Source organism: Cervus canadensis, chromosome 28 (assembly GCF_019320065.1).
Source record: "Cervus canadensis isolate Bull #8, Minnesota chromosome 28, ASM1932006v1, whole genome shotgun sequence".
NCBI lineage: Eukaryota > Metazoa > Chordata > Mammalia > Artiodactyla > Cervidae > Cervus > Cervus canadensis.
The window spans coordinates 28,337,521-28,409,609 of record NC_057413.1 but is presented as its reverse complement, the minus strand read 5'-3'; the positions used below and the strand labels follow the sequence as shown (position 1 = coordinate 28,409,609).

The window sequence follows — 72,089 nt, the reverse complement described above, 5'->3', positions numbered from 1 at the left end:
TCCCTATGAAAGTCAAGTCAGTATACAAGAGGTGGCCTGAGATAGTGACTAAGAGCATAGACTCTAAAGCCAAATTACCTGGGTTCAAATCAGGGACCTTTCATTTGCTTCTGTGTGATCTTGGGCAAGTTGCTGAACCTTTCTGTGTCTCCACTTCCCCATCTGTAAAATAAGGGTAATAATAGATACCTATTCACAGAATTACTGTCTGAATCAAAGAGTTGACAGATCCAAACTGCCAAGAGCAGGGGCGTAGCTATTGCTACTTGAGTATTAGTTGTTGTCATTAATACTTAGAGTTGGGACAAACCATACTTTTTATCTTCTCAGTTTATTGAATCCTTTCTATTATATATGTCAGGCTCTGTCTGAGAGACTGAAGATAGTGGAATTAAGTGTTTTTCTTGAGAGTTTCTTGCGGTCTCCTGTGACGATCCCAGCCACTAGAATATGGTTAGTGTCCTGATGTAAACATATCAAGTTAGCCCGACACAAACCAGACCCAGGTCCAGGGGGTTGCGGGGAGGGAGGGAAATCAAGGAAGGAGTTGTGAAGGTGGAAGGGAAAGGAAAGGTGGAAACTGGAAACAGGAGACTTTACGGTTCTGGGTAAGTTAAAAACATTTAGGGCAGGATGTGACTGAAGTGACTTGGCAATAGCAGCAGTAGTGACTTTTGAAAACTAACTGATGTTGCTTGGACTTCCGGTTATTTTTTCCTCCATTTGCAGAGGCACCTAACAAGTTGCCCATATTGCCTCAGGGAAGGACCAAGGGGATGCAGGCAGCAAAGGCGTTGCCCCTCTATACAAGTTTTCAGTTGCAAAATCCTAAGCCTTAAGGAGGACTTGCGGGTTTCTGTTTTGTTTTTTTCAGGTGTGGCATGCAGGATCTTTAGTTGCAGCATGCAAGGTCTAGTTCCCTGACCAGGTGTGGAACCTGGGCTCCCTGTGTTGGGAGCATGGAGTCCTAACCTAAGGAAGTCCTAGGACTTGAGGTTTAAAAGTCAGTCAGGACCTTTATCTTTCTCCTCATACACTCACACACACTCACACACACACACACACACACACACACACACAAATACAGCAGCCCAAAAAAACAGTCCTCAGGTTGACAAAAGAACGAGAGGATAAAAGAAGCATTGAAGAAAGGTTAGTGATCATTGCATCCCTCTAAGACGAGACCACATCCTGGGGGTGCAGGAGGGAGAAAGAAGACCCAGCCCTGAGCAGAAGCTGGGGTGCTGTCTATGTGGAGTGTGTCTAGGCAGACAGTTCTCAGACAAGAAGAGTCTCTCAGCATGGCTGGGAGTCTCTCAGCATGGCTGGGAGAGACCAGGAGGGTGTGCACGTGCGCAGAAAACGAAAGCAGCAGCTATTCTGGCAACTCATAGAGATGAAGCAAAAAATGGATATTTCAGGCACACCCAGAAGCAACCCAGGTAGCTGGCAAGCAGGGCAGGTTGGACTCTTAAGAAAATGGACAATCATAAATTATTGGGTGCCCTAGAAGTGTTTTCAGATTCACAGTGCCAGAACAAAAAGTGATAGTAGCAAAATATCTCCTGTATTAACACAGAAAAAGTCACTGTCACATTCACCCTCCAGTGTATAAATCCTGTAAGCACATTGCTAAAACCAAGATTTTAAATGAAAGAGCAATGCAAAATAAAACTGACAACTTGTTGTCTCATGCACGGCAGAGCATTCTTGGTACATAGTGTCATATCCTCAAAAAGCACTGAAATGGGTATAAATGCTTATTGTCCCTAGTTATCCTAATTATCTATTTAAAGCCTATTTACTAGCAGTTGAGATGCTTTCTTTTTTTCTGGAGTAGTGGAGAGGGTATGGAAAAGCTGCATTTTCTTTCTGACTTCCTAAATGCTTTCTCTAATTGGTTAACGTCCATTTTATAGTGGATAAATTTTGTTTTCTTAATGAATGACAGAATTTCACTGAAAATTGTAGTCTTTTATCCTAGAAGTTATAAAGCTATTATAATGGCTTTGAAACAGAAGATTTATGATGGTTTTATTGAAAGGGTTTTGGTGAAGATTGCCTGTAACATTCTTAGAACATGTAAGAAAAAGCAGTATTATGCTCAGAGCACACTGTATATAAGTTTTTCCTCTATTTCCTGGCTACCCTGAATGAAAGCATGTATTTAATTGTTATATGGACATGTAACTCCTAGAACAAATAATAGTAACTTTGGGAATTCCAGATTTCTTTATAAGTTGGTCAAGCTAAAATTCTAATTTTCAGCAACAGATCATATTGAATAACAGACTTTCTTGAACCCAGAAATTCTTCTTATAAAATCATTTCACTGTCATGATGAGAATGGAGACTAATCAAATTCATTCATCTATTTATTTAGTCAACAAATTATTGTTGAGAACTTAGTACATGCTAGTCACTATGTTAAATATTTAATAGAGGATTCTGAATAAGCTCAGCACTAGAGCTTTAAACCTTTTTTTTTCACTTGTTTTCATTGGCCTCATTTCTTAAAGATTCATATTAATTTCAAGTCCTAGACCTGAGATACTCACGCTCATTTCCAGTGGCTATGTAGAATTTCTTATTATGTACTTATTTTTTAGTAAGTCCTTGATCACAGACTGAAAATACCTTATTTTGTTTTATGCATTTATTCATTTATACCCCTAAATTCTTTAAAAATAAGATTTAATACAGTTTTCAAGAACTTATACAGATAATAACATACTACAATTTAGAAACAGCTCGGAAATACAAATTGATCATCAAAAGTAGAGCCAGAAATGAAGCTAAAATAAAAAATAGAGTTATGAGTATTTACTATAGGTGTGCTTTGTCACATTCAACTCTTTGTGACCCCATGGACTGTAGCCTGCCAGGCTCCTCTGTCCGTGGGATTTCTTGGGCAAGAATACTTGAGTGGGTTGCCATTGCCTTCTCCAGGGGATCTTCCTGACCCAGGGATCGAACCCACATCTCCTGCATCTCCTACATTGGCAGGAGATCTTTACCACTGAGCTACCTGGGAAGTCCCATTTACTACAGGTAGGTAACAAATTTAATTCTAATAGCAAAATGGAAATTGATCATTCATTCACTTCACTGTGTTTGCACCTAAGACTAAGCCAAAACAATTGCTAGGCAGAAATACAACTATTTCTGACACTTAGATTAAGAGAGGGAAAGTCTTTCAAAAAAATCCTTGGGAAAGGAACAATGAACAACACTCTTTCAGCAAATTAGAGTTTCTCAACCTCAGCACTTCAGCAGTAATTCGAAATGAGTTAACGAATCAACAAGTAATAAAAAGTACTATTATGGAGACAAGATGACAAAGATTTAATTTAGGCAAGGAGAGAGAAGGTAAACCTTACTAATGAAAAGGAGGATAACCTGAAGGATGGTGGTGTTTAACTAATCCAAGGGGACAGTGGGGGAGCAGCATGTGCCGAGCCCTCGAGGAGGAAGAGAGCTTGGCATCTGCAGGAACTGTCAGAGGCCAATGTGGCTTCCATGGGGTGAGTTAGGACCAGATGAGCCACAGGTAGGGGTGGAGATGAGATGGCAGGAATGTTCCAGACCTGTGGTCCAACTCTAGATCTTGTGTTTCATAGTATGTGCAGTAGAGAGCCAATGAGAGTTTTTAATCCAGAAAATGACGAAACCAATTGGGGTTTTCAGTCCTCAAAGACTCTTCTATCTGTCTGTTAGAACTCTTATGTTTTTCTTTCTTTTTAGGGCTCCCTTCTAGTTGGAAACAGGTAAATAATTTTGGGAGCTTGGAAATAAATGTTTTAAAGTCTCATTAGAAAAGCAGGTGCATGTCTGTAGAATGGGTGGACAAAGAGCATCGGTGAGATTCCAGAGGGAGGCTGCCCAGTCCCCTAACCCTTAGACCTCAGGGTAAGCATGATAATCTGCATCTTCAAAATCCAGGATTGCTGAAGTCCTCAGTGAAGATACCCAACCAAAGATCATGGCAGAGCCACTTTCTTTGATGTCTGAAGTTTCAAATTCCCCAGGAGCACTTGCTGAAAGTGGATCTGGCAACCAATTGATATTCAGGTATTTGCCACATCATGTTTTATCTTTAGTATATGGCTTCCTTAGAAACTGTACTTGACTTTTCACTAGCAAGTACTCAGCAACAAAAGTTCATCTCAAATTTTTATTTATTTTTTTTATTTTTTGGCTGCCCTGTGTGGCTTGCAGGATCTTCATTCCCTAAACAGGGATTGAACCGGGGCCCTCCACAGTGAAAGCATGGAGTTCTAACCACTGGACCCCCAAGAAATTCATATGAACTTGACGTTTTAGATGTATTCCAAGCATTTGTGGAAACCACAGTCAAGTGTATTTTTGTTTGTTTTGCTTTTAACTGAGATATAATTGACAACATTTTATTAGTTTTGTGTGTACATCCTGATGACTGGATTTTGTACATATTGTGAAACGAGCACCATGGTAGTCCTAGTTAACATCCGACCATCCATAGTCAAGTGTTTTGAATGTTTTGAACATGTCTGTGAATTGAACTTAATTTTCTATGTAAACAAGGTTGACAATTTCCTCAAAGAGAGGTGAAAAGAACAGTATTGGAGACTAAACCTGTGTTAAATAAAAACTGATTTGGACTTAGTTAAGGAGAAACTTCATTCAAAGAGATCATCACAGGTTGGGAAGGGAGGCCTCTTACAGTAGGGAGACACCCCAGTTGGAAGATCTGCAGGATTTCAATGGGCCAGCAGAAAAGGACTTTAATAAGAGATGGTGAGTAAAGAAGGCTAGAAGGAATCTGGGGTGGGGGAGGACGTGGAGTGATCAGACAGTTCATCCAGGAATGCCCCTTCTTTGGGTCAGCTGACTCTTGGAAGGGTGGTTAAGACGGGCTTGTACACTGGCTCAGATTGAGCGTAACCCAAAGTTCAAGAGTTTGGGGGAAGGAACCAACTTCACTTTGGTCAAGTTCAGGTATTTTGTTCAGATTAGTCAGTGGGTACAAACTGTTCAACCCATCATTTATGAGAAAAGCAATGAGAATGTGGGGGGTGTGTGTCTGGCATGGCCAAAGGTCAGTGAGGGGACACCTGTGTCTTATCAAAGTCACATGGGGAAGAGTGTTTCTTGGCAGTAAGGCATTTCCTGAAAGCAGAAGAGAGGGAGGATTTCTCAAACACTGCTGTTTCCTAAGAATACAGGTTTCCCATGAAGTTTAACACTGTTGGATGAACGTTAGTCGCTCAGTTGTGTCTGACTCTTTGTGACCCCATGGACTGAAGACCATCAGGCTCCCCTGTCCATGGGATTCTCCAGGCAAGAATACTGTAGTGGGTTGACAGTTACTTCTCCAGGGCATCTTCCCAATCTAGAGATCGAACCCGGGTCTCCTGCATTGCAGGCAGATTTTTTACCAACAGGGAAACCCAATGAGATGAATGAGATGGCTCTCTAAATACAGAGCCTGACCTAAGAAACTCCAGCTCACATCTTCTTAGTTTTTAAAACTATAAATATTCCTGTTGTAACCAGGCAGGACCCTATGGGGCGGGATAGGCCTTCCCCCATATCCTCTGCTTTAGCTCATCACTGAAGTACCTCAGTTCAGTTCATTCACTGAGTTGTGTCTGACTCTTTGTGACCCCATGGACTGCAGCACACCAGGCTTCCCTGTCCATCACCATCTTCCAGAGCTTGCTCAAGCTCATGTCCATTGAGTTGGTGATGCCATCCAACCATCTCATCCTCTGTCATCCCCTTCTCCTCCCGCCTTCAATCTTTCCCATCATCAGGGTCTTTTCCAATGAGTCAGCTCTTCGTATCAGGTGGCCAAAATATTGGAGTTTCAGCTTCAGGATCAGTCCTTCCAATGAATATTCAGGACTGATTTCCTTTAGGATGGACTGGTTGGATTTCCTTGCAGTCCAAGGGACTCTCAAGAGTCTTCTCCAACACCACAGTTCAAAAGCATCTATTCTTCAGCACTCAACTTTCTTTATAGTTCAGTTCTCACATCCATACATGACTACTGGAAAAACCATAGCTTTGACTAGACTGACTTTTGTTGGCAAAGTAATGTCTCTGCTTTTTAATATGCTGTCTCGGTTTGTCATAGCTTTTCTTCCAAGGAGCAAGCATCTTTTAATTTCATGGCTGCAGTTACTATCTGCAGTGATTTGCACCCCCCCCCCCAAAATAAAGTATCTCACTGTTTCCATTATTTCCCCATCTATTTGCCATGAAGTGATGGGGCCAGATGCCATGATCTTAGTTTTCTGAATGTTGAGTTTTAAGCCAATTTTTTCACTCTCCTTTTTCGCTTTCATTAAGAGGCTCTTTAGTTCTTCTTCACTTTCTGCCATAAGGGTGGTGTCATCTGCATATTTGAGGTTATTGATATTTCTCCTGGTAATCTTTATTCCAGCTTGTGCCTCATCCAGCCTGGCATTTTGCATGATGTACTCTGCATATAAGTTAAATAAGCGGGGTGACAATATACAGCCCTGATGTACTCCTTGACTAATCCTTGAAGTACCTAGATTATAGTATTTGATGCAAATTTCCTGAGTTGTTTTGCAGATGTGAACACCCACCAACTGGAAGATGTTAACTACTTGATCACCATGAGTACATAGCCCCAGGTCTGCTGGAGCCAGGGACTGACAATGATAACCTCTGTGATGCACCATTAGCCAATCAGAGAGTTTTGCACAATCTAGTAAAGTACCCTATGAAACCTGCTCCCTCACCTGACTTTTAAAAATGCTTTGCCAAAACCCTTGGGGAGTTCCAGGCTTTTTAGGGCAGGAGTCACGTGTCTCCTTGCATGGCTCTGCAACAAACCTTTCTCTGCTTTCAGTTTCTTTGTCCTCACTGTGTGTTGGGCACACGAATTTACATTAACTCTGTGATATCAAGAAATAGAAATATTGATGACATTCATCTAAAAATGCCCACCCTACCTTCTTTAGAGGAAAAATAGGAAAAAGCTACTCCTATTTAAATAGGTAAGTGTCATCTAGATTTAGCATACAATAGTTCATCCAAAAAAAGAGGAGAGGGACTTGGGGTAAAATCAGTTTGTGAAGTTGAATGTTCCATTGGATTGATCAATGGTTTTACAAAGTGAATCTTTCAAGTGTGAGGCTTTTGCCAAAAAAAATTCTGTGCTTAACCAAGTAAGACACTGGTCCTGTCTCCTTTAGTATTTTAAAATACTTTTATCCCTGCAGCTCCCCAAAATGGATGTTTTGTATGTTTGACAAGAATAGCATTTCTCATTTTTAAAATTTACAATAATTACTGCATAAGAAACTAAATATATGTTGTATGAAAATACTATAACATTAAACTTTAAAGTAACTAGAGTTCTAGAGTTAAAGGTAACAATTAAAATATTATTTATATGATTGAAAATCACTTAGAAGCACTGACAGAGTAAGGTAGCCATCAAAAAGGATGCCCACTCTTAAATATCTATTAAAAATTTGGCCAAAAAATTCTCCATGACAACTTTTTAAGAGCTACCACATTGACAATTTTTAAATTTTTATTTTATTTATCGTTTTGAAATTTTTATAGGAGTATAGTTGATTTACAATGTGTTGATTTTTTTAAATTGAAGTACAGTTGGTTTACAATGTTGCATTAAGTACTGTCATACAGAAAAGTTTTATATATATATATATCTTTTCATATTATTTTCCATTCTGCTTTGTCACAGGATACTGAATATAGTTCCTTATGCTATGCAGTAGGACCTTGTGGTTTACCCACTAAATATATATACATACACACACACACACACACACAGAGCAGTTTGTGTGTGTTTGTATCCTCAGTCACATCCAACTCTTTTGTGAACCCATAGACTATGGCCCGCCAGGCTCCTGTGTCATGGAATTTTCCAAGCAAGAATACTTGAGTGGGTTGCCATTTCCCACTCCAGAAGATCTTCCCCATCCCGGGATGGAACCCACGTCTCCTGAATCTCCTGCATTGGCAGGCAGATTCTTTACCACTAGTGCCACCTGGGAAGCCAAGACACACCACTTTGCATCTTCTAATCCCAAACTCCCAGTCCATCCCTCTCCCACTCCTCTTCCCCTGGCAACCACCAATGTATTCTCTATGACAATTTTACTAATTAATTTATTTTTCAGTATATTTTATTTTACCTTGTTCTTATCTTTATACATAAGCATGTAAATGCCATGTAAACAGGAAAAGCAGCTTTGAAGTTTGCTAAAAGGTGTAACAAATTTCCAACAGTCACAAAAGGGAGGATCTAAAACCCCAAACCTCCCAGCCTCTCAGAACATGTCTGTAGGCAGGACTAAAGTCTGTAGATCTAATGTATGGAGGTCAGCAAGTCACAAAACTCACCTGTGCAGACCCACTAAGGATAGATCCAGATATACTGTTACTAAAAAAAGCAACAGATGCACTTCGGTCTTATTTTGGCCATGGAATAATACCATGGCCCATGCTTTAAGTTGACTAGAACAGAGACACAGCTGTTGGAGGACTGTTCTCCATGGATCGCCTGTGCTTCTATCTTTTGCACTGAGTATTCTGGTCTGAACTAGCTCTTCAAGGTTGTTTGTATTGTATAAATAATAATATAGTGTAGTGTCTCTCTCTGGAGCAAGAGATAGTCATTCTGTTTACTGTCTTTTATAAAAGATCTGTGTTCAGGAAGCTCAGGTTTCCTCTCTTATAACACAACTCACTGCATGTATAGGTATTACCCGACCCGCTCCACATTATCTTGTGGGAATGGGCACAAATGCTTATGTTCTGGCTCCTAATAAAGTCCTTTGTCTCTGACCCAGGATTCTTATATTTTCTGCCAGCTTGTATGAAATCAAGCCAGGGTCTTGCGAGTATAGTAAAATCTCAGACCCTACATAGTTCTTGACAACAGTTCCCTGAGTAAATTTTTTCTAATTTAGTCCTTTAAATGAGCTTCCATGTGTGGGAAAATTTAATGTTTTGTCCCTGATAGCTCAGTTGGTAAAGAATCCGCCTGCAATGCAGGAGACTCCGGTTTGATTCCTGGGTCAGGAAGATCCGCTGGAGAAGGGATAAGCAACCCACTCCAGTATTCTTGGGCTTCCCTTGTGGCTCAGCTGGTAAAGAATCCACCTGCAATGCGGGAGATCTGGGTTCGACCCCTGGGTTGGGAAGATACCCTGGAGAAGGGAAAGGCTACCCACTCCAGTATTCTGGCCTAAAGAATTCCATGGACTGTATAGTCCATGGGGTCACAAAGAGTCAAACACAACTGAGTGACTTTCACTTTCACTGATGGAAGTGTTCACTTCACTTAAATATTAATGAATAAATGAATGAAATTAAAAGTATTCTTTGGAAAACACACATTTAATACAGGACCCTTACAAAAGGACCATATGCAAAGAATTCACAAACTTGAAAACGGCATCCAATATCAAAGCATATCTAGAAAATATTTCTTAAAACATTAAGCAATTCTATTGAAATGAATTGTTTCCAAGTACTCTTGTGACAAAGCCCAAACACCTTAACAAAGCAGAGGGACCTTCAATTCTTTTGCTCTGTCAGCCTTTCCAATTTTGCCAGCCACCAAATTTAATCAGAGATCCTGGGAAGTATCCAAACGTTTTCAACAATCTGAAAGGGCAAGTCATCCCATCTAGATCCTGCACATGCTGGAATGCTCTTCACTCGGCACCTTCCCTTTTACCTCTCACACCTGTGAATCCTTTGGTTCTTTGTTTACATACCACATCCTTTGGGAAGCATTCTGTGATGTCCCTTAGCACCACCAAAACTACTACCTACTAGCATATGATACTAGATATGATCAGAGCAGAAGCTTCTCCGAACTCACTCCATATTTGTAGTATAGTAATCTCTGATTGAGTTTCCCTGGTGGCTCAGATGGTAAGGATCTGTCCGCAGTGCAGGAAACACCAGTTTGATCTCTGGGTCGCAAAAAATCCCCTGGAGAAGAGAATAGCTACTTACTCAGTATTCTTGCCAGAAGAATTCCATGAACAGAAGAGCCTGGTGGGCTACAGTCCACATAGTCACAAAGAGTCTGAGAGTCCATGGGGTCTCAAAGAGTAATGACTGAGTGACTAACTCACACACAGAATCTCTAATTACATTTTTCATAGCACTTGCCACTCTCTGGGAGTATCTTATTTATTTGTCAAGTGATTTATTTCATGTGTCCATGGGAGTGGGATACCTTACACAGAATAGGTCATCAGTACAAGTCAGTCAATTACATAAAGAAAGGCTAAATAAAAGGGGCAATCCTATAATTCTTGATTGGGTTTATCTATTCACTGTGAGCTCTACTGAACTATTAAGTCCATGAGTGGGCAGGGATTTTATCTATATTATTCCTACAGCACCTGGGGCAGCAGGAAAAGTTATCAAAGATGTTGCACCAAACCAACCAGACAAACAGGTAAGAGGAGCTATTTAGAGAATTTGGAATTGGAATAAACCATACATGTAATATAATTCAGCCTCTTAGTCCTAAAAATAAGAATAGAGTATTTGAGGTGACCCAGACTTTAAATCTTTGAAAGAACAGCTACAAAAACTTTGTGACTTTGCTCAGCAAACTTTCCCATCTCTCCTCTGATGGCCCATCCTTCTTTCCTTCATGCTGTTTCCCCAAATTCTAGTTTCACCTTCATCATGACTAGCAAACAGCTAAATTTCTCCAGCATCAGCAGACCTCAAGGAATTGTGACCTCAGGGAATATTTCCATTTTCTTACTTCCTGTACTTTGTCTTCTTAATGGAAAACTGGCACTGACAGTGATCACTGCAAGTGGAAGGAGGGATATTTGCAAATGGTGGAGATGCGTACCTGTGGGTAACAGGGAATAAAAATATGATCAAACAGGCAGTGAGATCAAAGGACTGAGGAAACTTCCTATATATCCTCACACACTGGAGTGGCCTGAATAAACAAGGTTTGGGATAAAATCATCTATAGACGTGGGGTTCTGGAAGAGGATCTCTGTCTGTAAAATATTTTTGAAGTTATTTTACATGTTTCTTGAATAAAATGGGCTTCCCTGGTGGCTCCGATGGTAAAGAATCTGCCTGCAATACGGGAGACTTGAATTCCGTCCTTGGGCTGGGAAGATCCCCTGGAGAAAGGAAAGGCTACCCACTCCAGTATTCTTGCCTGGAGAATTCCATAGACAGAGGAGCCTGGTGGGCTACAGTCCATGGAGTCGCAGAGTTGGACATGACTGAGTGATTTTTACTACTACTTACTACTAATAATTAAGGGCACAGGTTTCTCTGACTACTAATTATTTTAATAACTATAAAGCACAGATTTACCTTACTAAATAAACTAGTAACCAGGTGTTACGGGGGTTTCCCAGGTGCCGCTAGTGGTAAAGAATCTGCCTGCAAATGCAGGGGATGCTTTTTGCTTGGAAAATTCCTTGCAGAGGAGACTGGCAGGTTACAGTCCATGGGGCCACAGAGTTGGACATGACTGAGCGACTGAAGACACACACACACACATAGGCGTTCTAGTTATATGCCCTGCAACCCGTTTCACAAGGGAACAAAATGGATGAAATATTATTCAAATATAGGAGATAATTCACAAAGATACAGGAAAAGTACAGGGTTTTGTGGTAACGAAGGTTTTTGAGTCATGCAGCATTTACCAATTCCCTGAAGAAGGAAGAAGTTACAATAAAAATAATTTTTCATTCTTATGACAAGAATTAATGTAACCCCTACTTTTCCTCTAGGTTTTTTCACCTAAAACTTTCACATTACTCTCTCTCCAAATGAATACTGCCTTTCCCAAATATTAGCAGTAGCTCCGAAGGCGTTGATAAGCAAGAGACCGTATTCTACTGCCCTCTGCTGGAAGATGGAGTTATCACCCATCAACTAAAAAGGAAATGGCTGCTCTCTCGGTCAACTAATCCAGGTTAGTTATCATCTGTCAGCCAATATATCATCTAAAACAGATGACGGATATAGACATAGACAGATGAGAGATGAATAGATGGGTGGATACATAGATAAATAGATGGATAGATGATAGAGATGATAGATAATTGATAAGTGTATAGGTAATTATTCAGAGATAAGATTGATTATATTCTGCAACTGTGTTAGATCTATTTTCAGTTTCAAATCAAACTTCTACAAACTTGAAAGATAAAACTAGGATAACACTTTTTAGACGGCAGGCATTTGACAAGGAGGGAATGTGAGAGGAGATGTCCTAACCCATGTACAGATAATCGATAAACTGAAGATGCTCCGCATAGGGAAAAGATTTAGGCTAGAAACTGGAAAATTGTTGTCAAGTAAGAAAAGAATAACTGGATAGATAAAGAAGGTTTTATCACAACATTATAATTTATTTCATTTCTGTATTCTATATGTATTCCATGAGAGCCCTTAACACATTTGATAAATAGTTGCATTGCTTTGTGTCTTAGCTTACCCATCTATGTTTTTACTCCAATATTCAAAGTTCCCTGAGGGTGACAAACTGTGTGTGCTTGAATTTTCTTAAAAACAGATGTCATATTTAATGTCATAGTTTTATTAGAACCATAGGTTTAACTCAAAGTTTCCAGAAACATGGAAATAAAATGGCTTTAAAATTTAAGCTGTTATAGTTTAGGAACATACTTGTATCCTCCCTTGCCAGGTACTGCTGACACTCACTTCTGAATGATGCCTCCGTGACTCACTGGGGTCATGTTTGGACAGAAACACTGACTCAAGAATGTTATTCTCATCATCATGCTAGGAACATGCATAGGTTTCAGACTCAGATAAACTTGGAATTTTATCTCAGTTCTAACAAAGCACTGAATATCTGTTAAAGCAAATACTTGCATAGTATATACCATGTTTAAGAGACCCGGGAGAGAGGTGCCAATTTTACCCATGAAGAAACTAAGGCACAGAAAGTATTAAGTAACTTTCACTGACTTCAGTCATGGAGTTAGTAAGTTATGAAATCTCTTCCCTGCATTGCATTTTTCTCATTTATAAAATGAAAGTAAAGAAACTCAACTTGCTGAATTTAGGGGAGAATGGGGGACAGTGCATACAGAGTGCAAAGCACAAGTCCTGGCACCTAGCAGGTGCTGAAAAAACTGTTGCTGGTATTTTGTCCTTTAATGACTTGGTCCTTATGGACTACTTGACATTATTCCAGTTTCTAAAAGCAATGGGTCACTCATTGAGTTCACTGCAGAATCTTCCTGCAGAACTCAGCATTAGAAGAAAACCAATGTAAAGTAATTAGCCTCCAATTAAAATAAAGAGATTAAAAACAAAAAAAAAAAAATCCAAAACCACTGTTGGAACTATAGTTTGAGCTCAGAAAAATAGAACTGCTGCAAATTTGTGTTATAATGGAGATCTTGCTTCTTGTTTTTTAAACTTTTTTTAACTGAAGTGTATAAAGCAGCTTGTTATTAAAAAAAAAGAAAAACCACCTTTCTTAGACCCTCCATTTTGAGGGTGGAGACCCATAAACAGGTGACCAGCTGAGAGAAACTGCAGCCCCTATAGAGCCTTGAGGGGAGAGAGAAATACCCTTCTCTTTACATGTATCATTGCTTCTCCAGCTCCTTTCCCCTCTTTTATCCATAACCAGGTTGGTTAGAGTCTTAGGATAGTTTCCCCTTCTCTGACCTAACTGAATTGATGTTCACAACCAGAACAGCTATGAAGGTGAGTTTTTTGTTTGTTTGTTTGTTTGTTTTTTAACCTCCAGTGCTCACCTCTAAACTATTTACCTCTAAACTAGTAGGGCAATCCCATGACTTCCACAGATCCAGACCAACTTTCTTGCTATCTATTAGAAGAATCCATGTGTCCAAAATGGAAAGGACAAGTGAAAATCCATTCATTCTCAGCAGTCATTATTTAGAAGCAACATAATATCCAGGGACCACAGTAGAGAGGTGTTAGGCTGTCATTCTTGACTCTCAGAGCCTCTTCGGCAGTGAGGTGACCTCCCTGCTGGTCCGCTGGTTTCAGGATAGATACTTTTCGTTTCCTTTCAGCAGGCATGTCTTCAGCCCAGATCATTCTGTTAACCATTTTATAATGTCCTCCCCTGTAAGAATGTTTGCATGTCTTGATTGCCTTAACCAGGTGAAGCATTTCCTCCTCGGGATCAAAATGTTGTCCTTCAAGTCTTTCCTTGAAAGACTTGTCTGCAACTCCAACCTGCATAAGTAAGTAACAGATGGGAGAGTATCATGAATACACCTTACTTGTGAACCACAAAATTATATGGTTCATTCATAAACCCCCTGGTGAAACAGGCTTTTATGACTCTAAGCTGGAAAATTTGAGGGAATTTCCACTTAACTTCAGGTTAGTTTCCATGGTACTAATCAGTACATTCCAGCTGCATGTGGTTATCTCTATTTTTAAAACAATACTCTAAATCACTACCCTTGTAAATATAATACAAATTTATATGGCAATAAAGTCACATTTAAGAATTCTTCTCTTCTCAAAATAAATTACCTCTCCTTTTTTTATTTTAAACAAATGATCTTTTTTAATGTCTTAAAAATATTCTTTGTTTTACAAATACAAAAATATAGCAATTTTACTAACCTGGATTTTGAAGACTCATTTTATCAGCTAATGAAGAACATAAGAAAAATAGGTGTTTCATATATTTATGTTTATTTGATGGAAATATACCTTGTATTTTTATTTGCTTCCTGCCTTAAAATACACTTAACTTCTGACACTTTCTTAAAGATATGGGAAAATAGCTTATATGTCTATGGTCTTTTTTTAAATTCAAGTACAAATGTTGTATTAGTTTCAGGTGTACAACATAGTGATTTGATATTTATATATGTTATGAGAGATGTTTACCACCGTAAGTTACCATCTGTCACCATTTAAAGCTCTTACACTATTATTGACTGTATTCCCTATCATGTACATTGTATCCCCATGACTTATGTACCTGAAAGTTTGTGCCTCTTAATCCCCTTCACCTTGTGTTCTCTGCCCCACATCCCCTGCTCTCTGGCAGCTACCCATTTTTCTTCTCTGTATCTATAGGTCTGTTTCTGTTTTGTTTATTTGTTTTGTTTTTTAGATTCCACATTAAAGTGAAATCACACAGTATTTGTCTTTCTCCATCTGACTTGTTTCGTAACACCCTCAGGTCCATCCATGTTGTCACAAATGGCAAGATTTCATTCTTTTTTATGGCTGAATAAGATTCTATTGTACATATATATATGCATATATATATTACATCTTCTTTGTCCATTCATCTATTGATAAGCACCTATTGATTGCTTTCATATCTTGCCAATTATAAATAATGCCGTAATAAACACAAGGGTGCATATATATTTTAAAAGTAGTGTTTTTAGTTTCTTCAGGTAATACCCAGAAGTGGCATTGCCAAATCATATGGTAGTTCTATTTTTAATTTTTGAAGGAAACTCCATACTGTTTTCCATAGTGGCTGCCCCCAATTTTTATTCCTACCATTAGTGCAGGAGATCACTTCTCGGCCTTTTGGCTAAGATCAAGCGTAATATCCATTAGTGCAGGAGAGTTCCCTTTCCTCCACATTCTGACCAACACTTCTTTGTCTGTGGTCTTTAAATAAAGAGCAAATGATTATCTAGGCTCAAAAGCTCCCATCAGTTAATCAATAAATGTTTACTGATGACCTACTGTGTTCTAGACACTCTTCTAGGCACTGGGGATATATCAGCAAATAAAACAAACTTATGTTCCTGCCTTCATGGAGCGTATATTCTAACTTGTGCTACCTAATGGATGAGGAAGATCTAGGAAACGAGATTTGGGTTCTAATGTTTATTGTCCAATTTACTTTCCATTAACCATTTCACTTTTCTTAGCCTTACAGCTTTTCTTCCTATTAAATAATTATTTTTTTAAAATACCTTTTATCCACCTCATTTGAGTGTTTTGAAATTGAAAACAGCAAGGAGGGAATTCCTTTTTGGTCCAGTGGCTAAGACTCTGCACTTCTACCTCAGGGCACATGGGTTGAGTCTTTGGTTGGGGAGCTAAGATCTCACAAACTGTGTGGTGCAGCCAAATTAAAAACAAAAACAAACAAACAAAAAAAAACGACTTAAAAATTAAAAAAAAAACACAAAAACAGCAAGGATACAGAAAGTCATGTACACTAAAGAAGAGAAGAGGCAATTATGGGACTCACTAAGGGATAAGCTGTATTGTCTACCCTCAAGCAGATGTTAATCTTGTGCAAGGAGATAGCCACGCCATGAGACATATAATAATCCATTACTAACCTGTGTGCTGCTGTGTGCAGCTGGAGATATCAAAGAGCGCTAACTATTGGGGGATGATTCAAGGAGAAGGTGAAACTTGGATTGATTCTTAAATAATGTTGAAATTCGGCAGAGAGTAACAAAAGTCAGATATGGGAATTGGAATGATGTAATTGATGTATGATTATGGAAGCTGGTTGATAAGGACTGAGAGAAACAACCCGATAAAGGGCATGGAGAAACATTTTGGAAGTCTTACAGTCCAGACAGAGGGTTTGATACAATACAGTGGAAATCTCAAGCATGAAGGGGAGATGGCGATAGTGCTGTCTTAGGAGGGTCTGATCTACATACTGAGTCTACTGTAAGTTTCCCTCAAGAATAGGCATGTCCTGACATTGTCAGCCTTTCCCAGGAATCAGAAGCCTTCTCTTTCCAGACCTAGTGAACTTCTGAAGTCTGGGAGGAGAGGAGAAATATATGCATCTCCTGTGCACAAGAAGAAAAGTGAAATCACTATACTTCTGGGTCCTCCGCCTGCAGCTCTTTGGGAAGAACCAAAGGTGAAGCATAAGTCTTGACTCATCCTCCCTCGATAAATAAACCTAAAGAATAGCTTGGTCTTCAGCCATGTACTCATTCCAATAAGGCCTGCCAAACTTGAAAGACTAGGAAAATACATGATTAACTTAGGTTTGATATCTTTAAAAAGTAAGTGCCTAGAGAAACTATCTTATTGAGAATCTCACAGTAACATGGTCAATTAGGAAAAGATTTAACAGAAAATCTGAAATACCAAAGCCTTAAGTAAGATAAAAATTACTTCTCTCTTAGATAAAAGGAATCCAGAGGTAAGAGGCCCAGGGTTCGTGTGGTGACACCAGTCATCAATGGCCCAAGCTCCTTCTATCCTTCAAATCCACCATCCAAGCCCTGGTTTCCATTTTTAAGATTCAATTCATGGTCTAATATGACTGCCACCATACCCACATAGCAGGCAAGAGAAATAAGGAAGACAGAAAAGACTAAATGTACTCTTCCAGCCTAATCTTTCTTTGAGCATCCATCCTGAAATTTCACTGCATGTTTAGTTCACTGGTCTTATACATATATGACCTTCAGAGGCTGGAAAAGACAGCCTCTCAGCAAAGTTTACTCCTAGCAAAACTGAACTCACTTGAGGTTGTAAAGTAAGAAAGTGAATATAAAGTCTTTACAAATGAGAACAGACCAAGGTGAAAAATAGTAAGATTGATGGTTACAGTAGTTAAAAAAATAAGATGCCCAAGTATTTTTCCCAGGGTTAGATAAGAAATCAAAACAAGGACCAGCTGCCAAAACTGGGCTTTTCTTCTGCCTTATTGATTGCTGTGTATGTTAATATACACTTCACCAGATTCTCCAAATACTAACCATCTAGTTCATTTGTTTTTCATATAGCCATTTGAGAACAAACAGCAGACATAATGTTGCTTTATCCTGGAAAACTTCAGCGTGTTTCCTAAGTGTGATGGTATTCTCTTTTTTCATTAAGTTTTCTTTTTTTTCTTTTCAAAAAAAAATTTAATTTTCTTAATTTTTAAGATCATTTAAATTTTTAATGGAGTATAGTAAATTTACAACATTGTATTTGTTTTTGCCATATAGCAAAATGAATCAGTTATACACAGACACAATCCACTTTTTTCTTAAAATTCTTTTCCGTTATAGGCCATTACAGAGTATTGAGTAGTGTTACCTGTACTATACAGTAAGATTTTATTAGCTATCCATTTTATGTATTAGTAGGTAAAGGTATTTGCTTACAAAGCCACAACACAACTTTCAAAATCAGGAACTTAATATTGCTAAGATACTATTTATAATCTACAATCTTATTTAGATTTCACCAATAATACCAATAACGTCTTTTAAAGTGAAAGAAAATATCATATCATGCACTACATTCAGTTGTCTTATCCCTTTAATCTCCTTTAACATGGAACAGTTTCTCCCTCTTTCATTACATGAGCAGTTATTTTGTCATTTATCTCTCAAGTTGCATGAATGCAGTGTTCCTTCCTGATAAAAGAAAAAATAACTTTACAGTGGAGGCATGGCAGACACCATTTAAGCCAGTCATTCAACGTTGATAGCACCGATCATGGCACAGGCTGATGTCAGTGACCTTCTAAGGATGCAGTGAGAACATGTAATTTCTGTTCTATGCTTGCTTAGTCATTCAGTCGTGTCTGACTCTTTGCGACCCCATGGACTGTAGCCCTCCAGGCTCCTCTGTCCATGGGATTTTCCAGACAAAAATCCTGGAGCAGGTCGCCATTTCCTACTCCTGGATCTTCCCGACCCAGGGACCAAACCTGGGTCTCCTGCATTGCAGGCAGATTCTTTACTGTCTGGGCCAAAACATTCAAGCAAAATGTCTCCACTTGCATTCTACCCTTCCCTATCTGTCACAATTGCAGGATGAATCAGGTGACATTAAATCACAAGGACTGAGTTTTACCATCTTATTTACTTCACAATCTAGAGAGTTTGCAAGAAAAGGGTGAGTGCTACAAAGACTTTTTTTTTCCACTTGTAATCACATATAGGTTTCAAGGCTCCCACCATCTCCTCCATCCCTTGTACCTAACCAGTTATGTTCTCACTATTTCTTTGTATGTAAATATGTAGACCCATAACCTGGAAAATTGAAGGGAATATTTAGTTTCTGTCCTATGTTTCAGAATTTGAAAAAAAGAATGTTGCTTATTGTGTTATGTTTTTGTCCAGTTCCTCGAAGTTGGTATAGACATTTTCATTTGTATCTTGTACTTAATCACTCAGTCATGTCTGACTTTTTGCAACCTTTTGGACTGTAGCCTGCCAAGCTCCTCTGTCCATGGGATCTTCCAAGCAAGAATACTAAGAGTGGATTGCCATTTCTTCCTCCCTGGATCTTCCTGATCCAGGGAACCAACCTGCAGCTCCTATGTCTCCTGCATTGCAGGTGCATTCTTTACCCTCTGAGCCATTGGGGAAGCCCTTCACTTGTATTAAAAGATGCAAAAAAAAAAAAAGAGAGATTTTAAAGTATTTGTTTGAATGAATCTATCTTTTCCCATGAATGCTTAAAGTATAACATTGCTATTATTTGCATAGGAAATGAAAGCTATATTTTCCCCATTGTCTAACAACAAATTATGTCAAAATTCAAATTTGCAGAGCCATATGAAGTTTCATTCCTCATGAACCCTAAGCCACATGTTAACAAAAAGAAACATTTCCTTTATCAGTTTTTGCTACTTATCTTCCTTCACCATATTTCATTCATTTTATTTGTTCCATTTTGTATCAGGGATTAATCTGAAATGTCTGATTTTAATTACAAGTCCTCTTTATACAAAAACTTTTAAAATATGACTTTAATATAATTTATTCCTAGCTTCAAATCTTGTAGATAGGAAATGTGAAAGACATAACAACTTGCTTTTGAAGATTACAAAAGTAATGATCCAGGGAAGAGGCAAATGAGAACCACTGGAAAAAAAATCAAAGAGGTGAAAACAAACATAAACCAGTAAGTAAAAATAGAGCCAGATTTGCTTTGCAAACAGAACAATCTACTCCCTAATGACACAAGTCCCTGCATAGTCCCAGGAGCATCCTTGAACCTGGCCAATCCTGATTTCTTTAAGTAACAAAGATGAAAACTGGGCCTTTCTTGTGATAGTTCAACTACAGGTAGCCCCCCACCAGAATATTATGGTAAATTAGTAGACGATATTTTTTAACCAAAATGATTCTTTTTAAACATATTTTAAATAAACCACATAATGAAATTTCATACTTAGGCTTTAGGATTTTGTTATAGTGTCTCTAAAATATTCAGTATTATTTTAATGTAATGAAGTAGCATTATTAAAACAAAGGTGGTATTATTACTGCTTTTTAAAAATCAGCCCAAATATAGAATGTTTGAGTGAGATACACCTTTGAACAAAAATATTTGACTACATCAGTGAGCCTATTAGCCAGCATCCTATGCACATTTCTGGTCACCTGGGAAAATAGATAATTTTTTCCCCTTTTTTCATCTCAGTGAATGAGATTGCTAGCTAGATGGAAAAATAAACTATTGAATGCACTGTAGAGGTGTGGACGTCTATTTCTGCATCTGAGAAAGGCACAGTCCGTCTGCTGGAACCCCTCGCAGCTCAGACTGCCTTCTGTCTAGCTTACACACAAAGACCTCAGGTCCCAAGGTCACGAGGATCAAGTTGAATTAGACTCATCTTGAATCACTTCATTAGCTTTAGAGATCCACCTTCAGATATAACCATGGAAAATGATCCATCAACCAAGGGCATATTCCAGTATCTTTCACAGGATTTCTCAGTTGCTGTTGAAAGGGGCTATCTTTATATTTTCAAAATTCCTGGGCACCCATTCCTCCTCTTCGTGTTTTTCCTTCTCCTCTGCTTCCCCTAAGTTTTAGCTGCATATTCACCTTCTCCTAGAAATCCTTTCTGATTAAAATCATGTGTGACTAGTACTAGCTTTCCCTTCTATCCTTTTCTCTTTTCAGACATTTCCATATATAAGTGGGTTTCAGACTCTTATGCACTGCTTCTCAATTAAATACATATTCCCAAAGGGTGAAGGAATCCTGCTTTGATTTCTGCTCATCTCCAGATCGTCCAGTGGCTGCTACAATACATGGGATAACACCTATAACACATAAACTTAGAACTTTGCCTGGCACAAAAAAGCACCTAGTAAATGTTAGCCATCCTTATCATAACCCAGGTGCTAATGAGTCTGGACATGACTGAGCAACTGACTGAACTGAAGCACCGATGACCAATAGTAGGTATCTCATGGACATTTAGGTTTTTTTGATTTTTGTTTTTAATGGCCACACCATGTGGCACGTGGGATCTCAGTTCCCTGAACAAGAATTAAATTCTGCATTGGAGTTGCAGAATCTTAAGTTTAAGTGAGCTCAACTAATTACTGTACTTAGCTTAGGGCATGGGACATGAGAAGGTCTCAACAGGTGGCAACTATTACTTTCTAATAGGAGGTTACTAGGGGAAAGGGAGCCATACCTCAGTCACCGTGAAGAGATTTTAAGAGTAGAAGAGCTCACAATAGCAGTTAAAACATTATTATTGTTAGTTGTCAAAACAGGTACAATCTAATTAGCCCAAAGAAAATAAATGCAGAATAAAGGGCAAATTTATTGGTGGTCAATCAGTTTTTGAGTCTTTCTGCCAAGTTACACCAAAAAATTGCTAATTCCTTCCAAGTGTCTGTCATGGGACTGTTTCACTGGAACAACTGGGTTCATTCTCAAATGTAAGTGTGTGGTACTAGAAATATATTGATATAATAGTCATTCCAAAAGTAGTGACTCCCTTCTACTATTGAAGAAAAAAATGATGACTGAAAACAATAAATTCACCAAGTAATGTTTGGAGAATATTTCTGAAACACCCTAATTTCAAAAGGCTAGAGCTGATATGTTGGTTCTCTTTATATCAAATATGATTTTGGAGGCCTCTCTTTGCAGTCAAATTCATTTTTGTTATTCTTGGAATCCTTTGGGTAATAGGTCGCTTTGCAGCCACATCATCACATCTAAAATTGTATTCCTCATTTTCTACTACTGTCCTCATGACTGGAGCTGAAATTAAAAGTATTTTCAAAAATAACATCAAGGCCAATGATTAAAAAGAGCTGTTGATTGCAAAGAGCTGTTATCCCAAATAGGACCTGGAAGCAACCTAGATGTCCATTGGCAGATGAATGGTTAAGGAAGTTGTGGTATATATACACAACAGAATATTACTCAGCTCTAAAAAGAATGCATTCGAGTCAGTTCTATTGAGGTGGATGAAACTGGAGTCTATTACACAGAGTGAAGTAAGTCAGAAAGAGAAACACCAATTCAGTATATTAACATACATACAGAATTTAGAAAGAGGTAACAACAAACCTGTATGCCATGCAGCAAAAGAGACACAGGTGTAAAGAACAGACTTTTGTACTATGTGGGAGAAGGAGAGGGTAGGATGATTTGAGAGAATAGCATTGAAACATGTATATTGCCACATTTAAAATATATGACCAGTGCAAGTTTGATGCATGTAGCAGGGCACCCAAAGCTGGTGCTCTGGGACAACCCAGAGGGATGGGGTGGGGAGGGGGGTTCAGGATGGAGGGACACATGTATACCCGTGACTGATTCATGTTGATGTATGGCAAAAACCACCACAATATTGTAATTAGCCTCTAATTAAATAAATTTTTTTTTTAAAAAAGAGCTGTTGTGCCAAGAAACCAGGTTAAGAATAAACCAAGGTCAGACTTGAACTCAAGATTTGTGAAAATCAGAAAAGCTGGTAAAGCTGTTAAGTCCTGGAAATTTTTAGCATCACCAAGTAACTGCCTAGTTGCTGCCTGACCTAGCTCTCTCCATGAGCTGTCATTCAACAGGCAGGAACGCTGAGTCACAGAATACTGATCCTGGATTCTGAGGCCCAGGGAGGTCAAAAGACCAGGTACACCAGTGTCCAGGCCAGGACTAGGCTCCTCTTCAGTTCATAGTCCAAAGCTCTTTGCTTTCCTTGGGCCAAGTATCGAAGGTTATGATGATGATAAGAGATGTGACCTTGAAGATAGGCTTCCACTAGTGTTAGTAGTTCAGTTGTGCCTGACTCTTTACAACCCCATGGACGGTAGCCCACCACGCTCCTCTGTCCATGGGATTCTCCAGGCAAGAATACTGGAGTGGGTAGTCATTTCCTTCTCCAGAGGATCTTCCCGACCTAGGGATTAAACCTGGGTTTCCTGCATTGCAGGCACCAGGGAAGCCCAGGCTTCTGCTAGTGACTGTGTAAATCAAGACCTGGGGTGCTCAGGCTGAGACTTCATGGGACACAGTCACCACTGGCAGAATATGAAACAGTTCTTCCTATCAATAAATGAAAGCTCAGGGATCATACAGCCTGAAAGGGAACAAATAGACCTCCACCTATGCACATACTTCATGGCAAATAGATGGGGAAACAACGGAAACAGTGACAGACTTTTTCTTGTGCTCCAAAATCACTGTAGATGGTGACTGCAGCCATGAAATTAAAAGACGCTTGCTCCTTGGAAGAAAAACTATGACCAACCTAGACAGCATATGAAAAAGCAGAGAGATTACTTTGCCAACAAAAGTCAGTCTAATCAGAACTATGGTTTTTCCAGTAGTCATGTATGGATGTGAGAGTTGGACTATAAAGCTGAATGCCAAAGAACTGATGCTTTTGAACTGTGGTGTTGGATAAGATGCTTGAGAGTCCCTTGGACTGCAAGGAGATCCAACCAGTCCATCCTGAAGGAAATCAGTCCTGAATATTCATTGGAAGGACTGATGCTGAAGCTGAAACTCTAATACTTTGGCCACCTGATGGGAAGAGCTGACTCATTGGAAAAGACCCTGATGCTGGGAAAGATTAAAGGCGGGAGGAGAAGGGGACGACAGAGGATGAGATGGTTGGATGGTATCACCGACTCGATGGACATGAGTTTGAGTGAACTCCGGGGGTTGGTGATGGAGAGGTAGGCCTGGCATGCTGCAGTCCATGGGGTCGCAACGAGTCGGACACAACTGAGAGACTGAACTGAACCCACACACATGCACACACACATCATTTCATGTACTAACACTAATCATGATTTCTATATATTAAAATAAAGCAAAACTCATAGAAAGAAAAGCAAAATTTGTCAGAACTAGGGCTTCTAAACTCTAGATAGGATGTGATAAGTTATTTAAGGCTTTACATTAGAAAATAAAATACCCCTTAATGTAGTTTCATTGCCAAAATCACAAACTCTTATCCTATTTCACTTCCTTTGCCAAGACAGCAAAATCTTTCCAATTAATTTCCTTCTCTGATTTACCTTTATATCTGTATAAAGCACTGCAAACAATAGACCCTTACTATGCATTTACTGAAAGGATGGGCCCCATAAAAGCATCAGATGGCTTCAAAAGTTGAAAATATGACCTAATGCAAGTTTCCATTTTGATTCCTTAGAAGCTTTCAGATAGTTTTCAAGCTGAAAACTCCATATTTCATGTATTGACCAAAAATTTGAAGGAAATTGGTAAGAAAGAGATGATTTAAAACATGCTGTCCATACTTACTTGAGTTTTAAAACACTTTTTCACTCTTTGTTTAGGTTGTGATGGTGGCATTAATAAAAACATTTTACAATACAACAGGAAAAGGATATACGCCATAATTTCTTGAGAAATAATGGTGAACGCAATTAAAGAAAGATTTTAAAAGAATGACTTTTCTGGGCTTCCCTGTCAGCTCAGTGGTAAAGAAACTGCCTGCCAATGCAGGCGTCTTCCCTGATAGCTCAGTTGGTAAAGAATCCATCTGCACTGCAGGAGACCCCAGTTCAATTCCTGGGTTGGGAAGATCCACTGGAGGAGTAGGCTGCTTACTCCAGTACTCTTGGGCTTCCCTCGTGGCTCAGCTGGTAAAGAATCCACCTGCAATGCGGAAGACCTGGGTTCGATTCTTAGGTTGGGAAGATCCCCTGGAGAAGGGAAAGACTACCCACTCCAGTATTCTGGCCTGGAGGATTCCATGGACTGTATAGTCCATGGGGTCGCAAAGAGTCAGACACGACTGGTTCAATCCCTGGGTCAGGAAGATCCCCCACAGAAGGAAATGGCAACCCACTCCAGTATTTTTGCCTGGGAAATTCCACGGACAGAGGAGCCTGGCAGGCTACAGTCCATAGGGTTGCAAAGAGTCAGACACAACTTAGCGACTAAACACACAAGTTGAATAAAATGGAAAATAAAAATAGTAAAAAAAAAAAAAAAGAATGACTTTTCTATTATTGTGTGCTTGTTAAACTGTCTAAATATTTTATTGTGGTGCTGTCATTGTTTAAAATTATTTATTTATTTAATATACCTTTCTGTGAGTTAAGTTGATACAGTATTACTGTGGTATGGGGAGTAAAAAGATTTGCCTACACAAAAGAATCCAGAAATAAAAATTACTGTTCATTGTTTAGAATTACAAAGCTCTAATAAAAGAGTTTTGAAACTGGCTCCAATAGAATTTGGTTTGGAGTGTGGTCATTGGATAAATCCTCAGCAAAGGATTTATTACTTTTATGGGTCAAACAAATGTCCCTCAAAAATGATTACAAATGAAAGCTTAAGTGCCCTTCATCCATAATCTAAATAAATTTCCATAAAACCACCCCCCCAGAAATACAATTAAATAAAGAAAAAAGTGATAATGACAGAAGCAAAAGAATCAGAGACTGACAGACCAATAAGGTTATTGAGTATAATTATTAGGATATTATTTCTACTAATAGACATTGGGTAACATACACAGTGGGAATACCAGACCACCTGGCCTGCCTCTTGAGAAACCTATATGCAGGTCAGGAAGCAACAGTTAGAACTGGACGTGGACCAACAGACTGTTTCCAAATAGGAAAAGGAGTAGTCAAGGCTGTATATTGTCACCATGCTTATTTAACTTCTATGCAGAGTACATCATGAGAAATGCTGGGCTGGAAGAAGCACAAACTGGAATCAAGATTGCTGGGAGAAATATCAATAACCTCAGCTGTGCAGATGACACCACCCTTATGGCAGAAAGTGAAGAAGAACTAAAGAGCCTCTTGATGAAAGTGAAGGAGGAGAGTGAAAAAGTTGGCTTAAAGCTCAACATTCAGAAAACTAAGATCATGGCATCTGGTCCCATCACTTCATGGGAAATAGATGGGGAAACAGTGGAAAAGATGTCCGACTTTATTTTTTTGGGCTCCAAAATTACTGCAGATGATGACTGCAGCCATGAAATTAAAAGATGCTTACTCCTTGGAAGGAAAGTTATGACCAACCTAGACAGCATATTAAAAAGCAGAGACATTACTTTGCCAACAAAGGTCCTTCTAGTCAAGGCTATGGTTTTTCCAGTGGTCATGTATGGATGTGAGAGTTGGACTGTGAAGAAAGCTGAGCACTGAAGAATTGATGCTTTTAAACTGTGGTGTTGGAGAAGACTCTCGAGAGTCCCTTGGACTGCAAGGAGATCCAACCAGTCCATCCTAAAGATCAGTCCTGGGTGTTCACTGGAAGGACTGATGCTGAAGCTGAAACTCCAGTACTTTGGCCACGTCATGAGAAGAGTTGACTCATTGGAAAAGACCCTGATGCTGGGAGGGATTGGGGGCAGGAGGAGAAGGGGGCGACAGAGGATGAGATGGTTGGATGGTATCACCGACTCGATGGACATGAGTTTGAGTAAACTCTGGGAGTTGGTGATGGACAGGGAGGCCTGGCGTGCTGCGGTTCATGGGGTCGCAGATAGTCAGACATGACTGAGCGACTGAATTGAACTGAACTGAACATACACAGTACCTAGAAACACGTGCTGAGTAAATGTGTGCAATTCCTCAATCAGATAATAGTCATACAGATGCAGAAATGACAGGATCTTCTGCATACACCTCTCAATGCCAGTCCTTTACAGTGATTAATCTGGAAGACTTGCAATAGAATGTCAAGCTGAGCGCATTGAGCAGAATCACAATACCTTGGCTTCATTAAGGACTTCCCACCCAGCTCTATACAGTCAGTGTTACCCCATCCCTGACAGAGATCGCCCAGGCTAAGCTTACATCCTGAAGGGACAGGCAGTTCACCACAGTCAAAGCTGTCTTTTCCAGTCCTTTAAATTTTTAGAAAAAAAGTTTCTCACATTGAGTTTAATCAGTCTCCTGGTAACATCTCTTGACTGACCTTTATCCTATATCTTTATAGGAAAAGGGCATGATTTCACCTAAAATGCTTTGAGCACGTCTGGGTGAACCATTTTGCTACATGCTGGCAATGTAAGAATGAAAGAGACAAATACCTACTTCATCAACAGTCTACATCTTCTTCCCCAAAACCAGCCTGAAATACTGGAGGATAGGCTTCACAATTCTAAGTTTTCTCTGTTCTAGGATGATGATCGCAATCTCCTCAACTCTTTCTCCCTCAACATGATGTCCAGGACTTTCTCTAATCTGATTGCTCTCTGTTAGGAACATTTGGGTTTACAAATGAGGTCATAAGCACATCACCCCTGATCTTTACTAATGCAGTCTGGGATTTCACTCACTCCCTGTGTTTATCGGTCTCAGTATGTTGCTGGGCATGATGCTTAATGTGGTTTTTGCTATGCTTTGTGGCTTGCAAGATCTAAGTTCCCCAACCAGGGATTGAACCCATGCCCATGTCAGTGTGGCACCACTGGACTGCCAGAGAATCCCCAAATTGTACACATTTTCATGTCTTCCTCTGTCCATTTCTCATCCTCCCCTTTACGCTTACGTTTTTATTTTTGTCTTTGTTAAATTATAGCCTCGAGGATTTTTTTCCAGAGTATTAGCCTGTCAACATATTTTTGAATCCTCATTCTATAATGCAAGGTACTGACTCTAATGAACACATCTTCTAATTCTTCTGAGTCACTAATTTTTAATATTAGAAAGGATAAGGCTAAGGACAAGAGTCCTATAGCAAATCATTGAAACAATTGTCTCAAATTGGTTTCTATTAGTCAATCAACCTCTTTGGGAGAGAATTATTCAAATAGCTGCAAATCTGGGGTGAAAATGGTAGATACAACATACCAATTGATTTCCTTATGCTGGAGGCCATGATAAGCATTTCATATGTATTATCTTATTTAATCATCACAACCATGCCCATGCAAAGATTATTGCTATGCATGTTTCATATAATGAATGTGTCTCATATGTGGAGGTATGTTTCAAGGGTTTCATACAAGAATATTATGGCTCAGAGAGGTTATGTAATTTTCTAATATCCAAGAGAGCAAGGGATGGATCTGAAATTCACAAATGTCTGTCCCACTCCAAAGAGCATGTCCTTAGTCTAAAGGCACACTGCCTTCACATAGGACGGCATCACTCAACTCAGACTGGAGAGCCAGTGAGAAAGTTTTGAAATGTCTCTGTAAGCTCCAGATACATTATGGCCCTGATACTCAGTCTAGTAAATCTATAGCAAAGGATGTGCGAATACGTGGAAGGATCTGTTCTTCCAGAATCCATGCTGGCCCCTAGGGGTGCCCTCTTTCCCTTCCAGAGTGCACGACTAGCCATGCTGACAATCTAAACTATCACTTTTCTGTGGAAACCACAGCATGATTCCCCACCTGTAGTTTCTAGAGCCCCTCTTTCTCCCTCTTTCTGAAAAATAAGTTTTTTTTCAGCCTCTGCTATTACACATCCTTCCCATTTTGCATACATTTTCAAAGGTAACTGACCATAATTTCAAGATCGAAACTGCAAACTCTTGACTATATTAGGATGTCATTCTTCTAGACTTGACACGATCTCTTTCAAAGCACCTATTAGGTACTATCAAAATGATTGCCTCTTCCTTCAAGTTTTATTCTTATCCTTTCTTCGTTTTCTTCTAATATGATTTTCCTAAAAGCTTTTGTGTGTGTGAGCCAAGTTGCTTCAGTCATGTCTGACTCTTTGAGACCCTATGGACTGTAGATCTCCAGGTTCCTCCGTCCGTGAGATTCTTCAGGCAAGAATACTGGAGTGAGTTGCCATACCCTCCTCCGGGGGATCTTCCCGATCCAGGGATCAAACTCATGTCTTTTATGTCTCCTGCATTGATGAACAGGTGGATTCTTTACCACTAGCACCACCTGGGAAGCCCATGTGTGAGACTAGTATTTATCAAAAGATCAGGGTCAGTTCTCTTAAACTGTCCCCTAGACAGTCCCAGAGAGTTCAGATTTTGCTGTAACATGTTCAGAAAGAAATACTTTCATTTAAAATTTTTCATTAATTACCATTAGTTGCTTTTATAAATCTCATTAAGTCCATTTCTAAGGAAAAAGAACTTCGATATCATTCATTAAATTCATCTCATTTTGTAGATGAGAAAATTGAGGAATGGAAAGATCCAAGGACTTGCCCAAGATGATATAGCTGGTAAGTGAAAGAATCTGCTTATGTTAAAGAAATAAAAAGTCATTGAATACACATAAATCTCCATTTTTCTCAAAGTTCATGAATGGGACTTTTAGGAAATAGTTCCAATGTAATGCTAATTTCTCCTGAATGTTCCTTGGACTTAAGAGACATTTCAGCTCTGATGTTATACATCGTATGTGTTTACTCATGCTTTAAAGGTTAGATTTCTGCTCTACATCTTTCCATGTCTTTATTTGCAAATTTTTCCTCACAGATGTGTATTGGTCTATTGGTTGCATTTTGAAACCAAATTGTTTAGCATTCTCACCCTTTGAGATTGCCCCTTCTTTAAGCAATAATATGGAAAATATTCACAACGATGGAAATACCTGTCCCCCTGCATTGGTCACGCCAGGGAAAATGAGCACCTCTCACATTTTGTATGTGAAATATCCACTAGTGTTGGAAGCAATTGTTCTCTGGCTGTGTGCACCATTTACTCCAAGCCCTACCCCTACCTCCATTCCTTAACCTCTTTATCTCCAGGAGATAGAAATTTGAAAAGTGTTCCTTTCTGCAACTTCACACCCCCACAATTAAATAGAAAAGCCTAAGGATGTCCAAACATCCAAAATAGGCAATAAAATTACTGCTGCTCCTCAAAGTCCCAGAGAAGGTAGAAGTTTCTGTAGTCACAGTGATTTTCATCCTTACAAGTGATTTCAGTTTAAGCATCACTTTAGAAATTCTCAATATTGACATTGATTAAACATTATGGTTAAAGCAAGAAAAGCTGTTTCCTTTCCAGTGTTTGCCTCCATCTGTATAATCATGAAGAATCATTCTAGAGGTCATTTCAGCCGCATTTAATTTAAGAAAAAGAAAACCTTTATGCAAACATTAGTCCCTTCTATTTCACTCTCTCATATCCAGATCACTGACACCTACGTGGTAGCAAAGTCTTATAAATCTAAGGGCAGGAGCTTGAACTGTAGTTTCACACATTCGACAGCAATTTTTCCAAATTGATGTTAAAAATACATAATCAAGATTCCTCCAAAATATGATTACAAGAAAGCTTCCAGATAGAAACGTGGTAAACAAAAAAATTAGAGTCAGACTATCACAACAAAACATGCACCTGTAATGTCTGATTTGGTGAGCAGTTATGCTTTTTGACGGGTAAGAGGTTGAAGTAGTATTTGGGTATGTGAAAGTAAGTCAATGCTCCCTTTTCTTGCTTTCTTTTGCCTGTTTATGAATCCAGGACAAAAATAACTCTGGAGAAAAGTGATAGTCCAAAAATATTGTCTCCTTCATTTTGGGAGGAAGAAAGTAAAGAAGGGTGGGAGGAAGAAAGACAGCATCATAGCAGTGTGGACAAAGTGCTGAGTATGTACATAGGTGGGAGATCCAGGCTGGAGTTCTCACCCTTACTTTCTAAGCAGGAAATTATGCACGTCCCCAGCTGATGAAAGCCTTCATTTTCTTTACACCCAGTTCAGGGTCTTGAATTGATGATAGGAAATTAAATTGTTTTGCAAAGTGACAGTATAGGATGGATTCCTTCCCATGTGTGATCTTAAGGAATTCTCACATGCATTCCCATTTCACAGCTCACTAGCTATTGAATAGCTTACTCCAACACCCAGGATGAAAGGGATCCGGGTCCTAAAGTGACACGATAATCCTAAATCTTGGTGTTCCCCCATTTTACTATCTTTGTGGCTTGGAATGACAGAAGAGGGAAACCAAGGCCGACAGTGTATTGTGTAAAAGAAAAGGCAGTCACAGGGAGCTACAGACAGAGTTTATGAAACCTTAAATCTCAGATGCCAAGGTGAGTAATAAGGAAGGAAGGAAATCGGAGAAATTTAGACAATTCTTAATTAGATTTTTAGAAGAAAGACGTGAGACATGAGAGTGGGAATAGTTGATTTAATAGAATATTTTTCGGTGACATAAAAAAAAAAGTTAGAAATCTACTAGAAAACCGCCAGCAGAGGGCTCCATGCTAAGAACATTCACATCCATGTGTGGCGCCTACATTTATCGGAAAATAGTCCCTCTCTCTGAGACTGAGAAAAGGGGAGTATTATCAACCTTCCTTTCTACTGTTAAAAACGTAAGTAAGTTTAAGTGAGAGCGGAAAATATGAACCTGGGATGTCTCCAGAGCACTTCTACTTAGACTAGCATGTGCCAGCCTTGAAAAACAAAACAAAAACAAAAAAATATGTATGTATGGGTGTAAGGCATGATGAAATGGAAAATGAAATGATGATGAAAATACATATATTGGGTTGTTTATCTTCCCTTCGAAACCAGAGTTTGTTTTGCCTTTGCCTTTATTTTGTTTTGCATTTATTGAGTCCTTGTGGGAAGCTGTTCCTGCATCACGTGATTGGAGGTTAAAGCGAAATGCAATGGAAAGTTAGAAGCTGGCTCAAGTTAGGAAATTTTTCTTAGAAGAGAATGAACTTTTATTTGTACATACTTGAGACATTTGGAATTTTTAGATGCGGAAAAAATCATTTCTAAAATTAGTAGACATGATAAGACTTGAACTTTTAAAATGTCTTTAATAATAACAGGTTTTGAAGAACCGAAAGAAATCTCTCGGGGGAAAAAACAAAAAATCGTGCTTTCGTGCAGAATTTGCTTACACAAAACCCCGACAGAGGGCGCTGTTGCCCGTTCAATGACTTAGGGAAGGCTCCCTAAAAAAATTTGCCATGCAATTTCAAGGATTTTTTGAATAATGCCCACGTTGAAAAATTGACTCGGACTTTAATGATAAATTGTGTATTTCCTTAGGTATCTCTTACATATATGTATATATGTATATATTTTAAAATTTATGCTTCATTCCTAATAAACCAGATTTCCGTTTTTCTGAAGAATGTACATAAATTTCAACCAAATATTTCAAGACATTTCTAATTTTTAAAATACACAATTGTACCACAAAATAAAATTACACATGGAAATTTGAAATTCTCTATATACGGCTATGTAAAATAGTTACCCTAACAACGTATTATGTATTTTTAAGTAGTTGTTTAAATAAAATATCCTTCTCAGGCTTTTTTGTTTGCTTCAAGCTTTAGAGTTTATTTATTTTAGACTAAGCAATGATATACCAAAAAGAGATAAAAAGGTGTTAAAAGTATTTAGAGAAAAAAAGTTAAGATTCTTTTCCAAGTGCTTTTTATTTGGGTTGGAGTGATCTTTAAGTAAAAAAGATAAAGGAGTTACTGACTTGAAAGGGAGAAGACAGTTATTCCCATTAATAAATTTTGTCTAGACAATTTGAATTTCCAAGTCTATAATATCTATCTCGGACAATATTGATCTGAGATTGGTTTTAGTTCTGGAAAGTCTGGAAAGAGAGGGTAAAAGCCCGTTTCAAGTCCCACCACACAACAAAATTAGAAAGAATTCCTCCCCATGTCCAGACTAGGTCCAGGAGCAAAGAAGGAAATCTTCGCTCAGCCGAAGATTTGTACAGATTTTGTATAATTTAAGGTGTTAATGTTTGAAGTAGAGAAAAGGAGGGAGAAAGGAAGGGGGGAAGGAGTCAGGGAGGGAGGAAGACAGGATGGAGGAAAAAAGGAAGGAGAGGTGAGGGAGGGAGGGAAAGACAAAACGTAAAAATTAAACTGGAAATGAGGAAAGGGTTCATTTCTGAAGTTCCTTCTGATGCACCTTCTTCGAGTTTCTTTCATGTGACTTATCTTTTAAAAAAATAAATTAAAAATCTGCAGACTTGTTCATTCTGCACGATATGAAGCGTCGCCCCGGTTTTGATCGAATCAATATCCACCGCGGTTGTCCGGAGCCCTCTCCTCCGAGCGCGCTGCAGCGCTCGGCAGTCCAGAGATTTAGAGACAATCGCCCTTTGCAGATTCACTCTTATCAGGTTTAATAAACTTCCACCCCAAATTGCCCTGGTCCCTCCTCATTCCCTCCTGTCATTTATTTTCTGCCCCAGGGGCAGAGAGCCTCCACTGGACTTCCCTTCTGGCAGTGGGAATCCTTCCGCACCCTGGACGGGAGTAGAAAAATAGAGGGGGTGGGGAAAGGGGGCAAAGAGGTGAGCATTCGCTTCGATGAAATTCGGAAACCCTGTGCCTTAAAGGGCGCCCATTTTCGAGGTTCGGTTAACTTTGTTCCTGTTGATGTTTATGTTTTTCTTAAAAAAAAAAAAAAGCTATACAAATCACCTTACCAAGAAAAAATACACTCAAAACAAACGAACAAACCCCCACATATCTTAAAGTATTTTTCAGTATCTTCCTGAAAAACATTCTGCTTAAATCTTCCAAAGGTTCAGGTGACCATTTCTTGATTCTCCGTGATTAAAACCACTTAAAAGTTATAGACAACAAATGCAGATATAAAATATCCCATGCCTCTGCAAAGAAGGCTTGCAAATAGCATTGCGTGATTGTGCACCTATCTTGCTTCCGACATCTGAAAAAAAAAAAAAAAACACTTCATAAAATGGAGACTTCAGCCAAAGAAAGAATGGCACATGGAATCCGTTGAAAATACAAACAACCCTTAAAGGATAAGCAGGACAGACTTAGGTGGTTATACTGTATTTAAGTTTTCAAATGCGTTGGGAAAATATAAGAAATGGTCATTGTGGTGAGCCGGCTTTTTTGTTCTACAGTGACTAAGGTACAGTGGGGGAAAAAAAAAAAGTTGTGTAGCCATCAACACAGAGAGATCACCCTTAAAATCCCCAAATCCAGCTTGCAAAACCCTCCTGCTGAACAACCAAGAACAGGAGCTTTTGTATTTAAAAACCTCAGTAATGGTCCCTCTTTAAAATCTACATAAGAAAATGGGGAAACTGTGGGCACCCCGGTTTCCCCTAATGAATTGTAAAGATTTTAAATCAGTGGGTACAATGATTCATCATTTTTAGTACAGAGGTTTTTAAATGTGTATATTTATATTAATCATGCTGACCAACTCTCTCTCCTTTAAATGCATGTTTAGAGTCTGTAGACTCTTCATGACCCAGGGGTGCTTATATAACTAAATGTGGGTGTCTGGGTGTAAATACGTGTTTATGATTTTTTAGAATATATATGTCTGTGGGTTGCATCTAACTCCAGTGTGTGTAATCATGTTTTTCTCTCAGCTGAGGCTTACTTCTCCAGCCTATTGTTTGAGACAACAGATATAAGTTGCGATGGGAGAGGAGCGTCGGATTTGGTGTGTATCCCCCATTTCCAATTATAGATGGATCATTACAGACAGCGGAGTCCTGAGAAGCCAGACATCTGCTCCTCACATGAATGCACTCACCTCCTAGAGACCAGGCTGCCATCATGCTCTGGAAGCTCGTGGAGAATGTCAAGTACGAAGATATCTATGAGGTGAGCCGACACCCCCAGATGCATCTTAGAGCTTTGCAGATAGAGAATTTGAGCTTCTTGACACCCCAACTCATCTATATTTTTAAGCTATTTGCTTGTAGATTTCCGGCCGGTTTTCTCAGCTTTCTCTAACTTTTCGAAAAACTGGCTTGGGGAGACTTCGACATTCTGAAAAGGGACTTTAAGGTGGAAATCTGACTACTTTAACCTAGGAGATTTCTCTGGGGTTTTTTGCTATTTTATTTTTCTTTCTCTCTTCCTCGCCCCCCCCTCCTTCAGGATCTGATGAGGAACGGGTGCTAGTGAATGTGGGCATAGAAAATAGAGACCAATAAAGGCAGAGGCTCCTCGTTTTGAGTGTGGGAGAGAATTAGACTTTCAAGCCTCCTTCGTAACAGACTCGGGCTTTGAATTTTTTATTTTTAATAACATTTTTGAGATCGATAACAAACGGATCCAAGTAGAGCACGAAAAATTAGAAGGAGGGTGGTCAACGGATAGACGGACAAACGATAGATGGATGTAGAGAGAGCGCAAGCCAAGGAGCCGTAGCAGACAATTTTTTAAACTTTCTTTTTTTCTTTCATGTTTCGCTTCTTTGAGACTCGGGGCGTCCAAACGGCCCCATGTCTTGACATTTTTAACCAAATTTTCTACCCGGGTTGAGTGCGCACGGTTCGTTAGCGCTGAGGCCAGGGGGACTTCCCCTCGGATGGAGATGCAGTCTGCAGCCCGGCGGGCGTCTGCCTCCTTGGGGCCGGGCGCGCAGGCCGTGCGCTCGGGTCTCGGGCGCCGACGGAGCGGCGGGGCGGCGGGGCTGCGCGCGGGACGGGCGGCCGGAAGGAGCGGGGACAGCGGCCCAGGCCCGCGGAACTTCGCTCCGAGCGCTGCAGCCGGGGAGCCCCCGAATTAGGCGCTAGGGGGGACGGGGAACGCGAAGATTCCGAGGAGACGTCGAGGGAGGGAAGCGAGAAAGAAAAGCTTGGAGGAAGGTGAAAGGAAAGGGGCAGAGGAATTGGGGAAGAGGGAGGTGGAAGCTGGCCAGCGGGCGGTGGCTGGAGATCGGCAGGAATCGGGAGAAGGGAGGCTGAGAAGCCAAGGCTCGGGCGATCGGCGCGGGAAGCGCTGGGTCGGACGAAGTGGTCGCGGTGGAACGCAGAGGATTCCCCAACCCGCGGGGAACACGCCACCCCGCCCGCTCCGGGGCGATCCCAGAAAGCCGGACAAGGGGAGCCGCCTTGCGGACGCTGGGAGTGGGCTCCTCCCGACTCCGCCGGCCCAGCCCCGCGACCCAGACCGCGGCTCCGAGGAGCCGGCGCGCGCCTTACGGCCACTCGGTGAAGTTTCAGAGGCAGCGCCCGGCGCCCGCGCCAGGAATCTCCCAGCTCTGCCCAGCCCCGAATCTTGATCTTGGGGTGTATATGTGTCTGTGTGTGTGTGTGTGTGTGTGTGCGCGCGCGCGTGTGTATGTGTGTGTGTGAGAGACAGAGAGAGGAGAGAGGGAGAGAGGAGATTCGTCTTTCTGCGCAATGATGACCGGGGCTTTCCTCTCCTCTTTGTGGTTGTGTATTGACTGTAACGGAGAGCCGCGCCTCCGCCTGGTGGGGTTTGTTTCGGTTCGGCCTCCTTTTCTTTCTTTAACAGCCGGGATAATGGTCAAGTCGAAGGCGCTAGAACCGTCCTAAAGAATGTGAGCGCCCAAAGTGGGCTTGGGGCGGGCTGGGATGGGACCACGGTGTAAATAGCTCGGGGTATACAGAAAGGGACTTCACTGGGTTCCGAAAAGTAAGCAGGATAAAACTCGTTCCAAGAGTCCAAAAGTAGACTGGCTAAATGGGAGGGAGGAGGGAGGAAGAGGGAGGGGTGGAGTGGAAGGGGGAAAGAGGGGAGAATAAAGGGGGTGGGGGAGAGGAGAGACTGGACGGAGAGAGACCAGAGATACTGCAGGTACTCCTATCTGCCTAATTTTTCTGCTCAAAAAAAATATAGGAGAAGGCGAAGCTGGTGGAAGGAGTCTATTTAAGTCTGGAGGAAGGTTGAACTTTAACAGAAATGGCAGTCAGGCCAGTTGAACGGGTTCCTGAAACATCCAAAAAGGTTTTCTGTTGCCCCTGGCTTTGCCTGGAAAGGATAACTTTAGTGTACTTGAAGATTGATTGCATATATTTTAAATTGAAATTTTAAAAAAATCACGGACTGCAGGAGCACTAACGAGGGAAAGGCTACACAGGGAATGGAAAGCTCCCCATGTCGCCTCTGTCCTTTAATAAATAAGCATCATCTCCAGTATACTGTGTAAGTCTGTAAACGTCACTATAAACAACCGGGCCCACCGGTTTCTTTTGCTCTCCCCTGCAAAGGGGGAGGCGACGCCTTTTTATTTTGTTTTGTAATCTGCACGCCAAGCACCTAGGGCGATCAGTTCTTCCCATTAGGAAAGTCCCTCTCCAGGAACCCAGACACCTACGGTTCAGCCCAAGACCCCAAGGATGCTCTCTCCTTCATCGTCTGGTCTAGGGGAGCAGGGGCTGCTTGACGCGCGTCTTCGGCTCAGTTAATTGAAGTTCTGCCTCTTTCCTGCTAAACTTTTTCCCCCGGCCTGCCTTTGCCAGCCCCCTCGTCTGATTACATCTAGTAATTCTCCACTGAATGAACGTCATTTACAATAGTAGGGGAGCTCTGCGCCCGCTGCTGTTCACGCTCCATTTGTCCTCCATTCTCCCTTTAAAGTACTCGTGTAATATTAATAGTCATGAATATCAATTATTATGAGGCGGTGTAGGCAAGCGGAGGGAGGAAGGGGCGCCCGAGCAGTCTGAGCCCAGCTTCGGGCGGAAGAGGACTGCTCCTGGAGCCTCGAAGAACCGCAGAAGAAAAAAGGCCAAAAAGCCAAGCAAGAGGCGGATGAACAGCTCTGTCTGTGTGTGACAGGCGTCGCCAATCTCGTTTGGGGGTGGGGGGGGGGATTTTTTTTTTTTTTTTTTTTTTTTTGATGGCTTGCCCTGGAAACACCTCCAGCTCGGCTCCTGTGTCCAGCTCGTTTCTCTGCTGGACTCCTTGATTTTTTTTAAAAAATCATTGTTTGATTTTGAGCAGTAACCAGGCTTTTTTTTCCAGATGTTAGTCCACACCTATTCATCCATGGTGAGTCTGGATTCACGTTGTACCAGAATTGCATGCTCTCCCCTCTCACTGTCTCTCTGTCTCTGTCTCTTGTGTGTGCGTCTCTCTCTCGTCTCTGTCTTCCTTCGAGCGCCTTTGGCTTGGTAATTTAGCACCATAATTGGACGAGGCTGCAGCTGCTTCTCTGCATTGTGTTCGTCTGAGCTCCATGAGTCAGCTGGGGAGTAGGGGGAGGCCGAACAGAAAAACTTTTGATTTGCCATTGCAGTTGGGAAATTTAGGTGACTCTTTCCCCAGAAAGAACCATGGGGACTTTACCATGGCATTTCCAGAGCGGAGAGGGAGAATCACACACTCATGCACACCTTCCCCTTTCACTGAGTTCAGCAGTCCACTTAGGACCAACACTAAATTGTCTGGGCCTTTTGTTTTTATTTTTTGGTTTCCCCCCCTCCCAACCCAAGGTCTTTCATCTTCACACCCTGGAATAGGGAACAATATTAGATGAAGAAAAGCAACCTTAGAAAGAAGTCCTTTGAACCGCAGTTCAACTTAATTTAAGACGGACTCAGGATATGGTTTTTGAATGAGATCCATTTCAACCCAACCCTACATAAATTATTTAACTCCTCTTGGGGAGGAAGGGGTGACTGGAAACCCAGATCAGGCAGATTCCTAGGTGTCCTGGAATGACCAGGTCGTCTTGGGAAACTCCTGGCCAGCGGGCTGGGTGGCCACAGAGGCAGAAGTTGGTTTGTAAGGAGAGGAGCAGCACAGAAAATAGTAGGAAGTTTTATTTGTTATGCTCTGGACCTCTGGAAGAGTTAGAAAAACATAGTCTAAAACACCCAGAAGAACAAATACCGTGTGTTAGACTCCTGTATTTTTCATTAGGGAATTGATCATCTTCCCCCTCCCCCCCATACACACTGTTTCTTTACCCTCATCCCTTTTGCCGGCTTTGCACCCCAACAGAAGGCTTAGATGTTGGTTCAGTGGGTGAGTCGCCCCCATGTTCCCCCAAAGCCTCGCGTTTGGAATTGCTGAAATCATGTACCCTCTGAGTCAGCTTGGGAGGCTAAGTTTCAGACTCTTGTTTCCCCTGTCCCGGGAAGAAGATGCCCAAGCCGGGTTTCTCCATCTGTCGCTTGTGTTTTTTGTTTTTGTTTTTTTTTTCCTTCCCCTTCTCTCTCTCTCTCTGTCCTCTCCGCTCCCAGGACCGGCACGATGGCGTCCCGAGTCACAGCTCGCGGCTTTCCCAGCTGGGCTCGGTGTCCCAAGGACCTTACTCCAGCGCCCCGCCGCTGTCGCACACCCCGTCATCAGATTTCCAGCCGCCCTACTTCCCGCCCCCCTACCAGCCGCTCCCCTACCACCAGAGCCAGGACCCCTACTCCCACGTCAACGACCCCTACTCCTTGAACCCCCTCCACCAGCCCCAGCAGCATCCCTGGGGGCAACGGCAGCGGCAAGAAGTGGGTTCAGAAGCCGGTTCTCTCCTGCCCCAGCCTCGGGCCGCCTTGCCCCAGCTCTCGGGCCTCGACCCCCGGAGGGACTACCACTCGGTCCGCCGGCCCGACGTGCTCCTGCACTCGGCTCACCACGGCCTCGACGCGGGCATGGGGGACAGCCTCTCGCTGCACGGCCTCGGCCATCCGGGCATGGAGGACGTCCAGGTAACGGCGCGCAGACAGTAAACAAGTAACAAATGCCCAGGGAGGGGGAACGGGTGGGGAGGGACAGCTCGGTCTTTTGCGGGGGCGGAGGGGGAGGCAGTTTGTATAGGAGCCCCTGGACTCGACGTATGTAACCGTGTATTACCTCTATGACTCTCTAGTGGCGTTTTCTGGGGTTTTGATGATGAAAGCTAGAAAGTGTGAGAAATGCAAGAATGGAGGAGAAAAGTGTACATGTGTTTTGCTAGTTTGGGATCATCAGAATCAAGGCTAGGTGCTTTTGTCTTGCCTTAGCTAGGGGACTCCTTCCTGTTCTCTTGGCTTTGTGTAAGCAAGCCGGGTGCCCTCTCAACCTGCCCCCCTGGGTCTGGCCCCCTGACAGGGCAGGTGGAATCCTGGCTGCCGGGAGGCTGGGGCTGCAGCGTGGAAGTGCAGGGACCTCTATAGAGGTTCCTGCTCAATTTGCAAAGACTCTGTTAAGCATGACAAGGCACATTTGGAAGAAAACGTATTATTTTGTCCAAGCCAGGTCTTACTTTGAATGTCCCATAAGCTGTAGAACCCTTTTCCAAGAGAACTGAGCTCCAGAGGCAGCATCTGAGCAATGGAAGATTTATGGGGAGAGACCCAAAAAGTCATAATTCTGTTTGGGGGTTCATGAGGACACATACCGTTTTGGAGGTTCTTTTCCCCATTTGGACCGTGAAATGGCAGTGGGGCAACATTCTCCAGGTCCTTCCTTAGTCCTTCTTTCTGCTAGTACCCTCCTCTCCCCCGTGTCACCAGTTGAAGAGGCATCACATGTTTGTTTCTTAAAACAAAAGACTCCAAACACTCCCCCACCCCACCACTATCCCATCTGCAACCTACACAATGGAGCCTGATTTGGTGGAGAATACTTGGTTAGATTAAACAAAGAAACATCAAGGAAATGATTTCTGAAAACTGTCTGGGTGATTCTGAGCAGGTCTCCTTTTGCTCTTTAATTTAAATAGTCTCTAGAAAAGAAAAATGGTTGAAAGGTTTTCAAGTGATTCTTCAGTCTCATTGGCATGGTTGTCTATATTACGCATCCTTATAGACATACCTCTAAAGCGAAGGAACATGAAATGGGAAAGAGAAAGGGTGCATGAGTCCTTTCTCTTTACCTTGCTGAAGAAAATGTATTTTGAACAGTTAAAATGTGGTGATAGCATTAAATGCTGTCTGTGTCTTGTCTATGATGGTTTACTGATTTAAGGGAAATGTAGTTATTTAGTATTTCTGGAAATAATGGAATCACCTGAGTTGTGGCTGGATTTACCCATAGTCATAAGTGGTAGTTCTGTTGATTTAAGCAAGTTTAACTGTTTCTGTCTTGGAGGTATTGCTCATTTCAGAATATCAAATGAGAAAGGAAATATTCAGTAGTGTGTGTGTGTGTGTTTAATGCGTTGGGGTAATACTTGTCTGGGGGGAAAAGTTTTTAAATTAACCTTTGTGGGTACGGTTCAAAGTGCTAGATAATGAAAGTGGATCAACTCATCAGCATTGCTGTTGGCAACGCTACATTGGCTGTGTCACTGCCACTCTGCAGGCGGGGTGGCTCAGGCTACTAAACCCAGAGTCTGCACCCAAAGAGGGAGCAGATTTCTTTGCTTTTAGTTATTTTATTGTATTTTTAAGACAGAATTGTGAGAACTTTGGAGGGTTTGGTCAGATGCAGGAGGCGAGAGTGAAATAGGGCCAGGTCGGTGTGCATTCGGGACAACATCCTTGTTGAAGTTGCAGCCGGAGCTCAGACCTGGGAGGTGGAGAGAGCCCAGGGCAGAGAAAGCGCCGGCCCGGGGCCCTGGTTGCTCCCGCCTACCCCATCTCTCCCCGTCCCTCCCCCGGAAGCATCTCAGCAGGTCCCCTGGCGAGCTGGGGAGGCCCCTGAGACTTTCTCAGGGTCGACTCTTGGTGCCAGGGGTCAGGAGGAATTCACCCCGCGCCTTCCCAGGAAAAAGGGAGGATCTCTGTCTCCCACGCGATGACAGGTGTGCTTGACGAGACACGGGGCAGGTAACAAAGAAAGACAGGGGAGGAGATGGACCAAAGATGAGACCCCTGAATCCAGAGGCTGCGCCTCCTCTGTTCCATCCCGGAGGCTCCACTTACGAGTTAGGGATCAGGAGTGTAGGGGACGGTGTGGCAGGAGCGGCTGGCGGCCTCTGCGTTTCCCATTTCCTGCCTCTGCGGTATGGGTGGGCTGCGCCCCCCTCCCCCATCTGTAAAAAGGGACCAGAGGTGCCTCCGCCTGGACCCCAGTCACTTGTTCCATCTCAGGGGCCTAGTGTGTGTCCCGGATCTCTCTGTCAGCCCAGCCGCGATCCGGCAGATACCAGGGAGCTGCCAGGCCAAGGAGAGGGGAGTGGCCTCTCAGCCAAGGGTCCTCACCTGACCCAGGGTCGGGGCAAGATGTTGTGTGACCCAGACACACACGCGGGGCCACCGCCCCGATGGCGAGAGAAGCAAAGAAGAGCTAATTAACCAAATGCTTCTAATATTTTTTAAATGAAACTATAAAACCCTGTCAATTTCTATTTCAATTTACTCACAGGGGCTATTAAACCAGCAAATCGCTGTTTGGGTTCTGGTATGCTACATTTCACCCATTGTGTGTGTGTGTGTGTGTGTACGCGCGCGCGATCGCGCGCACCCGCGCACGGGCAGGCACGCAGGGAGTGGGGACAGTGTTAAAAACTCAGAAAAACAGCATCAGGAAGAAGGAGAGGTGCAGATGATACTTAGTTTGGAGTTTGGTCAGTTGCTGTGAACACCTCTTTCCTTCTTCTGGCCTTTGCTCTCTAACCTCTCATCACCTCTCCTACCTGAGTGTAATCATATGAGGATGTTAAGTCAAAGCCCTGACACACACACACACACACTCAAACACACCCTACTGTCTTAAAGCAACCCCTGGTATCACTTTTAACTAAAGAAGTCTAGTAATTACGAGTCTGAGTTGTTTTTCCGAGCTTCCGCATGCAGTCCTAATTAAATCTTTACGATCCTCCCTGTGACGATTAAGCGCCAGCATGCTGCGTGAATATCCTGTACAAAAACCCAGCAGGCGGCCGTAATTAGATAGAAAATCAGACAAGAGCCTTCTCATTAACTACCACAACTACCCCACGTCGCTGATGAGGCGTATATACATATTTACGTACCGACGTGAGGGTGAGGTGTGGGGGCGCACGGTCCCGGCCCGTAAGATCGCGGGTCTGCCCGCCCACAGACACAGGCGAATATTTCTGTCCTGCGTGGACACGTCGCCGCTGTAGACACGTGAGCACAGAAAGGCGTGAATCTTGTGTGTGCGCGCCCGGTGTGCGTGGTGGGGTCTCCTGGGAGTTCCGAACAAGTTACATGAAGCATTTTTTTTTTTAAGCTTTTTGTTTTTACTATTTTTTAAGATGGAGATGGCATGTTGCAACATGGAAAATGGTTCTTATGGGGAATAACAATTTTCCTCATCTTTCTGAGAACAGAAGAGTGGCTATTAAAAACGAAAAGAAACAAATTAACATGCCCCCTCCGTGATTAGATCATCTCGTTTCTAATGTGCTGCTTGTTTGGGGTAGACAGTCTCTTCCTTGTGATGAACACACGCCCTGTCTGGGGATGCAGCTTGAGTGGGTGGGAGGTGCTGTCTAAACACAACCTCCCTCTCAAGCCCTTTGCTTTTTACTCCTCTGTAGAGAGGGTGACAGATGGGTCCAAATTTAGGTTTGTAAGGGTCAAGGAAAGCGGCTGGACATTGCAGGAAAAGCTAACACTAATTTTCACTGGGGAGTAGAAGGTGGGAATCCACTGCTTTTGGATGCCCTGGGATGCACAGCTAGAAGCCTAGTGCATCTTGACAGCAAGAATATCATTCTAAGAGCCATTTCCCCTCTGAAGTGCAGCCAACATCTAGGGTCGGAATTTTCCTTCTCTGGAATGCAACTGGCAAGGAAGGTGACTGTTCTTTGCCATGACCCAGGTGCTGCTCACCAGGAGATCCTGTGTGTGTGTGTGTGTGTGTGCGCGCGTGAGTGTGCATGTCTGTAGTTACTGCCTTCCTAACAGGTGTGCTTCTTGCTGGGCAGCAGCAGTGGCAGGGGGCGTAGACTGTGCAGGTCCCTCCGAGGGACTGTCCTGCAGCAGGAAGCTCACACAGCACTGAGATGTGTGTGGACTGCGGTGGGTGTGCGGTCCTGACCGCCTGCAAACGTGTTCCTATGTGTTGCTGTTTGCATTCCATTCCAAATTGCTCAGACTTTAATTAAAATCCTATAATGTAAACTATTATGTATTTGTAAAATGACTCTGGGGTTAAGATGCACTGGGATAGCATAGAAAACAGACATAGCTCTGACTAATATTGGTGGAAATCCTTCAGCGGCTGCCAAATTTTCACAATTCATAAGAGCGAATAATATAAGTTTATGTGTCTATGTAATATCTATGTTTAATATAATCACTAAACCAATCCTGCATCCCAGATGCCTCTCACAGTTTCCTCTTTCCTCTTCTTCCATTGGAAGAATTTATAATTTGGGTGAATTTCATTTCTGTGTCCATTTGGAGGTAATAATAATAATAATAAAACCTCCCTTTGTGAATTAATATAAATGGAAATAACAGAAACTCCAGTTTGGAATGACATGATTTATGTGTGCGATTCTTTAATATCCAGTCGATTTGAATAGTGATGTTTTTATATTCACAGTCAGTTGAAGATGCCAATAACAGCGGCATGAATCTATTGGACCAGTCTGTCATAAAAAAAGGTATGGACTCTCCCCCTCCCCAAAGTAAGCAAAGTTTTCCCGTGCATTCATGTCTTTGTGATGCATTTTCACTTTTAAGGACTTCATTGTTTTATAAGACACCAGTGTTTGTTCACAATCATAGGACAGTGGCTATCTGGATGAAAATGCCTGTTGGGAAGAAGGGATGGGGGTGGGGGACTGAAGGCAGAAACCCTGATGAGAGAGACAGAGACCACTGCCATTTTTCTCACAGTACATTCGCTAGCAATCCTAGATACATCATAAATAATTGAACTACCATTATGTATGGTTGGGAAACACTGCTTTCAAAAATATGAGCTAATTATTTCATTGATAACTGGAGTTTGTTGAGCCAAACCCTATGCCATTGGGGCAGCTCCTTCTCTCCTTGCTTTTGTATTTTGGAGTGGTAATTTTGTTCCCAGTTCTCTGTGTTTTACGAGTTGTTTCTTCAGATTTTTTTTTTTTAACTGTGCCAAATGTGTCGCTAAATATGCTCTTCCTGAGAAGCTGAGCTGGCCTCTGAACATTTCTCAATCTTCCTACATATGCATTCATGATTTAGTGTGACTGTGGAATCACCCCATACTGTTAAAGGGCATGTGATATTAACAAATGTTTGCAGTCTCTTGTACAGCTGTAAGCAAAATAATTAACTAATTAAACTAATTAAATGTAATTACAATAACTCATTTCGGGCGTATTGCAGCTGCTTAATTTTTCCCCCCTCTTCTCTGACAGTCACTGAGAGAATGCTTGGCGATTAGTGTGGCTGCCAAAAGGCCCGAATGTCACTCACATGCCACAAATTTAGGAGCTTGAATGTGTAAACAGTGCAATCTTTAATTATCGCAAGAACCGGTATTTGGAGCTACAATTTTAACTACTGTAACCCTTTTTTTATCGATGCTGGAGAAGGCCTGTCCTTCTGTTTGGTGTCAACAATTCCTAGCTGCAGTCACTTCTGATTCATTTGAGCCAGATGACATTCACAAAAACAATGAAAAGGAAAAGGATGGTTTGAAAAGTAATGCAGAGTCAAGCCGGTAGAGTAGGACGGTTGTGAAGGAAGGATTGCAAGCAGGATGAGGTGTGCTCAATTTTCTGCTCTTACAAAAGCAGAAAAAGTCACTTGGAGAGGTGGGAGGTGGGGAGGGGAGGCTGTACTTGAAGTGATGCCATTTGGCTTTTGAATGTAATATCCTGAAGAAGACTAGTAGGGTTTGGGGTAAAAGTATCTAAGTGTTCCTCCAAATGTCTCCGACTCTTCCTTAGATAGTATCGTTTCGGGTTTTTAATGCCAGGGTTTGGGTTTGCTGGGACACTTGGGCTTGCGCTTGGATTTGCAAGTGCACTGACAGCTCACTTTCACCATTCCCTCCTGGGTCTTCTCTTCTGGTTAATTGCTGGTTAATGGGATGACGGGGTGGATAGTATGGGGAGGAGGAGAGGCGCTTCTTCATTGGCGTTCTTGGTTTCTTTTCTAGTTTCCGTCCCTTTTCATGGAAAGCTTGAACCCCTTAGCTCAGAGTTCTCTATGGGGGCTGAAACAGCATCGGGGCTGGTGGTGGGGCATGCCCAACTGACGACCAATCAGAATATTATTAATAGTCAGGCCAATAAAAATATTTGGAACTTAACTTGCCTAACAAAAATGGAGCTGAAAATATTCTTAGATGTGGGATGCTTTGGTTTCAGGGCTTGTGTATGTCTGTCAGTGAAATGTGAATATGTATGTATATATGAGGATCTCCAGGAATAAGAAAAAGAGAATGTTGACTAAGGTGGCAGTTTCTGGTTTTGGAAACATGGACTACTTTTTAAATAGTAAACCTTTTTAAAAATGCACAGCCTAACACATCTAAGTGGCACCCCAGTCAGTCTATTGATTTAAGGAGTGTGGTATGAATATGAAGTGTGAGGTCAAGTCCATTATTTAATATTTCAGGTATTTGCTTTATTACATGACAAAAAGATCCTAATACTATATTTTTATCTTTAGAGAGCCATGGGCAAAAGTGGAGTAAGTGGTTGATTTACTTTTCTAGATCACTATGAACCACTTAAAATAAGGTTATGGATTCATTAGCTCTGTCCCTGCCCTCTGGTCTCCCGTCTTTGCCCCTCCCCCACCTTTATGAGGAAGAGATTAATTTCATAAAAGAGGAGGTGAGAACGTTTCCTGGATGAAATATTCTAAATTTCAACAACTGGCAAGGGACTTGGTTGCTTTGTTTGTTTTCTAATGGGCTTTTAGAGAGATTTTTAAAGGTCTACCTTATTAATAAAGTGGCAGCAACTGGCCCAGGTTTAGGCTTCTGTGCCTCTGTGTGTATTTAAGGGAGAGGACTTAGACATAAAGGATATATATCTCTATGTGTCTGCATGTGTCTCTGTAATTATGCAAGGTCTCCGTCCTAAAATTTAACCCTGTCCAGTTTTGTGCCCGTGTTGATATCGCCCCCTTGATTGTAGGCTAGCTCTCTGGTTATGTTTGCTATCTGGGCTTAGCTGACATTTCTGAAGTAATTTAGTTAAGAGGAAATGAGTTGTTCCCAGTAGAGAGAGCAAACGAGTGGAGTGAAGGTAGCCAATGTGATAAATGGCTCTTTCATTTGAAGATCTCCAGAGCTCGTTTACGGCTAATTTTCTGTATTGGCCCCCTTTGAGCTATTAATGCAATCGGCAGGGACTGGGGCCCCTCTCCTCTTAGCTGCCCCATTAGAGCTCCCATTAAGCCAGCGAGTCTCAACTCCATTGCAGGAGTTGGGGGCGGGGGGAGTAATGAAAGGTGCTTTTTAAACTCTCCTAATCTAAACCGGCAGAGGGTGGTTAATACGATTTGAAGGGGGCTGGTCAATGAGCAATCAATAAAGTAATAATGAGAAGGATTCGGTACATTAACAGTCTAAAAATCCAACGAGACATTAAAAAATCATTCTTAACTCTCAGTTCCATTAAGATTAGGAATCTGGGCCGGGCAGGGGGTGGGGTGGTGCCCAGCTCCTATAAATGATCACTGCCACTCTCCTACCAGCCTAACCTAAAGAAGGCTCACCTAGGCTTTCAGAAAAAGTTTTTGGTGCAATTAGAGGCCAATATGCAATCGACTGGACATCTTAGATAGCAGAAAATGATGCTGGGATATCCTGGAATGACTGGCGTGGCTGGAGTCTAGGGTCCAAGTGCTGTGACGATGCGGCGTTTTCACTGGTCTTAGGGATATCCTGTTTGGTTAGTTTCAGTTCAACTTCTTGGTTCTCTCCCACTTTTTTCCTGTTAGTTCTGGCCCCTTTCCCACATAAACACTTTGATTGGTGTGGATTTTCTCTGGGTATGGTGGGAGATAGAGAAATTGCCAATTTCAATTACAAGGGGTTCTGTTGAGACTCCCCCTTCTGACATAGGAGGTCAAAGCACCCAGAGTCTGTCAGAACCTCTGAGAAGGCTATGAGTTTCCTCTCAAAGGGAGAGGTTCACGTTTTCAGAGCTGACTTGGGTCCCCATCGGCCTTTATTCAACTAGAGGCTCTCAGCCACATTCCAGCCACACAGGGAGTAATCAGAGTTCATAGAATTTCAAAGCTGGAAGGGTTAGATACTCTTCTCCAACTCCTACCCCCACCCTCCAGTGAGGAAACTGAGATGAAGAGAAGACAAATGACTTCTCAAGGTCCCACACACCCGAGTCAAATGATGGGATCCAACTCAGTTTCCAGCCTCTTAGGCTTTGCCCCTAAAGGAATCCAACACAGGATGTTCGTAGTTTCCTTATGTTCTGGCTTTCTCTGTGAGAAGCCTTTTTATGTTTTTTTCTTTAGGATTTCAGTGCTCATATTTATACACATGCTCTTATATACATATGGAATAACATTTAGCCCCCAGGTAGATAAGAAACAATCTAAGTATGAGGAAAAGGGTGATCTGCTGGTGAGAAGTAATTATTTCAAGCAATGCTCCACCTCTTGCTGCTTCCGGGTGTAGTTTCCATATTTGAGTCTGAGCACCTTTCAGAGGGACTTAGGCTTCAGTCCATTAGATGGGTTCATTTCTTTCTTCTTTCCCACCAACAGATCAGAACCACAGAAAACGTGCCTCCAGTCAAACACAAAGATATCAGAGCTGTGATTTCATACTTAAGTGTAAAGAGTAAAGATGAAACGCTAGCTTATTAACACTTTGGCTCTATAGCGTTCACTAATGAATAAGATTTTCTCCAATCGGTTTTCCTTCCACTCTCTCAAATTAAACTCCAGTCCCTGTAATGAAATATTGATCGATTTTTAAACCTCTGTTCTTCTGCCCCCATATAATGCAAGTTACAAGGGAGGGGGGCAAATTTTGTGGGTGTTACATCCAGAAGTTGGCCACACTATCCAACTGAGAACTGAAGAGGGAAAAAAATCCCACCCAGTTTTAATGTATGCACAGAAAATTGTAAACATGTAAAGAACTGAAAGCTTCACGCTGAGTTTTGCTATGCTCCATTTCCTTACCATTTCCTGCTGTCGCTTTAAACCTATCTTAGTCATCTCTGGGTTCCGTGAGCAGGAGCAGTGTGCTCATAATTACTAACAAATCAACCGGGTCCTGTTGCTCCCTGGGTTTATTGATAAGCTGGAGGAAAGCAGAAGGGAAAAGACAAAGAGAATAAAATATGGGGTTAATCAGCTGAGGAAAGCAGGTGTGAGAGTGGAGGGGAAGGTAGATGCTAACAGTAGGCTGGACTTAGAAGAGTGTGAGACAAGACGTGCAGAGTCTAGTTTAGGAGACCATTCAGAGGCCAGCGTTTAGCACCTGAAGATGAGAGAGAGGAGGGTATGAACAAGATTGATACTGAAATTCAAAAATAGAAATATAACCTGAAGTGCGTCTGCTCAAAGTCTTGTCGGGCGGGGGTGGGGGGAGAAGGGGAGTGAAGAAATATCACCACTCCCCGCTTCCTTCTCCCTCTAGACAGCAGTGTGCTGAGGGATGCTGCCTGGGTGGGTGATATTTAGATGATAATGTATATACAAAAAGGTACAGTCCTTGGGAGGGAGCTATGGACATGCCCCAAAGGAAATTGCTCTTGTCAGGTAAATCAGGCAATTAACAATAGTGAAATTGAGGGCAGGCTATAAAATGTCTCAAAAGGCCTGGCTTTTCAAGAGATTTGGCACCTGGGACTGTGAAAAGCAGGCAAAATTCCAGTTCTCAGCAGATATTCGGTTATCCGGTATGGTAAATAGGAATTAACTTACTATTTTCAAGTTGCTTGGCCATGGAGGGTGGGGGGGGGGGTTCTGTTTAAATTATCTTTCTAAATACAGTAGGATTTAAATTTTTAAATTTTGCTGAATATCAAAGATGAGGCTTTTTATACAACTTATTTCTATAGTTCATACCATATTAAAACTACAAAGGGCCATCTGTATTTTGCAGAAAAGTTTTTCAAGGTTACCATGATCATACACTGTTTGCTTATAGTGCCTGCATATGAATCTGAAATACAGAAATCAGAACAGCAGTGAACAAAAAAGGCATATTGCAATAGATGTGGATATTGTGTAAGAGAATTAAATGACAGGGTTGTTCCCACCCCAATCATTGTTTTTTAAGTGACTTTAAATCCGTACTTTACTCACATTTAATTAATACACTTCGAATTTGCATTGGTTCGCTCTCAAATGGGAAGCACTTTACTGACTGTGATGAAGGGAATCAGAAAGAAGAAACCCCACTTTGTAACTGCCCCACCACCATGACAGTGCAGAATATTCACTTGGTTACCTGACATCATTCATTCAGCCCTGGGAGAGACTATATAGACAGATCAGAAACTCTAAAATGTCTATAAGAAGTAGAAAAAAGGCAATGCTTGTCTCCCTGTCCACTTTTCTCAAGAAAGACCTTTCTACAGGCATTTGTAAAGAGCCAAATGCAATTTATAGGAAATAGAAGATTTGAGACCTACCTTTTAGGAGTCTCTAAAATACCATGAAGGTCTGAATGCTGGGATCTATGGTAGAGAGAATAAGCTGTTTCAAGAACACTCAGGGCGGTTAGTCTGTTTTAGTCAAGGGAGGTTATATAATTTGCTTGACGTGTGGGGTTCTAGGTTCCAGAGAGAAGAAAAAGCGTATCTTTCTCTTACTAGGATTATAGAGTGAGACAGAGTCTTTATTAAAAAGGAAGAATGGAAGCATCCTTTTTCATGCCAGAAACATTGCATGTTTCAATAAGTCCCCTGGCCTAGTGATCACTGGAGAGGTGCTTGAGGGGCTTCAGACCCCCATGGAAGAAGCTAAGGTTTAGGGCAAGCCAGCAGGGAGCGTCTCCTGCCCAGGGGCCTGCAGAAAGAAAATGGGCATCAGCCATGTAGAAGTCCAAGGGAGGGAGACTGCCAGGGAACTGGGAAGCTGACCGTTCACTGTTCCTGGCTCCCAGCCTCTGGTTCTACCGAGCCCCGCCTCCTCCTAAGGTGCAGATGACGCTGAAACACAATTAAACAGAAATACAGGCTGAAGAGACTGAATGCGCCTGGGTAGCAGTGGCAACCAGCTGTCAGCTCTTATTAACTTCTGCATAAAACATACCTTGAGTGCGGTTTGTTATCAATTACTTGCCGAAATGAAACAACTGGGGCAAGGCAAGACCGCCGCTCACATGAATTAGAGTGATTGGTTGATTGATCAGGGCACCTGTTGTAAATCATAACTGCTCCAAACAATCACCAGCCGGGTGCTTTACGTTAATTTGTAAACAAAATTCATGTCACCGCGGAATTGCTTTCACTGGAGAGGAGCATTTGGGTTCATTTCTAAATGAATCTGTTGTTAGGATATAGCAAAAACTGGGATCCACTGCAGAGAAATGAGCAGCTCTCTTGGGCCCAACTGCCCCAGTTTAATGGTATTATTACTTGGCTGTTCTTGGGCAGAGTGACTGATGGGGCTCACCATGCTGATCTTTGCCAGTGATGATCACGGATTTGTATCAAATAGGAGAGGAGGGAAGGGTTCCCATAAAACCATTGGTATTACTATTTTATATCACTGGTAGGGAGCATCGCCTTCAGGCTTCAGCACCAAATGTGATTATCAGGAGACAGACGAGGACGTTAAGATTCAGAGAGGTTTAGTGAGATGTCTAAGGTCACACAGCCAACACGTAATGGAATCCCATTTGTCTGGCTTCACAGCACAGTCCAAACTCTGGGTTGCGTGCTTTTCCTGATTTGTGTAGTGAGCGGGACTGTGGCAAGCCACTCTCACATGTCCACACATTTGGGGTAAGTTTCCAGAGGTGATGGCTTTTGCATTTTGTTTGTACACAGTGCTCTGAACGCACCGCGGAACCACGGGAACAAACACTTCCTCCTGCAGCTTTCCTCTTGGCGCCTGGCCTGTGGCCTCGCCCCTGCGCAGGCAGCGACACATTCATTCTATCGGCGGTCACGAGGATCGAAACCCGGTCACCTTTATGGCATATTTTTTCTCCCTCTCTCTAGTTCCGGTTCCTCCCAAATCTGTGACTTCCCTGATGATGAATAAAGATGGCTTCTTAGGAGGCATGTCCGTCAACACCGGCGAGGTGTTTTGCTCGGTCCCAGGCCGCTTGTCTCTGCTTAGTTCAACTTCAAAATACAAAGTAACTGTGGGAGAAGTTCAGAGACGGCTGTCGCCCCCCGAATGCCTCAATGCGTCTCTCCTCGGCGGCGTCCTCAGAAGGTAACCCACCACCTCAACCACTTTTTAATGCCGCGCGGTTGCCTAGCAACCGAATCCTGTAGCTTACGGCCGCCTCCACCACGTGCTCCCCGCCCAGCTCGCGCCGCCTCGCCCTCCCGCTCGCCTTGCGGGCCTGGGGACCTTCCACTTTCCCCACCGTGTACCCGGCGCCCCTCTTTCCACTCCCAGGATCCTTCGGGGCATTCTCTACCTTGAGTGGGACCCAAACTCTGCACACACTTACCTAAAACAGGAGTATCATGGAGCAACCCCCTTCTCACCTGCAATGTTCTCTGATCTCTTATTTTGTTTTAAAGTGCACTTGGCGGCTGACCAAGTTGATCCTGTCCCACTAATGCATTGTGCGCCGCAGTTTGAAAAACTTTATTCTAGACTTGTGTGACTTCCTTTCCTCAGTACCACTACCAAAAATAACAATGACACCATTTTAGAAGTATAGACAGGTATTCTTAGGGCCTTTCATATGCTCCCCAGTGTTGGAGAAAGACAATCCATAGACTCCTTTTGGAAACTGGGGAGGAGTTGAGTTTTATCTTAAGATTCAAAGCCTCCCCAAAAGTCCCTGCCAACACCTGAACTCTTTGGTTAGTGCCTCCGATATGAAGGTGTCACACTGCATGACATGACCTTTTCAAGTTAGCCTATCTTGGGAGTTGAAACCCCTTCTTCCCTAAAAGTGGCGGGGTGAACAGCACAGGAAGAGAAGTCAGAGTAGGTTTTTTCTTGTATTTTTGCCCAGACCTTAGCACATAAAGGGGGATCATTGGGAAGAAGTAAGGGTGTGACCCACAGACTTTTTTCACTTTGAGTCCTTTTGCTCTGCTCTACTTTGTAGTTCAGTTTCACATGAGTCCTTTGAGCTCTACAGTGTAGAAATTTCTTTCAATCACCCTTAGGAATTGAGGGTGTGTGTGTATGGAACTTACTATGAGATTAAGTGAGATGATCAATATAAAGTGCTTATCATGTAACTAAACTCCTCTGGTGCTAGTTTTATTGTTATGATGATTGCTAACATCATCATTAGTTTCTTGTTTCAGTCTTCCTTCCCCTTTTAACCCAACTCCATTTTATTGTGACTCTTGACCTCTTACTCTGAAAGCCCACCCGTTTCAGGCTGAGCCTTCTCCTTTCTGAACCACCCAGTTCTTCTCGTCTTTCGGCAAGGTTGTACTTGCCCGGTTTCGACTTCAGCTCACCTCTCTGGCTCCATGACCAGGAAGGAGCTGGGCTTGGGCACATGCAGCTTCTACCTTCTCTGGACCCACAACCTACACCCTAATTATTCCCATCTGGTGTCATTTTTTATTCTCATGAGATAGAAGAAAAGGACACAATTTTTTTTTATGCTCTGTATTGCAGAAATTAAGCAAGCCTCAGCAAACTATCAGCAAATAACCAAAAGGAAGAAAAAAAAAGTGCTAACCTCAAGTTAAAACCTCTTCAAGCTCCACTGGGCTTTAGATTGCTAAATCTAAACTTTGTTTCAGGAACACTCTGAGGTTAATCAGAATGTTAATTCTTGCAATTTCAGAGCCAAATCGAAAAATGGGGGGAGATCTTTGCGAGAAAGGCTAGAAAAAATCGGTTTGAATTTACCCGCGGGCAGACGCAAAGCAGCAAATGTCACGTTACTCACCTCCCTGGTGGAAGGTAAGCAAGACGAGTGGCCATTTCACGAAGTGGCAGAGTTTAACTGTTGGCTGAAGGCTGACATTTTACACGTTTCATGATTAACTGGAAATCATTGCAATTGTTGTGCCCTTATGAGTTGGATGTCAAGCGTTTGCTTGAAAAGTTCAAAGGTCTTTTTACTTAGAGGGAGTAGCAATTGTCCAGAGGCCAAGGGATGTGTGCGAGGGTCCCTGAGCTCTGGAGAGTGCTCAGGTCTGGCTTCCAAGCCAGTGCAGGTGCCTCCAGGTGGAGGACATGGTACCTGAAACAACCTCTATACAAACTCACGAATAACTCTGTAACCATTAATCCCTTCTATACCCCTTCTCCTTCCCAAATTTTACCTCTGAATCATCAGTAGTAGTAAATACACTGTTGATTTGTGAAATTATTGTTGCGTTCATGACCTCTAATGGTTATTTTATTTTTTTCTCTAATGGTTATTTTAAAACTCATGTCACTTCCAGGGCCCCTATCTCCCGCTGATTACCTGGGATTTATTGAAATAGAGCTTCATAAGACCAGTGACCTAGGAGAAATATGGGTTGGGGATGAGGGGAATGGGAGGGAGGAGTTAGGAAACGTGGAGGGGAGTCATGTATGATCTTTGGTTGTAAATTTAAAGGCCCATGCTTATAACAAGCACATTCTAATTTGCTCATCATTTTGGGATTGGAGATGATATTTATGGTATGTAATAAAGAGGATCTTCTCCAGAGTCTAGAACAAGTGGATCTGCATTTGAATTTGTGGGTTGTGGAAGGCACAGGAAATACAGCCAGAAGGGCCTAATAGAGGAAGTTGTAGAATTTTCTCTATAGTCTAACATGTAGGTTTTGTTTTTTTCTTCTATTTTTATGGATATGATATTATGACACTCCTTCGGAGAGTTAGTTTTTGGAGAGGGGATCTTAGAATATTTAGGCAGCAACCATAAAGTCATCACATTGACAGGCATTGCACTTTGCCATCTTTCAGGTAAAGTTGCCTGGCCCAAACTTACCCTTTAGAGGCAGAGGTGACCAAATTTCCAGACCACACTTATTAGTGGTTGCCTCTCAGCCTGGGGGCTTTACTTTTTGCCCTTTAGCGTATTGCTAAAATCACAATCTTCATTTTGAAAAGCAGTCAAGGTAATTTCAGCCCAAGACAGGGATTTGGGTGGAAAAGGAAAGGAACTGGAAAACCCACTGAAATGCCAATATTCCGTTGGCAGTTTTCAGTGTTATGAGATGTTGTAAGCCGGAAGTGTTTGGTTACTATGCTAATGATGATTAAAAGTAGTCATGCTCCTTACAAATAATGTGGCTGTGAGATAATTCAGCATATCTCTTTTTTATGTTCAAATCTTCCCTTGAACCCCTAAGGCTGTGTTTTTAAAGGGTAATAATGCTTTATTCGAAAGGGGTTTCCACATAAACTGAGGAGTCTCTCAGCTGTCCAGGTTTTCTATAGCTGCTCTGTCATCTTTTGTAAAGTAGAAAGTCCTTAACTAGGAAAATGATGGCAAGAACCTCTGAAGAGGAGAAACCTGAAACCTAACTAGCAGGAAACTGACAAGGAGAATAAATATTTCATTGCTGGATAGACACTGATCCATATATGATTTACATATTCTTTAATATATGTGGACATAGGCACACAGGGATCTATATTTGTATATATTAGTTATTATAGGAAGATACAAAAGTTAGGAAGACTTAAATTTTATTTAAAGCAGGTGTTAACATGTTAGATGCTTAAAAAAGGGGCGGGGGGCAGATCTGGCTTGAATGTTCAGTTCACTGTCTGTCTAGGTGCAATTGCAAGGTGGCTCCCGAAAGTGGCCCACCTTTCCAGGGCTGGGGTGTGGGAGACCCAAAACTATTCAGGGGATGCCTAGCTAGGATTTGACTGGAAGTGTGATCAGGGAGAGGCTGGAAGGAGCAGCAGGAACAAAGTTTGTTCCATCAACTTTAATCATGGCCTGAGAACCATGTTCATTTGGGCATCTGTCCCACCTTTGCTACTGCCCCCAAGAGTTGACCTGTTTTGTGAACAATAACAATAGACCAGGGAACACCTCCTGATCTTGGGATGGTCTTGCGTGTTGATTATTTCCTCTGTGCCTGTCTTCTCAGGAGAAGCTGTTCATTTAGCTCGGGATTTTGGGTATATTTGCGAAACAGAGTTTCCCGCCAAAGCTGTTTCTGAATATTTGAACCGGCAGCACACGGACCCCAGTGACCTGCACTCCCGGAAGAATATGCTGCTGGCCACCAAGTGAGTGTCCTAAACTCGTCCCTACTCCCAACCTGCGCAGCCACCTCGCTTGGGAGGAGGCGGTGGGAGCTCCCAGCTCAGTGGCGGAAAGCCGGTGGATTGCTGGTAGGGAGCCCTCTGAGCTCCGCCCCCCTGCGCGTGCCCACCCCTCAGCGTTGATTACAGGCTGTGTGTTTGTGTCAGCCTTCTCTGTTTCCTAGATTCTGAGAAGGATGGCTTTGTTAATCTGAATCCAGGCTGCTTAACAAGTCACATCCCCAGCCCTGGGGATGACAGGCAGACCTTTTCGGGGTGGGGCCTTATTCCAGTTCTTTCCTGCATCCCTGGATGCTTGTTTCTGCCCAGGTTGCACATCTTCCTGTCCTCCCCACACAGCCACGTGGCTCGCTCAGGGAGTCTGTATGTCACCCACGTGTACCCATCTCTACCCCCAGCTCTAATTACTCTCTTTCCAACGTTGCTGTTTGGCATCTTCCACAGACGTAGAATTTACTACAACTCCAGAGGGGAAACTAGTAAATCTCTGGCTAAATTTAGGTCTAGAGCTCATTTGAACTTTTACAGTGGGTTTTCTATTTATTTGATTTACTCCTGTCTTTGGCTTCGATGTCATATTGCTGGTGTTTTATGGCCGGCTCAGGCCTTCAGTGGGCGGCGCGGCGTGCACCCGCACGTTTCTCTCGCAGGCGCGGCGCAAGCAGCGGCGCTCATTTATTTAGTGCTCCAGGACGCGGTTTGTTCCGTTGACAGCGTAATTTAAAGAAATATATGGAAGGCTGAAAAATCATTTGCTCAAATTTGTCCAGATGTTTTTGAGACGTGATTGGAATTTGATTGCCCCTTTCCGCAGGGTCAAAAAATATTAATGTCCCAGAACTTTAATTGCTTACAGACCCCAGTTTGGGCTTTGAAGATTTAAAATGTTTGACTCTAAGCATTTGTTCTCCGCAGTTCAGAATTTCCTTTTTGGCACTTTGGTAATGAGTACAAACTTCAGGAAAGCCTTTAACCATCCCTTCCAATGATCAAAACCTGGCACCCACCTCTTTTTAGAAGGTTTTCCTTGATGTACTAACTAGCAATATAATAGATCTTTGTCAGTAAATTGCCCTCCCACCTATTGCCCTTGGTGGCTAGTGGCAGGGGAACTGTTGGTGCTTTATAAAAGAGTAAAGGTACTTTGGGGAAAAAATAAAGCCAAACTGGATAAATTAGATAACAGGATTCCACAAACAACTCTGTGGTTTCCCTGAGGAGTGCTTGTGGCTTCTCTTAGGCCAGCATTTCTTAACCTGAGGTGAGCATCAGAATCGTCTGGGGAGCATTTCCAAGATAATTATTCGTGGACCTAGCCCCAGGCTCCCTGAATGGGAACCCATTCGGGGAGGGTGAGGGTGAGGCTGGAGGCCTGGATGTGTTTGTTTGAACCCTACAGGTGATTCTTAGGAACCTCTGACTTAAGAAACTGCCCTATTTAGGTCAAAACTGTTACCTGTTTCTTCCTGGTTGGGATGATGTATGCCTGCATTTTGAACAGAGGAACCAGTGAGCACACGCCTGGTAGTGTCTTCTACCCATCAGTCTTAAAACCAAAACCCTTTTCTGGCTGTTGCAGGTGGGGGAGGAGGTGTTTTTTGTCTCCTTTGGCTGTTACTTCTCCTGGGTGTAATCCCCTTGGAATAGGTGCCCCAGAGTTACTCACATGAGCCTCCAGGCATTGGCCCTATTCATCTGTTGGCCAGGCCGGGTGTCACCGAGTGTCAGACTGTCCCAGGGAGGCCTGGAATTGGAGTTGTGTAGTTTTTCTTTTCTCACCACCCTGGAGACCAGGTGGAGGCAGGCTGACAGAAGCCTGCCAGTCTGTGAAAGGCTATGACCTTTGGGATGCCATGCCTCTGACCACGGTGAACCAAGCCCTTGGGCCTTCCAGGAGATGGCCTTTTGTCCATCTCCTATATTAAAAATTTCTCAAGTAAGTTCAGCCCATAGTTAAGCATGCAAGATTTCTAAGGCTGGGAGATTTGGGTGCCTTGAGGAATTAAAAACCTTCAACAAATAAAAATCTTCCCTCCCTGGAGTCTTAACCATCTACTTTTAGGTTTTATTTAAACAGTGTGGGACTCCTTTTATATGGACAACAATCCTGTTGTACAAAGATCTTCTGTAGCCTACACTTTAAAAGAAAGGGGAAAAGGGGGGAGATGGTGGTGGTGGGAATACCTCCCTTCTCAAATACTGCAGGTAAACAGCTTTTTGCTTTGAATGGAATCAGCATTCTCTCATGGAATAAACAGTTGCTTGCCCTGGGCCATGCACAGCTCCAGCAATCTGCTTCTGTGAGAAGGACAGGCTTGTGGCCCAGGGCCCTAAATCTTTCTGGGCTTTCTGAGCCTGATCGCCAAGAGGTTGGAGAGGCAGGAGAGAGGAGGGGGAAAGGGCTTTAAAAAGAACTGTCAGGTAAGAGCTAAAAATGACTGAATATTCCAAATCAAATGCTAAAAGCCTAGCGATTTTCCCAAAGCGGGGTTTATGCAGTTTCCTGCATAATGAAGGGGGGGGGGATGGGCAGGGGAGAGGGCTGCCAAAAAGGCCAGGCTTTGGGATGGAAGGGGTGCCTCACCTCCCCACCCCCGCTTTCCTTCCAGTCCCAGCTGCTCGAGAAGGCCGAGCGCTGGGAAAGGAAACAGAGCGGAATCGCCCACATTAGCCTCGCTCCCCGGCTCTCCGGTGACCGGGCGCCTCTGGGCTTGTGTGAGCGTCTCCTTTCTAATGCCAATGACAGCGACGCTGAGGGTGGTGTGTGTTTGTTTGTTATTGTGGTTGTTGTTCCTCTCCTGCCCCATTTGCAGGCAACTTTGTAAAGAATTTACGGATCTGCTGGCTCAGGACCGGACTCCGATCGGGAACAGCCGGCCCAGCCCCATCCTGGAGCCGGGGATCCAGAGTTGCCTCACGCACTTCAGCCTCATCACGCATGGCTTCGGCGCCCCGGCCATTTGCGCCGCGCTCACGGCCCTGCAGAACTATCTCACCGAGGCGCTCAAAGGCATGGACAAGATGTTCTTGAACAACACCACCACTAACAGGCACACGTCTGGGGAAGGCCCAGGTAGTAAAACTGGCGACAAGGAGGAGAAACACAGGAAATGAAAAATTAAAAAAAAAAAAAAAAAGGAAAGATGTTTTAAATACAAAAGGAAAACAGAAACAAATTTTAATTTTAGCTTTAAAAATATTGGATTGGCTTTGGAAGAATTATATTAGGTAGATACACATACAATCAAAATTTTAAAAAACAAAACTAAATAACTTAAAAAAAAAAAAAAACTGAGGCGTACCACGGAGCAACAGTATCGGTTCTCAGTGTCTATTTCAAGATACACTTGGAGACCACCGTCCGGATTTTCCACTTCGGTTCTTTCGAGCTTAATAATACTGATAATAATAATAATAAAAACATGATTTTTTTCCCCTTTGGAAAATAAACATAAGACTAAACATGAGAAAACGCTAACTTATTGGAAGAAAATCAGAGAAACCTTGTCGGTGTCAGTGCTTTGAGAGCTGGTTGACTGAGACGCACGAACTTTTTAAATTTTTAATATATTTTTAGGAAACTGGCAGTCCCCGCCTTTCCACCTCACCTCACCCCTCTCCCAGCCACCCTTTTCTACGTTGCCCTTCCTCCCTCTGGCTGTCACAGGAATCTTCCGGGATGAAAAGGCGTGTGGTGATTGCGGTCCCCTCGATGCCCCCGCCCCGCCCCGCGTCCTTAACTCACCGGTGCCCCAGCTCCCGGGCCGTTTGCATAATTAGGGAGGGCGAGGGAGGGCGGGGCGGGGGGACCCTCGGGGACGCAGGCGGTGGCTGCAGCTCTCGGGCCGGCTGGCCGAGCGGAGGCTCCCGCGGCCGAGGAAAATCCGGACCAATAAGTTGATTCAGACTCATCATCAGTTGCTTTCAGAAACCTTACTAGTTCCCAGCCTTGCTGGCATCTGCCTACAGAGCATCTTGCATTTGTTATCCTATTTGTCATCTACCAATTTTAAGAACAATAGTAAAACCAAAACACAATATGAATACGTTGATTAGTATGTAATCCCTTCGGAGGGGTATGTACCATTTCATTCTCTTCTGTTTTCCAAAGCTTTGCCCGCATGGTTTATGAGCTTCTTCAAAGAGGACTTGGGCTTCCTACACAATCTATAAGGTACAGAGAAAAAAAAAATCCGATCCCTTTTTAATCAAAGCCTGTGTGTCAGAATTCTGCAGGTGCACTTCTTTAAAGAAGCTCAAAGGGAATAATTTAGAAAGTGGCCAATAAGAGATTGAAGCAGCTTTCAGTCTAGTTGTTAACAGATACCTCATCACGGAATTCCGGAGGAGTGGGAAGCTGCTAAATGAATTTTAGGGCAGAGGAGTAAGGCTTCTTGGAGCCCAATATTTTAACATTATTGACTCGCCTTTAAAATGGATTCCATTTCCTTGGGCTCTTTGGCAATTTCGGGAAAAGCAGCAGCTTTGCGAATGGTTGAGTGGTCCTGGGAAGAAGGGTGGTGCAAGCTCCTGTGTTTCAGCAGCAATTGCTTTCTTACAAGATGCTTTATAAATGGGGCCTTCCCCCACCCCAACGGACATGCACTTGTTTCGACAATAATGGTAAAATAATGCAAAGTGAAAGGAGATGTATTTCAGCTTTGAATGTTACCGTCTGGATACACTGGGGCTATTCCCAGTGGATAAAGTCTCATGCACTTAATATCTCTCACTTCTGGCAGCCCAGCTCCTTTCTTGGGCTTCACCTGAGCATTATCATGAAATAAGATCTGAAATCCATTGCTCCACCATCCCCAAAGCAGTGGGAAATCCCCAGGGGTATAAGTGGGTGAGATAGATCTCTAAAATAGAGTGTGAATGAACGCATCTCTTTAAACAAAGTAGGCATTAGGACCTTTGCAGCATCTCTTGAAGATAAAGCTCCAGAGGTCTGTTCTGCAGGATTTACAGTTAGGACCCACTGGGACTCTTAGGCCGGTGCCCCTGGGGCCTTGGCCTGGGGAGGGGGAAGGTTGAAGGGTGGGACTTAGGGACCTGCTGAAAGTTTTACGCTGACCTGTTTATGGGGGAGGGAGTTAGGGACCTGGTTTCAGGTCCCCAGGAGGGCCCAAGCAACGGTTGATGTCAGACCCCAGCCCATCCACTGTCAGCTCCTTTGAGGACCTCTGGATGTGCAGGGCCCAGCCATAAATGAGTTGATAAGAGTACAAAGGCCGGGAGCGTGTAGATGCGCCATCTCTTTCTAGCTTAGAAGCCTGAGCCTTTGTCCGAAGGCCTGGCCGCTTGCATAAGACGTATTCTGATTGCCAAAGGCAGAAAGGAGAAACCGCACTGAAAACCATCGTCTCCTTTCCTTGCAGGGCAACGCGCCCCACGCGTGTGACGTGCGAGAGACGCGATGGATGCGCCTTGCTCTTACTGTGCAGGTCCCGAGAGCGTGGGGGCCACTCGCGCCCAGTCGTGTTGAGGACATAGAATCAGCCGCTGGAGGGGCCGCGGGCCGCGCGGGCCCTTCCCGCTCTCGGTCTCACCCTAAGGGCTAAGGCGACCGAGAAAGCCCGGTGCTCCAGTAGGTAATGGGGCGGCGCCCCGCGGGCTGCAGGCTAGAGGGGTCTCAGTGCTCCCCGAGCCCCTAGCTGCCAGCGGCCGCCCGGGGCGCCTGCTCCCCGAGGGCGAGTGGCCTAGAAATGTCCAGGGGATTGGAAGCTTCCCCCGCCTTTGCCAGGACGAAAACTCTCCACCCTCAGGCTCCTAAAGGCGGGTCTTGGGTAGGAATTGTCTTACTGGGCTGCGCAGCCTCCTCCGTCGCCCTTCGCCCCTCTCTGTGAGCGTTCCTCCCGCCCGGGCTGAATAGAGCCCTCGGCATCGCTTCCCTGCAGCCTCCCACCGCACCCCCCACACACGTGGATAGAGCCCGCTGCCCCCTTTCCCTCCCTCATTTCTTCTTTCATGTATGACTCCCGCCCCCTTGCTTTCGTTAGGCCCGCTACGTTTATCTGATAATTGAGTTATTAAAAGATTTGGTTTCCTTGGGCCCATAAATCAATAAACATTGGGATTAACGCAAGAGTTTGCCTTTTAAGTCAAGGGAAACGTTTAAAACAAGCCCCTTTGAGCCTTGTTTTCAAACTAAACAGGTGAGTCGCAGCTCTCCCCTGCACCCCTACCCTGTTAAGACACTATCCAAACCTCTTAAGTGCCCGGTCCCAAAGTAAGAGCTAAAAGGTAGGAAGAGTCAGGATATGGCAGCACTGCCTTCACACTTTCCATTCTGTAAGTTCCTTCGGAGGTTCTAAAGGTCTTCTGACCATCATCGTCTGTCCAATCCTGCCTCCTCTTATATGTATGGTGGCTCTTCTGGGAGAAAGAGAGAAAAGAAGGGCTGTTCTGGGTGAGGATTTCATCATCCAAGTGATCATTAACTTCTCTCCCAAACTGGGAAGGTAACTTTCTCCCTCGCGGTTAGCTTGCATTTTCTTTCCTTCTCTCTGGCACCGCATCCTTAGCTTTCTCCACTTTCAAAGTTTCAAAGACATGGCTGTTTTATTTTCTTTGGCCAAGGAAACCACTTTCTCTCAAGCAATTATTTTAGATCCTATGAAAACTTTGTTCGAATGGAAAACCTGAAACCCCCAACTTATCTACACGCTGTTCCTCTGGTACAAAGCCTTACCTAAAAGGGCAACTCATTCCTACTTAGTGTGTTTATAGACAACTTGTCATCACATCTGATATTCTGTATGCATAATACATTATGTGGAAAGGAAAAAATCTTAAAACATCTGATGTTGCCTCAAGAGCCCAAACAGTGTTTCCCCTCCTGTGCCGATGTATGTTAAATTATAGGGTTAAAAAAATAACAAAATTCGTTTTGTTTTCTTTTTAAAAGTAGAATGAACACTATTCTTGAAATGCCAAAATCGACTCCTCTGTTGAGTTGGTCTCTCACTAACATTGTTTTTGACACACAATCGAGAAATATCAATCTATTGACTCTTCAGGAGAAGTGCTCTGGAGGGTATCCATGTTAAGTTTGTATATATTTATTTATGCTTAATTTAATGGGAATGTGTAAATATGGCGAGCAAGTAGTTTGGGATTATTTATCTGTGAATCTATACCTCTGTGAATGGGTGGTAAAAAGAAAAAAAAAAAAAACCGCTTGACCCTAGGTAGAATCCTCTCTGAATTTTTCTGTTCTTTATAGACAAGCTGTTATGGTAATGGGTAGAAATTGGTTTATTGTCCAGTGTTGATCTGATTTACATAAATAAAAAGATTGTTGTGTTTTTGTTGTGTTTTCATCTTCAGTTTCTTGAACATACTGTTTAATTCTACAGACAGAAAGAGTACAGCCAAGGAGGTTTCCTTTTTGTCCCCCACTCCATCATATAAACACAGGCAGTGTTTTCCTTACAATAAATACAATAAATTTTGCTTCTCAGAAAAATGGACACTTTTGTTTTCACTAGAAGGTGTTTTTGACTTTTTAAAATTCCAAATTGACACTATTCTCTCCTGTTTCTCACCGAATTTGGAATAAAAGCTCATGTTAGTTGCATCTCTTGGCTTATTTTGCCCTTTCAAAAAATGAGGTTGTCAAATTACTTACTTCCTAGATAACTAAAAGACTTTGTGTCCCAGGCACTATGGATCTCTGGGTCCAAGTTAAAGAAGGTGCTCCCCTCTTGTTGCTAGTGAGATGGCATTCTGGCATGATGTTCTTTGAAGGAGATGGTGCAAGAGAGTAGCCCACCAGACCAGGGCTCCTGTGCCTTACACCTTGGGATGTGGAGGAGTTAACTGGCTCATTTCAGGACTGAACCCCACCCTGACCTCACCAGCAGTGCAAGGCCCTCTGTAAACAAAAGAGGAAAAGCTCCCTTGACTACAGGAGGAAACAGGCTTCCTACCTTAGGCTCAGAGGGTGCCCAGAGAAGCCAGAGCATTTGTCATTTGGGTTAATGCGCTACAGCCCAACCCTAATGGGCTGCAGTTATCAAACATCTTCTCAATCTGTATTTCATCCCAAGGCTTGGTGTCTTCCCTGAGGCTAGGAAAGTAAATTTGTCCAAGCTGTTGCACACTTTGGACCAGTCACTGTTTCTCTCTGGACCTCAAAGTCTTTATCTGTAAAGTTCCTTTCCAACATTGTCTAGGTTTAATTATAAAAAGCAGGAACAGCAACATGTATATATATATTTAAGGATAACTAGCAAAGTTAAATCTAGATAACTGGTAAACCCAGATGAGGAGAGTGCTTCACATATAGTTGGTATTGGGTAATTAATACTCAGGTAATTAATAATATGCCTTCTATATCAATTTTCTGTTTTTCAGGTGACTCAATCCCACTTGGACTCCCCTATAGGGAAAGACAGAAGGGACAATGGAATCTGCTTTCTGTGAGATTTTCCACTTCTTGGCTTCCTTACTAATTAAAAAAGGGGGATTATCATGGCTAGAACTATAAATGACTGAATCGAGAAAGAGAAGGAAAATAGAAGGAATTAAAAAAAAACAAGAGAAGTGATTAAGAGGGCCTGCAATGCATTTATCTAGAAAGAAATTAGGTATATGCCTTTGTCTCTGGCTCAAATGTATTGAGTTTCGTTTTCTTTTGCTTTCTTGGCCAGCGAAGGGTTGGTTACCACTGGGATTACACAAAGGCAGTGATGAGTAATTTCCATATCCTACCGCAAACTTACCTACTGAAGGGTTAACACCAGCTCTGGAGAAACAGACCAGCCATCTATTATTCCATAGGTAAATTCCAAATCATCCTCTCTTCCCACCACCATAAGACAGTCACCTTTACTAGGCAAAACTCAAGGTCCTGAGGGGCCTGAATGTGTGGAAAGAACTGGAAGAATGGGAAGGAAAGAGGTAGGTAGCCAAAGAGCCTTGCCTAACAAAAATGGCCCTGGGCTGCTAGTTACAGGTCCTCCGCCGGTGCTTTTGTTACTGCCTTAACCAGGCCGCGGAAGTAGTAAGGCCAGAAGGGAAACTGGAACCGCTAGGCCGTGGACCCTGATCACGGGCCCTTCGGGGGTCCTGGGTAACCTTGAAGGAGGTGTCTCTGCCGCCCCAGCCTGCCTGGAGGCAACCAGCCCGGGTGCGAGGCTTCCAGCGCCCCAGAAGTCAGCCTGCTCCCCCGCCCGCATTAGCGGCTTATGGGCCCATTAAAAATAATGCTAGGAGGAAGAAGAACCGATTATTTTTTTATGCGGCCACGTGCTTTTTCTTCTTTTGCAAATAAAAGTCCCATGGGGGTGGGGGGGAGGGTCCTTTCCTAGGGACCCCAGGCACCAGAGCTTAAAGACACCACGGATGGGACGTGTAATCTTCTTGGGGGCGCTCATGACTCCCAACGAAGGCTGCCTTCCACGCCTGGACTTCGAAGGCGGTTACCTGTCAAGTCGAAGCCTCAGAAATTAAACGTGCGGCTCACAAGTCCATTAATTTTGGCTTCCCATTAATCTATTTATAAGTGAGCCAGCGCTGGATCTATAAATACAGTCCTATAAAATTGAACGCCTTCCCATAAATCTTCTACGTTGTTTATTTACATGTATTCCCTCGCCCTCCAACGAGCCTCGTTTCAGGTTGGGGAAGACACTTCGCGGGGTGGGATCTCCCCACCTCAGCTTCCCGGCAAGAATCCTGAGCTCCTTGGAAAGGAATTGCGCGGGGGCAGAACACGGAGGGAGAAAACGCATTTTTCCTTCTTGACTTTGTTTCCTTGAGTCTATCCCAAACTCACGTTCTCCATATTTCCCATCACAAGCTCCACATTGATTTATACTGTCATAAACAGCATTCTCGAGACTATAACTTCTCTTATAGCTTGGGGTGAGCTCCTTTTTCACTTCCCTGGCAGCCACTACTTTTAAATCAGGCCTCATAAATAATCTCAGCGCTTCCAGAGGAGGAGGTCAGTCAATCGTCTCCCCAGGTCCACTTTCTTGGCTCGGGTCCCTCTGTGCCCCTCCCCCAGGTCACAGACCAGCGCTCTCCCACCGCCTTTATGCCACATTTCCAGGACGCAGCCGCGGACAGCAATGCGGAAACTGGGCGCCCGCGCTCGGATATTCACACCCCGGGCCCAGTCAGCGTGTGCACGTACCGCGCCTGCGCTGCCGCTGCCCAAGTTGAGCGCAAGCACGCGGCGCCGTGGTCCGCGTCTAGGCACGCTCTCCCAGTGCCAGGGCCGAGCGTCAACGAGCACGCACGCGCGGACGCCTACGCACGCGCACGCACGCACGCGCCGCGGCCCTCCCCCCAGCGGGCGTATCTCGTGGCCCAACTACTGCCCAGGGCGCAGTCTGCCCGTCAGGCTTTCTGCTGCGCGCCCTTAGGGTCAAGTTCGCGAACGGCCGCAGTGTTGGCAACCCTTTTTTCTTTTTTCAGGCTATTTATGCTGAAATTGAGGGAGCCGTTTTGTCACACAAGTTCAACACATTTTAGGCTGGTTCCAACCTAGCAAGATCAGGCCGCGATTTCTGGCCTTCTTGTTCTGAACCTATTTGTTCCTCCCCACCGTGCTGCTTTTTGCTTTTTCTCTTCTCTCAGAAGGGCTGCCGCCTTCTGGAGCTGACTCGAGCGAGAGGCGTCCAGACCCAAATAGGGGTCACACTTGCTGTCAGGAGAGGCCTCTGCATAAAAATGCTCTTAAAAAAAATTTTTTTTAAAAGCCGCATAATAGCCAATGGGCTTGGCAGCCTTGGCAGTCATCTGTGACTGGACCACCAGTTAACGTCGGAAACGTGCCTGTTCGCGGACGTATTTGCAAACGTTTAAAGGATGTGGCTGTCAGATGTCATTAGCCCACACGTTTTACTGGAAGGAGGGCACGACCATGGCGTGTAGGCATAGAATATTCTGGGGAGATCAGAGTCTGCCCTCTGTAAGTCACATGTCCCTTCCTGTACAGACTTTTATCAAATGACTGGAGAAAAGAAGCCGGCACATGAGCAGTGGGGTATGGGGGTGTGGAAGGAGTACATGCAAGACTTTGGGGGAAAAACTCGGACCCAAATCAGACACTACATAGAATGAGGTGGAGGATCGGATCGAGTCAACCCAATGAATTCTAGCACTCCCTGTGTGAACCATCAGGTTCTGAATGCTAGAACCTGGTGTCCAGAAGTGCCAGTTGAGGCCAGGCAGCTTGGAGAAACCTGGTGAGCCGGAAGGGCTGGTGGCTGTTCAGGTGGGCAAAGTGAGTGCGACTATAATCTGAGTGTCGAAAGAAATAGGATTCTAGATAGCTTCTACACAGCAGTGGATTTTACTGCTAAACTGACCACCCATGTAGGGTTGGGCGGGAGGGGAGAGAGGTTGAACAGAATGGCTGAGAAAATGCCAGTCAATGTGAAGAAAACAAGTGTAAAACCAAATCTTTGTGCTCCACTAGCCAACATCCTCTTTACCGCCGCTGTGTCAAAAGGTGGTAGTGCTAATTTTGAGAACAAAGTATCAATCTTGGACCAGTTTGAGTTTTCTGTATACATTATCTTCATTGATAATTCTACTAGAAACGACATGTGAGACCTGGGGGTGGAGGGTTGTAGTTACACACACACACACACACACACACACTACTGCCCCATACACACAATATCACAATATGGAAATTCCCCTAATAGTAGGACTACAAAAACAGTCACAATGAAACAGCATTTACCAATGTGAATTTACCTTTGCACAGGACTCCCATGAGTTAAGGAACCTAGAAAAGGGGTTTTTTTTTTTTTTTTTTGGTAGTTTTTGTTTGCTTTTGTTTTTTAGGTTTTAGGGACTTTCAAGAGACTCCTTTTGGCCAGAGATTCCTAAAGATAGGAAACTACCAAGATTTGAGGCAGAAGCGCAGTTGACTTTGGTTTGGGTTGTTTTCACACATTTTCCTTTTTGCTGTTTTTAGGAAGAAAGGAGAGCACGGGCCTGAGCCATATCAACAAAATCGACTCACTGAATGATTTCATTTGCCTTTATGTGCAATCTAAATATTCTTTTCTTCTTCAAAGATAAGGGCCATTTCAGACAATGAGGTCAAATAATCCAAAGAGGGATCAAGTTGATCTGAGTCCCTGTGACCTTTACCCTTCCTTTAATTCTCAATAGTGAACATCTGTGTTTGGTGGCCGGTGTCTGAAAGTAATAAAGACAATTAGAGCATTTTATTTTTTCTTGAAGGAGAGGGGTTTGGGTGTTGGTGTAGAGAGGTAAAAACTTTGCTTATGATGCTGCTCTAGGGATGAAACTAGGGAAGCAGCAGTCACTCGGCCTTGCTGCTTTGTAGGCCCTGAGAAGTTGAGTGTAGTAATGATGTACACTGAAGCTATAGGTAGTACATATTGTCCTTTCTTGATGAGGCTGGAGGCAGTCTTTTCTTACAGTCCCATCATTTGTCACCTATGCACCAGAAGAAGACAATGTCCACCTCTCTCTCCCTAGCCTTGCTCTGAGTTTGCTTCCAGCACTGACGATGGTTAATGAGTTAATGAGCTTCCTGAATACGTCCTCACTACCCCCCTACTCTTGTGAAGGCCCTTCTCTCTCTTGTGCCTAAGAACAAACTAAATCCAAGCCCAACCCAAACGGCTTGACAAAGCACCAACACCCACCACATGTTAATCAGTTGACTGAAAAATATTTCAGCTTCTACTGCGTAAAACTTGAAAGTCCACCCATCTTGAGGTCATTTGAAAGGGGCTCAAGTTCTGAAAGAATAAGATATTCCAGAGATGACAATTAGAGAAAGTTATGTCCAGAACAAATGTCTAGTGAAATCACACATTTTCTCAGTCCATGGTGTCCTCGTGGCACTCTGCTGTGGGTTTTTCATGATCCAAAGTTTGTTTCTTATAAAGGACAAGTAGCTGATCTTGAATGAGAAAAACCTATTACTAATGCATGCATAAAACTACATAATAATTTAAGACTCCTGGGTGAAGTTAAAGTTGAAAAGTGATAAACTACACACACACAGATATGAAAGCTCAGTTGAAGCGAAACTTTTTTCCTAAGGGAGTTCTCTGGAAAAGTCCTATTTTTAGTATTCTAAAATTCGTACAAGGGGGTACGTCTAAGAATCAGAGCATGAAACCTTAAAATAAGGGTAGAGTTTTTTTTGTCAAGTAGACCCTGAGCGCCTTCTCTGCATGTCCTCACTCTGACATGCATACAGGAACATGCATCTTCAGCGGAATCATTCTGTGTTTAATCTCATGTGTGCACAGGCACACACAGAAGGCTGTTTTCATTCATCATTTCTCCTTGATGTTAAACATGTGTTGGGAATTTTGGAACTCGGACTTCTCCAAATCATATTTGTGACTTTGTTCTCACACATGCAGTTTAGAAACCTACAAGGTGATAACTAGGTTATTCTTCCTCTCTCTCTCTTTTTCTTTTTTTTGTTCTTAATAACTCTGTCCTTCTTCCTTTCCTCTCCCCCACTGGTTCCCCCTCCCCAGCATTCTGTCAAGCAATAGGCTGTAAAATAGTTATCCAGACCAGCAGCCAGGCAAGTGCCGTTTGAGAGTAATTTCTGCCCCAAGCGTTTAGCCCAGGGCAAAGCAAGCGTGCTCTCTAACTGATCAACCTGGATATTTCATTATTCATTAATTTACTGTTTAACCAAATCCCACTCATTATCAGAGGCAACGCTTGGCAGAGCCCAGCGAACAGTAGCAGTTGGTGTCAGGCGTGGAGAATTGGCCCATTTGATCCTGGGCTGTTTTATTATTCAACACCACTGACTGGGAAAAAGGTCCATGAATAATAAAGAGCCAAAGCGTGTTTGAACTGAGAAGCATGACACAGCCTTACAAAACAGCAGTTAGAAAATTAAAGGCAAGGTGGCCCAGACTTTGCATTTTTTATCTTGGCTGTGGGCACAGACATTTATATCCCTACATTGTTTTCAATGATTTTTTTTTTTTTTAAGTCCTGAAGACAGAGGCATTTGTTTCAGTCAGTCTCACCCTTTCAAAACAGACCATTGAAGAACTCAGGAGCAAACTCACACAGCAAGAAACAAACATGCCTCCAGATGGGAACTTGAAAACATAATTTCTAACCTCATAATCAGTTAGGTCCTTTGTGGCCCTTCTCAGCTATAGGGAAGAGGTGGGTGATTTTAATTCTTCTTTGGACCTGCCATCATTCATACCCTGGGTTGGTTTAATAAGATAATTCATGATGCTGATCAAATGCATGTTGAGTTTCCTTTCTGTCCAATTGGTTCCTTGACAAGATTTTGGCTCTCTAAGCCCCTGGTCACAAAAGCACATGTAGTAAGGGTTTTAGAGATCTTGTAGGATATCTAAAACCTTGTTAATATGAGAGAAAGGTCTATGAAATATATGGGTATGAAGGGAAAGTTTATGTTCCCCAGAAACACCTTTTTTGAGTTTACACAGGCAAGGAAGGTCATGAATTCTTTCTAGCCCTGTGAGATTTGTAAATGCACAGTTGTATTGAATATACTTGTTGGATTCACTGGTGGTGGGTCTGAAAGTGTGACTGTCTTTATTTTTTTAATTTATTTTTAATTTTTATTGGAGCGTATGACTGTCTTCAGACCTGACCCGTCCTGTCACTTTACTCATGCGTCTTTTTTATTCTTTGCATTATAGTCCCTAAGTAAGTATGATGAAGCAGAAAACAGTCATGATAACAGTACTTCTTGTATGTTGCCTTCTCCTGCCCGAATAGCCTACTTTCCACAGGGAAATAAAGCACATGAGCTGTGAATCTTTCATTTAGATGAACAATAGCTGTGTAGGAAGCAGTTTCTAAGGACCAATGAAGTCCATATGGGCTGCTTATTCTCATCAAAGTAATATAGATATCATCTCCAGGATTCTTCAGAACTTGGTCAGGGTAGAACTGCCTCGGTATTAAGATACTTAAGTGAAAAACCTGTCCACTTAAGTATAAACCTGTCCACATAAAAGAACCTGTCCAAATGTGGGGGTGGTAAGATCAAACCTCAAATGATTTTTAATGTCAAAATCTGTAAACAGAGGTTGAAAGCACTAGGGGAGACTTGGCTTTTCCTTACCTCAGGATATTCTCTTGCCTGACTTGGATGCATTTGGAAACTATTGTTAATATGTTGAATTTAAAGAAGGACAGAATGTTAACATGTTAATGTTCCTTTTAACGTCATCAGCCTGACCACTTCATTTTACAGATGCTTAGAGAATGGCTTGTTCAGTTTCATGCATATAGCTCCTGGCAGAACTGCCATTGGAACTTTAGTTCCAAAGTGCCCTTTCCTCTACAGAAGTTCTTAGGACTTTGGTTTTTAGCTTAGATAATAGCATCAAATTGTTTTTCTACATATCTTTCAGTGGTTTCGAAGAAAAGGGCTTAACAAATTCTGATCCCACAGGACTGAAGTACAGTATTTTAGAAGTAGATCTCTTACAACAGATACTCTTCTGGCATCACAATTTTTCGTATTAGTTTCAAAAAGAGGGTGAAAATTGTTCCTCCAACTTAGTAGCTGGGATTGGAGGGTCAGGATCATCAGATAAAGAACTCCCTAGTTTTCCCCTCCTAACGTGGTAGACCAGGTTGCTCATTTATTTTAAATAAGAGTGAGTGTTTCTGTTGTTATCTAGTTGCTAAGCTGTGTCCGACTCTTTTGTGACCCCATGGACTATAGCCTGCCAGGCTCCTCTATCCATGGGATTCTTCAGGCAAGAATACTGGAATGGGTAGCCATTTCCTTCTCCAGGGGATCTTCCTTACCCAGGGACTGAACCTACATCTCCTGATTGTCTGGAGGATTCTTTACCCATAAGCCAGTAAGTTAACATAACTCAGTATGAATGTGATTGAAGCTCATGACAGAGAAAAATGATGCCTTGCTAAAATAGCTTGTGGTTTCAATCCCTGTTGATGCATTCTAGATGGTGAGCCAGTGAGCAAGATGGTAAATAGACCAAGTATGTGTTTATGCCTGCATGCACATGCTCGATTCTGTCCAGCTCTACGACCCCATGGACT

At 42.8% G+C, this 72,089-nt stretch overlaps 1 protein-coding gene across 7 annotated transcripts; it reads left to right on the top strand.

Annotated features, from left to right (window-relative positions):
- Positions 1–31,425: 31,425 nt before the first annotated feature.
- Positions 31,426–63,355, top strand: TFAP2B (transcription factor AP-2 beta). 7 transcript variants are annotated; one of them, XM_043450790.1, is made up of 11 exons: positions 31,426–31,476; positions 34,506–34,743; positions 37,861–37,887; positions 39,084–39,542; positions 44,278–44,338; positions 51,833–52,052; positions 53,608–53,726; positions 55,868–56,009; positions 58,859–59,118; positions 60,157–60,219; positions 61,427–63,355. In XM_043450790.1, the coding sequence occupies exons 2-10, from the start codon at positions 34,663–34,665 to the stop codon at positions 60,216–60,218; spliced, it is 1,431 nt and encodes a 476-aa protein (XP_043306725.1). In that variant the 5' UTR covers positions 31,426–31,476; positions 34,506–34,662; the 3' UTR covers position 60,219; positions 61,427–63,355. The 7 variants fall into 7 exon arrangements, 5 of the variants coding, with proteins under 5 accessions (XP_043306725.1, XP_043306726.1, XP_043306727.1 ...); XM_043450791.1 differs by lacking the exon at positions 37,861–37,887 and having other exon boundaries at positions 31,427–31,476; XR_006266212.1 differs by having other exon boundaries at positions 31,429–31,476; positions 58,859–60,219.
- The last annotated feature ends 8,734 nt before the right edge of the window (positions 63,356–72,089 follow it).

Excerpts from the sequence above, each read along its gene's own strand:
- TFAP2B (XM_043450790.1), top strand. The coding sequence starts at position 34,663 with ATGCACTCACCTCCTAGAGACCAGGCTGCCATCATGCTCTGGAAGCTC. Across the intron at positions 34,744-37,860 it reads AGTACGAAGATATCTATGAG|ATGTTAGTCCACACCTATTC; the intron begins GTGAGCCGACAC and ends TTTTTTTTCCAG. Across the intron at positions 39,543-44,277 it reads CGGGCATGGAGGACGTCCAG|TCAGTTGAAGATGCCAATAA; the intron begins GTAACGGCGCGC and ends TTATATTCACAG.